This window comes from Pleurodeles waltl, chromosome 12 (genome assembly GCF_031143425.1).
Source record: "Pleurodeles waltl isolate 20211129_DDA chromosome 12, aPleWal1.hap1.20221129, whole genome shotgun sequence".
NCBI classification, from domain to species: Eukaryota; Metazoa; Chordata; class Amphibia; order Caudata; family Salamandridae; genus Pleurodeles; species Pleurodeles waltl.
The window spans coordinates 391,918,185-391,990,273 of record NC_090451.1 but is presented as its reverse complement, the minus strand read 5'-3'; positions in this window follow the sequence as shown (position 1 = coordinate 391,990,273).

Genomic DNA, 72,089 nt, shown 5'->3' with positions numbered 1-72,089 from the left:
CCTATCACCCATTTCTGCCACCACAGAGACTTCCCCTTCAGGTGCTCCATCTGGCACTTTGGTGCTGGCCCCAGCACTGGTGGTCTGTGCGGATGGAAAAACAATTACACATTTTAGATGCCACATACACCTCTCCCTTTTTTTAACAAAATAGAACCACAACACAGCACATGACTACAGTTGAGTTTGCAGTATCTCCCCTTTCATCTAAAATATCACTTTGGACATTTGGCTGGTTTGCCAGTAGTCAAGTCAACCATAATAGAGGGGCAGAGACAGGATGATGATTGTGAGTCAGATGAAGCTCAATGAAGGGGTAAATTAAATTAGTCAATGAAGGACATATAATTTCGTTTTGGTGGGCAATTTTGGCAGGTTCAATGGGACCATCCTCAAACTACTTTGCTGCCATGCTGCACTGTCAGCGAAACTGCTGGGATAAAACAACACAGCATTGGGGGGTGGTTCTCCATAACCTTGGCCACTCTCTCATCATTTGAGCATGAGCAAGAATTAGAAAGCCGTCTCAACAAACAAGAATCGAAGAGCTTGCTTGGGTCTGCAAACTCTGCAGTCTTCACAGTAGACTAATCTAGTGTCTTAGGGCCTGATTTAGATCTCAGCAGAGGGAATACTCAGTCACAAATGTGATGGATGTCTCTTCTACTGTATTGTGATCCCATTATATCCTATGGAGATCGTAATACAGCGGAAGGTAGCCGTCACATTTGTGGTGGAGTATTTCATCCACCGAGACCCAAAAGTGGCCCTAAGTCTTACAGTACCAGTTCACAGTGTAAAATACATTTAGGGGGGAGGGATAGCATAACTAAGCAGAAGAAAGTTTAATCTGCAGATTAGTACAGAAAGAAGAGGAAGTCAGCTCCAGAAACATGAAATATACCAAAAAAGATAATGTAGGATGAGGTAACAAGAATGAACATTAAATAGAATAAAGCACATGTGAAAAAAGTCACATTGTGAGTGGAAAAATGTATTTATTGGAGAGAGGTAAAATTTAGAGAAATAAATAACAACAAGAACTTACTGTGGCCAGCAAAACCATCTCCTGCAGCACTGGTGGTGGCGTTGGCACTTCCACCTGTCTCTGCACTGTTGGTGGCCCCCTCCTAGGCCCGACTCTCTAATACCCTTTTTTTGCTGTTGGGTTCCAATGTAAGAAAAAAAGAAGATAACAAAAAATTTGTGGTACAGTTAATCTCCTAGAAAACATTTTGACAGTCAAAGGTACTTTTCAAAATCAGATTGCCTCATACCTATATGATCAAGTTGACCTGTTCCTAATTTCCAACACCTTACCTACACCCGATTTCAAATTTCCTAAACTACATTTGGAAATACTAATGCATTGCAATGAATGACTGTTGCTTTTTAAATCGCATCTGTTGGAAAATGGGTTATCGGTAAGGGCAGGTAGGTACCTACACCTAGCAACAAGCCACTAACCTCCACCTAGGTACAGTTAGGTCTCAGTAAATTAATCCCAGCTCAACCCTTGGTAGCTTGGCAACGAGCGTCAAGGCTTAACTTAGGAGACAGTGTGTAAAGCATTCAAATATCACAAAACAGTAATTAAATAAAACACAGGAAACAGTTTAAAAATCCAAAACCAATTTATAAAAATAGTTTATATTTTTATCTTTAAAATGACACAAAAACGAATAAAATCGGATAAAGGGAACCGGAGATATGAATTTTTAAAGAATTATTACTTTTCTAGCGCTTAGAAACAAAAAGCGCCAATCGGGTCATCTGGTTGCACCTCGACCGGGGCAAAGTCAAAGTTTCAGGCCGACCGCGATGGAGCCCTGCTCGGCTACAAGTCGCGGGAGGCCTCGGTTAAAAAGTTACCTTCTGACTTAGTCTTTATTTTGAAGTTTTTCTTCACCGGGACGAACCTGCCAGTTGAATCCGACCTCCTGGAGCCCTTGTCCGGATACGCGATGTGGGTTTCCTCGGTGGAGACTTTTACCTTCGGACTTAGTCGTTTTTTCGAGATGAAAATCCTTCAACCGGGGTAAACCTGGATCTTGATCCGACGTCCGTGGAGCCCTTCTCGGATACGATGGCTGGGAGGTCCCGGTCAACTTTTTACCTTCGTACTTAGTCTCTTTTTCGGATGTTTTTCTTTACCGGGACGAACCACGAAGTCAGGCTGGGTCGCGGTTGAGGCAAGCCGGCTAGAATTTCCGCGGCGGGTCGGTCCCTCTCTGGAGCTTTTTTACAAAAATTTTCAAATCTTTTCCAAACTTCTGGGGCTTCACCCAGATGTTCTTTTAAGGTTCTTTTGGGGTCCACAGCTCACCCCAAGGGTCCAGAAGTTCTGTGATGGTCCTTGGGGGGTGCGGACTTCAACTCACAGAATGCACCTGGCGCAAACTCCTTTTTGGCCACTGGACAGTGGTCAGCTGGTCACTTTTTCAGGAGTTGGTGCAGGGGACTCTGGATAGCAATTTTTCACCTGTAGCAAACAGGGAGTCCCTCCTTGAACCAGTTGAAGCCAGGCAAAGTCCTTCTTGTGGTGAAGCCCAAGTGTGCAGCTGGTGCAGTCCTTCTGAGTGCAGGGTCCAGGTGCAGGCCAGGGGTCCAGCAGGGCAGCCCTTCTTCTCCTTAAGTTCTTTCTTCTTGAAATTTGGTGGGGATCTGAGGTGTGGGTGCAGGTCTGCCAGTTTTATCCTTGCTCCTGTGTGAAAAGCAGGGGGGCCCTGGTTCTCCAATCAGGGACAGGGTCGTCCCCCTGTGATGACCACTTCCTAGGAAGTGTGGCAAAAATCCATCCCAGGAGGCAACAGTCTCTAAAAATCCAACATGGATGAATCTGATTTTTGGAGGTTACATCCGGCTGAGCCCACCCACTGGTGTGGCTAAAAATCATAAACACACCCCTCTCCTGCCCTCTCCTAATCTAATCAAGGGGGCACCTAATTGTCTGGGGTTGCAGGATGTGGGGGTGTTGCTGGGTGCTCCAAATGTCCTTCTCTGCCTTTGAAGACCAGTTTGGCAGCCCTCCCCCTTCCTGCCTCATCATCTGCTGAGGGGAGATTCTCTCCCCCAAGCACATTCCTTTGTGTGAAGCCAGGCCACTTCACACCTCATCAAGGCAGCCTGACAGAAGCTGCTGCAGGCTGGCCAATCAGAGCACAGCAGCAAAAACAATGCAGAGCTGAAATTGGCAACTTTTTAGGTAAAGTCTAAACTTTTTACCTGAACAAGTTATATTAAATCCAACAACTGGAAGTTGTGGGATTTATTACAACAATTAATTTGATACCAAATTCTTGGTATGTAACATTTAAGGAGACTTCAAAATTTAAAATAAAGTCTGCCCATTCTAGCCTATGAAGGCCATTTACTTCAATGAGGGAAAAACGAATTTGGCTGTTTTTACCTCACCAGGGCTTATAAATCTATTTTTATAAAGTCCCTGCTTATAGTTACATGGCACCCAGCCTTAGGGGCACATAGGGCACACCTTAGGGGTGACTTATATGTAAAAATAAGGTAGTTTAAGGCTTTGGAAGTACCTTTAATTCCAAAGTCGAATTTGCATATAACTTTAATTTAAAAGCAGCCAGCAAGGCAGGCTTGCTTTTAAAATGACACTGGGCACCTCAGCAGTGCACCTAGGTGTGCACCACCTATGCTGTGGTCCCTAAACCTACATGCCCTACCATATACTAGGGACTTATAGGTAGGTTAACTTAGCCAATTATAATTAGCCTAATTTGCATATCCATTTTACACAGAGCACAGGCCCTGGGATTGGTTAGCAGTACCCAGGGCACCATCAAAGTCAGGAAAACACCAGCAAAAAGAGGAAAATGGGGGCAAAAAGTTATGGGGCCTCTGCAATCAGCCCGGTTTTCTCACAGCATCCTTGACCCTTTTGACAGGTCAATTCAGTAAGTTTCCCTTTTTAATGCATAGATGCATGCATACATCACTGGAAGATTGCTTAGGACTGTAAGAGCTACATAAAAAGAAATACACAGAGAATACTAAGCCACTGATATATATTACTTACTACTACAACCACAGTACAACTATCTTAGTGAAAGGAGGACAGAGGAGTCAACATAATGTCTTAAATTGGAAGCCCAAGAAAGCGCCTACAGCAACAAGCAGAAGTAGGTAGCACTGATCACCTGGCTCACTCAAATTGGTTCACATAATGTTCGTAATGTTATATTCTGTGAACTTAATTTACCTCTGTATGTCAGGAGTATGCTATTTGAAAAAGAAACAGTATTATAGGACACAACAAAATTAGTAACAATTAATTACTACTCACCAAACCCCACAGCCTGGATGCCCATCAGGTATGGCAGGTCTCTCTCCAGGGTCAAGGATACTGGTCCAGTGTTGCATCAGCTGCTCCTGGGTACCTCAGACCCCAGTGCTTTGGCGGACTCAACAGCGTACTCTCCCCCTAAGCAGCAGACACTCCCACAGGCCGTACCCATTCCTGGGCCTGCCACCAGCATGGAGAAGAGGTGGCACTGCACAAAAAACAAGTGCAGCCACCTCCTCCTTTCTAAAAATGACGCAAGGCTGCACCCCTTAACTTGTGCTGGCAGCACAGGGTATGTGGTTCGTTGCACCCTCATCCACCACATTTCGACATGGCGCTGGGTGGAAGAATATGAAAAAAGACTGGGGGAAAAGAAGGGAGAAACTAAGTTTGGAGAAGTTAGGGGAAAACTAACAAAGGGACAAAAAAGGTTTAGAAAATAAAAAGAGGCAAAAAACATAAAATACACAAAACAAATACACACATTAAGGAAATAAATGTAGAATGGGGAGGATTAGTTGGATAAAGTAAAGATGGCTAAGATAAATTAGGAATTGAAAAGTAGGCCCAGCATCATTCACAGAATAGGAAAACCGAGATGGATGCACACTCAGGTGACCGCATGGTGCTGTTTTCACCCACGTTGCAACGCAAGACTCCCACCAATCAACGCGAACGGGTCGCCGAGCACAAACCCTCCAGCTCGTGTGGAGTTAGATGGATTTTGCACCATTTTTTCTTTACTCTGCGGAATTCAACGTAGCAGACATCCGCAAACTCCACACAGGTCTATTCAATAGCTGACGTCATGTCAATAAATCTGAAGAAATCCAAGGTCATGGAAGTGACTAGCAAGATCCAGAAAAGATACACGTGGTACTCATAAGGCCAACAACTGAAGCCAGAAGGCCTACAGATTCGTAGGAGTACTATTAGACGTTAAGGGTTCCTTCCACCAGCACAGATTTGACTTGCTGAGGAAAGATAACACTTGCTGCTTGCCTTCTGCACTTTACAGAGAATGTTAGACGGCCCGAGCTACCTATCTGTGCTGAAGGTAATAGCAGCTAATCTTATACCTAGCATTTCTTACGGAAGTGAAGCCCTCCCTGGTAGAGACGCGACAACTTTAAATTCAGTCTTCATGAAAATATTCAGATTGCTCTTTTATCTCCTTCCTAATGCCTCGGTAGCCCAGATAAGACTTGAGTTTTGTATAGCAAATCAGCTAACAGCAGGAAAAGGGGCATATATTAAAGTATGCAAACAAATTAAGTATTTGACAGCAAATCAACTGTGCCAAGCTGTCTGGCAGGAAGTACAAATAACTAAAGATGCCCCCTCTCCCGGTATCTAGATCTGGCCATTGACAATATGGGTGTCAGGCCAGTATTGGAAAGGTCCCTGTCTCCGAGGCTCTATCTTCCAAATCTCATGCCTGGATGATTTCAAACAAGTATAAAATTCTTAAACCCCAGTCTTACCTGGAGGAAGTCGCGGATGGTGGTGGGACGGGGGGAACAAAATATAAGTTCAAAAATATATATTAAAAAACGTACCTTGACTGCTTAACCACTGCATCGCCACTCTCTGCTCCACTGGAGGCACAGTCTCCCAGCTTGCCGTATGGATAATCATGACACTGCTCAGAGCAGCATTCTGATTAGCTGGAGCTCCATGGCTAGGCACTCGTAGGCAAACTGGGAGCCTCTGCCTGCTCTCTCCAACCCGGAAACACAATGCTAGGTTGGAGCGAACCCTGAGTGCATGTGTGTTTGGCCGGCTTGAGATGGCCACACAAACATACATGCACAATCCCCCTTCCTGCCTGTCCTCCCCCATGGCCCCAACCCTTTAAAATCAAACTATAATAAACACTGTTTATTATCGTTTTACTTTTAAAGGTTTGCAGCTGCTGCTGCTGGCGAGGGGGGCAAAGCTCCTCTGCCATAGCAGAGGAGCTACCCGTGCCTGGTGGCCAGGTGGTCCAGGCATCTGAAAGTCCACTTCATGAGATATCATTTTACCCTTCTTCCAGGCCAGGCCCACAGTGGGCCCTGGAATCAGGACATCAAAAGGGCTTGCTGTAGAATGTGTACATTTAGTGAAGAAAACATTGTTCATGTAACACCTGTGTGCCCTGCTCTACTGAGTGAAAAGAGGATGCTGTTAAGAGCGCTTTCTAATCAATGCGGCATATGCTCCTGCAGGCAGGCTGTGACCGCATGTTTTAAAGCAACAGACACTTCTCTGAACTGATGTTTTACAAAATGTTCAAAGCTTGCGGCAAAAGAACTGGAAAATTGTGAGGGTATGCTGCCCTAAGCTTAAATTTGTTTTATGGACCTTCTCTTTCATTCAAGATCATCACAATGGCCATATTGGTATCTTTTTGACAACTATCACTTATTTATTTAGGTGGGTCTTACGAAACACCACTGTAGCTGTTTTTAAATGCAACAATAAAAGTGAGGGTCTTTAATAATTAGGCATGTTGCAACTGTATACCAGCTGTGGTAAAAGTCAGTTAAGAACAGCAGACTTAGATAGCACTTTAAGACTTTATATACAATTTACTTCTTGTACTTCAAGATTCGTTGTGCACTTCATCTACACTTTAGCTCTGTCATAATCTTATTAATACTAAGGATGGTAATCCTGTAATAGGTTCACTGTGTTACTGTCTTTCATGAAAATGTTTCTAGTTTTAATCTGTAAACAGCTTGTAAATCTTTATTTTAGGATCTGAAACACACTTTAAATACCTTTCTCATAGTTTTGGAACTTTTTATTTATAACTGTTGAATCTAACACTACAATCACTGTATTGTGATATTACTATTGAATGTTCCTTTAGATATGTTTTAAAATGTTGTTAATGCTTCAATGGTTTTAAGTAACCAAGCAATATCAAGAAACTTAAACTCCTCTCTGCAGATCTGTGGTCTGCTTACAAAAACATGTCTCCTACCCTTTTAAAAAATAAGCCTTTTCAAAGCTTCTTCAAATAAGCTTTTTTAAAAAAAAGCCCTCTGGGGTGGGCCAGGCCTCAGAGGTCAGTGTAATTCTTTTTTTGGGACACGGGCTGTGTGACCTCCACCTGAGCTATTTTAAGGCCTCAGGGGCCCCATCCCCAGGGCCACATTCATTATTATGGGGGGTGTTGCTGTTGCTGTCCAAATCGCTGTTGCTGCTGCGGTCTCTGCCTCATGGTGGGTAGGCAGGTGATCGGCGTCCAGATGTCCTCTCCTCTCCTGTCCTGGTCTCTTTGGACCACGTTTTTAGACCGCATTTCACTGGCTGCAGTATGTGGCCACATTTTGGGCGCATTTTGATGCATTTCACCACTCGGCATCTCCGCCTGTTCCTTGGGGTGTGAGGAGGGCTGCACCAAGGGCCATCTTGGAGAGGGGTGGAGGCTTCCCCCATGTTTGCTCAGCTTGCGCTGTGTGCACTGTGTGCAGCAGTGCGCGAGGGAGTAGTGAGAGGTTGCTGAAGCTGGGCAGCTGAACCTGTGCTGGATTTTGCTTGATTGTGGAGGGCTCTGCTGGGACCCCAGCGTGAGTTACAAGAGGAGTTGTGAGAGGATTACAAAGGATGTAGAGGAACAAGTGAGGGGAGACCAAGGTGAGACCTAAAAGCGCACCATAGTGTCTTACCTTCCGTCGTTGTTGAAGTTGAGAGGGAGTTGCAGAGTGGTGACTGGTAGGGCTACCGTGCAGTACCTGACACGCTGGTCAAGAGAAGAGGGGACCGCTCCCACCCCACCTACATCAGGAGCTCGTGGTTGAAAGGCTATATGTACCTTGAAAGTATCCAGAGGAAGATACCAGGAGAGTACCAGGAGGAGGTGAAAAGGAAGACTTCAGGGGAGTAGTTAGTTAATTGCCTACTTGGGGTAAGTTACTTCGATCTGATTTTAGTTGAGTTCATTTATCTGTAGTATACTTGAATGGCTGGTGCTCTTCAAGTAGAGAAAGCATACCCTGACTTGCTGCTACAGTGCTCGTTTCCGTCACCTGTGTGTTGCGTATTGCTGCGTACTGCAAGTCCCTGTGTGATTGTGCTTCAACCTTAAGAGAAACAGAGTAAGAGCCAGAAATTTCATACTGTTAATCAGTGTTAAACCGGGTTGGACTGGGTACTAGAGACTGAAACCTGCTGGAGGTTAAGATCCTAGGTGTGTGGAGGCAGCAGTAGTGGCATTAGAAAGTGGGAGCCAGAGGAAAAGTTCCCCAAAAAAAAGTACAGAGTCTACCTTTTTCCAGGGGAGTAAGAATTAAACAGGCCCTTAAACTAAGTCCGGAGATGTGGGGCGGGTGGCCCGAAGAAGGGTCTGAAATGAACCTCCAAAAAAAGGGTATCCCGAGGGAGTGTCATTTTTTGGGGGATGCCGTTGACAGTCTGGAAGGAGGAAATATACTTCTGTCACCATAGCATGAGGATGCCCCAAAAGACAGCAAGGAAGGGGCTTCTGTAACACCACTGGGTGCATCAATTAAAGAATTTGTGGGAATTGTTTTTAAAAAGACTCCCACTGTATCTCGGGGGGGGCAAAAGGGAAAGAAATCCCCTAGTGACTGATCACAGTGAAGTTGAACGGTTTATAACAAGTGACTCTTTTATTTTTGTTGTCCCTTCAGAATGAGAATTTATTCCGTGAGGGAGGGATAAACAAGAATATGGGGGGAATGCTCTTACCAAAGCCTAGCTCGTCTTGTCTTTCCCACCCAAGTAAGGGGTAGCTCTAAGTTGGAGACAAGACTTCTGTTTTATACTACGTCAGAGAATGAGGGGTTAGGAGGAGGAGATAAAGACGCAAGTAAAACAGATTTTTCCTCCCCCATGGATAGGCAGTCTGCTCTAGCCTTTGAGACCACTGCAGTTCCTGCAGCATCCTGATTAGAAGTAATGTTCTTAATGTGGAATACCTTACAGCCATTTTAGAAGTACTGACAGTGAATAACGATTTAGGTAAGGCACATAAAAATCAGTTACAAGGGATAATGGAAGAGTTGAAACAAATCAACAGTTTTCTGCCGATACTGGTGCAGCCAGTGCCAGAGAAAAGGGATCAGGAGACGGGTCCATAAGTAGGAAGTAGTGAAGGAGAGTTAAGAGATGCAGTTAAGATAACAGAGCTCCCATCAGAATACATCTCTAAACAACCAATGTTGGTGATAAAAAGGAGTAGAAGTTGGGAGGGAGGGGTTATATACCCAACCTTGATATTTTAAGAAGCAAACAGAGAAATATTGAAAGAAAAAGGCCCACGAAAAGACGGGGAGGATAGTTGGCCATTGGAATCCAAGAACAGCGCTATGCCAGAGGCAAAACGTGGTTATCCCTAAAAGAGGGTGTTCATCTCAAAGGGAACCCAGAGCAGTTGATATAGAAGATATCCAGTTAGTGAAAGAGAAGTGTAATTCCCAAAGGATTGTATTGAAGGAAAGTATGGAAAATTAGAAAGCTAGTAACATTAAAAGAAAGGTAATAAGTGAGAAAATAGATGGGAAGAAAGCTTAGAATGACAGGAGAAGGGTAGCCCCTTATTACTACCAAAGGGCCCTGGAATTATGAGAAAGATGGAAGGTATAAACGGAAGTGAGATTATGTGGGTATATTTAGAACCTTGGGAAAGGGAGATTGGGAGGAAGCGGTGGAGGAAGCTTAAGCCTTTGAATTGGTTGCCCCTATTGGAAGTTATGGGCAAGTGCCCTCGTCTGTGGGAGATTAGGTCAGAGGATAAAAAAGCAAATATGATTTGCAATAAATTCTGAAGGAAGTGAGGTGACAAAGGCCCTTTTCTATTCAGGATGTGTTAGACAAATGGTATTGAGGGCAGAAAAGAAATTAGAGAAGGAGGGAATAAGATTGGTCCAAATGAGGGAACTTGAGAATGGAGAAAGAAACAGTAGGGCCCTCAACTGCCATGCAGGGCTCCTCCCAGATCAAGTGCAGCACAGTCTAGTAGCTGGCAAAAACCCAAGAATGTGTGTGGACGGAAATAAGGGCAAATTAAGTGTAACTATAGTTGCCAATCCTAAAGGCCCTATGGTGAGGAATCGCTTTGAGCCCCTTCTACACCCCCCTTGATAATGATAGCGGAGGGGAGTTGAGTGAGTTAAACTAGGAATCGGCCTCTTCACATGGCCATCCGTTTTTTTCCTGGAACTTAGGATCCTATAAAAAAACATTTAAAACTACTTATTTAAAGAGAGGTTGGAAAAGTATGATATAGTATGTTTCCAGGAAACTTGGCTGTGCAAAGAACCCGAACCGGTAGATGGCTTTCTGAGGCTATTAAAGGATGCCACTCGGTTATGCCCAGGTCGTCCCTCAGGTGGTCTAATTAGTTTGATCTCAACTAGAATAGCCAACAGACTTACAGAGATAAAAACTAAAAGTTGCTAACTACTCGCTGGTCAGGTAGATCTTTATAATGATATTGGAGGGTCAAGACAGCTCGTTATAATCAATGTATACATCCAGCTGAGGATGGTAGTAGACTACAAAATCCAGTAGTGGCTACTTAATGAAGCCTTGAAAGCAATTTGCATAGGTAAAGTAGAGCAGTTGGTATTAATCTTGGGAGATTTTAGTCATAAATTAGATTCTGCATGTAGTGATACATTGTATGAAGAGTTGATGATCACTGCACGTATACCGCAAAGTATCTTCCCCAGGACAGAGGGTGCGGCTCAGGATGGGCTCTTAGTAAGGAGTTTAGGCTCTTTAGGTCTATTCTACATTAACGGATGCATGAATACAGACCGCCCAGCAAAGCAGACCTTTTGGCTAGGTAACCAGGCCTGTCCTATTGATTATGCTTTTGTAAATGCTTGGCATTTTGGGGAAGTGACAGGTTTTGAAGTTGTGCATTTAGAAGGCAGTGACCACTGGCCCCAACAGTTAACGCTCAGGACAGGGAATAATGCCCTAAGAGAAAGAGAAAGAGTGGCTGCACTACAGGTGGCGTACCCATGTTGGATAACTACCAGAATTACAGAAGACAGCCTAAAAGTGCTTAATGAGCTAATGGTAAATTATAGGGACCTTAAATTGAGGGAATATCCTAATGATATATTTATGGAATATGATAGGGTAATTGAACAAGTAGTAGCTTGTTTGAAAGTAAAATAAAAAACTTCACAGGAGATTGAAGTTAAGCAGCAAGTCAAAAGGGTTAACAAAAACACCTGGTACAATCAAGAGTTTAGGATTCAGAAGTTGATGGTGCGGAAACTGGAAACGGAAAAAAGGAAAAGACACACAAAGGAAATAGAACAGAAACTTCACCTAGGCAAACAAGTCTTTAAACATTTTTTGAGGAAGACAAAATGGGAGTATATGAATAAAAATTGGGAAGCTATGTTAGAGGTGATAGGAACACACAATATCAGGAGGTCCTGGCAGCTGGTGAGGGAGGGAAAAACCACCGGAAACATGCAGTGTTTAGTTGGTGAAGATGGTTGGAATGAACATCTGTGCAACCTATGTGGAGGAAATGAGGTTGGGGTAGAATGAGGAAATAAAGTTGAGGTAGGTATGGCTCTAAGATCATCATTCTCCCTGCAAAAGATTAAAGAAATAATTGTGGCTCTTAAGCTAACTAAAGCAGCCGGCTCAGACAACCTTCCAGCAACAATAAAAAAAAGAACAACAACGATTGGTGGGCAAAACTTTTTATGTTATTTTTCACAAAATTCTCGACTCTGGCTGCTTCCCTGAGAACTGGAAGGGTGCAATAATTAGGCCAATCTAAAACAAGGACAATCCAACACGACCAAAGAATTACCGCCTAATCAGCTCACTGGATGTAGGCGAAAAAAATATTTTCAAAGTTATTGTTGGGTCAAATTAAATCTTGAATACAGTTAAACTACTTAATTCCAGCAGAGCAGGATGGCTTTAAGAAGTCCACTCAACAATAGACCATTGTTTTAGTCTTTGGGCACTGGCCAGAAAGGCAATAGAGGTACAAGGGTGCCTATTTTGTTGCTTGTTGATTTCTGAGCCGCTTTTGATTTGGTGGATCGGAACTTGTTATGGCGGATGTTGAAGTGGCTCTCAGTCAATTCTGATCTACTTTGTCTCCTTCAGGAAGTGATCTTAGATACTGTTAAATCACTCTCTAAGAAGATCCCTATAAAGATGGGTTGCGACAAGGATGTGACTTGGCTCACTATTGTTTCCATATTTTGTCTGACCTGCCATGTGTATTAAAGGAGGCAAGGGGTCTTTGTCCAACAATAGATGACATCCATGTCTCTTGCTTATTATACACTAATGCCCTGGTGATAGTTGATATGACGGAGTTGGGGTTACAAAGAAAATTTGACTCGTTTTATACTTATTGTCAAAGGGAAAAAATTAGAGTAAATTTGGACAAAACGAAAATAATGGTGTTAGGGAAAAGGAATAAGGCATTATCTTGGTACCTGGGAGGAGATAAAGTAGAATTAGTTGAAAAATATAAATACTTAGGCATGTGGTTTGACTCTGAATTAAGATGGAAAGAGCACACTGAGTTCCTCAAAACTAGGGCATTCTGAGTCCCTAAAAACTAGGGCATTAACTTTGGTTTGGTCAGATGTATGGTGGACCGTCTCTTCGTCTAGTACTTTCCACCTATAATGCTATGATACATCCTATTTTCGATATGGGGTGGAAGTTTTAACTGTCGCCAGGAAGTTGAATTCAGATGTGGATGAAGGTAAATGTGTGAAACGTTTGCTCTCGCTGCCCCCATCAAGTATGATTCAGGCTATAAGAGCAGAATGTCAAATGACGGCGTGGAGTTATCAGGGAATGCAAGCTGCATTAACCTTTTGGTGAAGCTTGTCTGAAGAGGGGATCTCGAAAATTGCAAGGTTATGTAAAATAGAAATAAAGACAAGCAAATTGACCTGGGCTTCTCAAGTGAGAGGACAGCTAGAAAAGATTTGTGTCCTCTTAGGCTTACCTAATAATCAGTGGCATAGTGAACAAATTTCAAAGCTGGAGTTGTGCACCGTACTAAATAAAAGTGCTAAAGAGGCAGGCATAGGCTATCTTGAGAGGAACATTTCCACCCAGTTTATAGCGCATGGGTGGAAAAATGGGGAAAATGTCCCCTACATAGAGGCCTTACAAAACCCTAAGTTAAGAGATGCTGTGTTAAAAGTCCGTGCAGCTATTATGAATATGGATATGTTAAGCAATGCAAGATTTGACCAGAAATGTAATTATAATTATGAATTGTCTTGGATTAAGTGCAAACAGGAGGCTGTAAACTAGATTAATTTCATGATATATTAGATTATGTATTATGTTTTATGCTTTTATGGTTTTATGCTGAATAAAGAAAGAATTTATCACTATCTCATCCATTATCCCTACTTCTCACACATGCTTCTCATCTTTACTTCTCATCCATTATACCTACTTCTCATCCATTAACCCTGCTTCTCATTCCAATTTCTCATTCCTACTTCTCATCCATCATTCCTACTTCTCATCCATCATCCCTAATATTCATTCCTGCTTCCCATCCATCATCCCTACTTCTTATCCATCACCCCTACATGACATCCCTACTTCTCCTTAATCATTCCTACTTCTCATTCATCACCCCTACTTCTCATTTCTACTTCTCCTCCATTATTTTTACTTTTCATATATAATCCCTACTTCTCATCCATTTTATTTAGTCGTCATGCATAATCCACTATCCCTACTTCTCAGCTATCATTTGTCATCCCTATTTCCTATCCCTACTTTTTGTGAATCATCCATCATCCTTACATCTCATTCCTAATTCTCATACCTCATCTTTAATTCCTATTTCCTATTACTCATACCTCAGTCATACCAACACACTTTCAATGTTGCGAAACACACCTTCACACTGATTAGTTATCGACAGTCAGAGTTATGAGGGAGGTCTGCATTCTGTGCTTTAGCAACTGAAAAAGCATCCTTTGCATTGTACACTGTGCAGGTTGTTTGCAGTTAATCCAAGATTGCACTGCTATTCATTTTAGAAAGCTCTGATAGTTTGGGGAACAAAAGAGGCCTACAGCTTGGGCCATACATCCGAATCAAGATAGGGGTATTCAGTTCACCAGAAACCTCCTCTCCTTTCAGTTTACTATTGTAACAAAGGAAAAGCATAAAATCAACTCTAGGAGACAGAGTAATACAGCTCATCAGAAACCTTTTCTTGTTTTAGTTGTATTTGTAGCAAACAAAGGGCCTGATTTAGAGTTCGTTGGAGAGGGTTGCTCCATCACAAATGTGAGGGTTATCACATCTGGTGCATTACGATCCCATTATAGCCTTTGGAGATGATAATAAGGCGGGTGGGATATCCGTCACATTTGTAACAGAGTAACTCGTTAGCCAAACTCTAAATCAGGCCCAAAATGTTTTAGTCTGAGGTTGTCATTAGCGCTAAGAGCTGTCCTTTTCTTTCCTTGCAGTTTGCAGATTTCAGGGGATGAGCTTCAGTTGTATAGGAAGCCAGGAACAGTAGGGCCTGGACACAGTTGTTACATAAGAAACTCAAACCAGAAAAGGTTTCCAAAGAACTGCATAGCCCTTTCTCCAAGTGTTAATTTATGGCCCAGGTAGGAGGCCCCTGGTTTCCCCCCAAGACATCATAGCTTTCCGGGGGGGCCTGTATAAACACAAAAACACTTACTCAAATAAAATTAAATGCTGTACAAGCTTGAATTCACTGGAAGCAAGCGCCAGTTGTATTCCCTCTCCTTTGTCCTGAACCAGTATGTGCAATGAAAAGGCTGTTTATATCGGTGGCTAGACCAATAGAATTCAGCCCTCTCTCTTAACTCTAAGGGCCAGATGTATGAATCTGGCCCATTGCGATTCGGTAATCGCAATTACCGACTAGCAAAGGGCCATGTATCACATTTGCGAATCGGTAATTGTGATTTCTTAAAAATTGCAAATGCAATTACCGAATCGCAAATTGCGATACTGGCCCCATTCGCAGCTATGGGCCTGTTGGCCCATAGCTGCGAATTTTTTGCATTTCGCAAATTGCGATTTCTGAAACAGAAATCGCAATTTGTGAAAAGCAAAGGGCCAGGGTGCTGGGGGCCTAAGGCCTCCTCTCCTGCACCCCATTTTTTTTTTTTTACACATGTAAAGTACACACATGCCAAAAGGGCATGTGTGCTTTACATTTCAAATTTAAAAATGCAGTTTTACTACATTTTTAAATTTTGCACCAGGTTACCACCTGGTTGCAGGTCATGGTATTTTGCACTTGCAAAATACCTTTCTGCGAAAAATCGCAATTTGCGATTTTTTGCAGAATTTCTTTGCGACCTGGATTTTGCAAATCGCAAATTGCGATTTGCAAAATCCAGGTCGCAACGCAGACAATCGCAATTTTTGCGATTTTCGGTTTTTGGTCTGCGAATGCAGTTGATGCATTGCAGACCCCGATTTTGCACTCACAAACGGCCGGTTTCGCTGTTTGCGAGTGCAAAATCAGATGATACATCTGGCCCTAATTGACTCTTGCCAACCAATCAGTGGGAAGGGGTGTTTCACAACATGGAAAGTGTGTTGGTATGACTAAGTGATGAGGAATGAGAAGTAAGGACGATGGATGATGAGTAGGTATGAAAAGTGGGGATGATATATGTGAAGTAAGGTTGATGGATAAGAAGTACGCATTATAGATGAGAATTAGGGTGTTTCATAACATGGAAAGTGTGTTGGTATGAGTAAGTGATGAGGAATGAGAAGTAGGGATGATGGATGATGAGTAGGTATGAAAAGTGAGGAAGATGTCTGTGAAGTAGGGTTGATGGATAAGAAGTATGTATTATAGATGAGAATTAGGGATGATGAATGATGGATAAGAAGTAGGGATGAGCAGTAGGGATATTGGATTATAGATAAGAAGTAGGTATGATGGCTGAGATGTGAGGGTGATGGAGAAGAAGTAGGGATGATGGATGAGAAGTAGAGATGATGAAGGATAGATGGGAAGTGGGGATGAGAAGCACGGATAATAGATGAGAAATGGGGGTGATGGATGAGAAGTAGGGACGACAAATGAAAAATAGGTATCATGAATGAGAAGTAGGGAGGATAAGTAGGAATGATGGTTGAGAAGTAGGGATTATGGATGAGAAGTAGGAGTGATGGATGAGAAGGAAGGATGATGGATGAGAAGTAGAGGTGATGGATGAGAAGCAGGAATGAATAGGAGGGATGATGTATAAGACGATTGGAATATGTATGAGAAGTATGGATTGACCTAGGGATGAGAAGTAGCAATAATGAATAAGAAATAGAGATGAGAAGTAGAGTGATGGATGAGAAGTAGGGATGAAGGATGACAAGTAGGGATGAAGAGTTAGGAATGAGGATGTCTATAATTGATGCTGTATTGAGGAGCTCTAACTATAGCAACACCAGTGTCATGATTTAAACCATCTCAAAAGTCAGTTTCAGGTAATGTACAGAGTAGCAGCACTTGGCGTCCATGGAGATTTCACCCAGGGTCAGCTTTGGCAAAAATTAGGTCTGGGGGCACACATTAGCAAATCAGACAGTTAAAATGTGTCCCATGTTTGAAAATCATGACAGTTTTGAACTTGTAGACTTGCTCTATAGATGTTTTACAAGGTATGGGACAATGCATGCATTTGTTCTTTAATACAAAACAACAAACAAATAACAGGCAAATCAATAGTAAAAACCATTCCACCAGACCATAAAAGAGGTCCACAAACAGCCAAAATATTGATCCACATACTGACCTATTGGACCAGCCATTCCCTTTGAGCACTGCTGAATGGTTACCTAGGCCAGTATAACCCTAGGTAGGGAATAATTTTAAATCATAAGTCGTACACACGTTTGTGTGGCCCCTAGGTCCCACTTCCAGGACCGTTGCAAGAGTGGTAAAGATAAGGCTAATTGCCCTAGTTTTAGGCAGGGTCCCCACACATCAGCTGACAACATGTGGTTAGTAGCTCATAATAAAACGGAAATATCAAAGTCTAACCGTGAACTTGTGATTTCATTCTCAGCAGCAGAGCTCATTTGCAATATCCAGTCAGGCTCATTTTGTTGAGAGTGGCGGCAAGGAAAGAAGAAAGGATGACTCTTCCTACAAAATGAAATACTGCAGTGTGTGTACACTGTCCTAAATGACTATAGGTGTCTCCGATGAAAACTGTTTTCATGTTTTTGTTCGGGGTGTGCGTGATTGGCGTAACTTGCTTTAGTGGAATTAAGCACATTTTAGGGAAAATTATGTGAAGTTAATCACAAATATTCAAAATGCAAATCTGACAATTAGTTCTATATTGTAGCCCGATTTATGATGGAAGCAGGGAAGTATTTCGCACTAAAAATGGTGTGTACTGCAAATGGCAGCTGTTCACATTCTGGTTGGTCGCATTGTTGCCAGTCTCCTACATTATAATTTTGGTCCAATTGCAAGTAATTACGCAATGTCGCGTAATTTCAGGAACTCTGCTTAACAAGTAATGCGAAATTTCAACAAGTATATGTATTTTGCTAGTGTAATTGAAATTTCGTCCGGGCTGGTTATTACATCCTTCAAATGTGCAACTTTTTGTAATATCGTGTGGTTATCCGTTTCCGTTATGTTACGTTATCATTGACAAAGAAATGCGTGGTGCATTACTGACAGAATGGACTCAATTTGCGCTTGAAAAAGGTTTACACTCGGTTAACGAATCATAAACATGGATATATTCCAATGGCCTTAGCTAAACCATGTATCCCAGACTTCTAAATGAGCATTTTTGTTTTTCTGACTAATTTGTGCCATCTGTGTCAAAAAAATTGTGCGATATTGAAAAAAGCATCCGAACAAATGTTGGTCCCATAAAACAGTCCAAGTTCACTGTTAAAATTGTCACACATTAACATCGCGGGCCATCTGGGTGGGCAAAAGACTCTAACCAGATTGCTGAAATCATTTTATTGGCCTGTTATTAATGAGTATGTGGCATAATATTTAACAGAACGAAATGATGAGGTGACATGAAGTGAGTTTACCCACCACGGTAATTACCCAATAACCTTACGCCAGCATGTGAGCAATCTTTAGGCATTATTTAAAAACTAGAGATAAAGTGGGCTTTCTTGCTGTGCGTAACGCGCCTGATTTCAATGTGCTTTTAGTTGGTGGTAATCTGAGCCCGGTTTTGCAGATCTCATCAAACGCAGTGGACCGATTCGTCTTTACCTCTGTAATTCACGGGACAGAGTTTTGTGATGCCGCAATTTATTTTGCATATTTTTCTTGCAATCTCAGCCAAAGTGGTAAGCAGCGGTAACACTTCTGCCATGGCTTCCAGCCTATTGATGACAGAAATGACAAGCTGTCTTCTGTAGCGGCTGCCGACACAGCTCAACTCCACTGCAGACTCAAACGGAAGGCTTAAAGTTACGGGTCATTTTTTTCTTAATTATTTGTTCACACATGTTTTGAGAAGTATATACCTGTAACATCGCAAAATAGGCATGGATTTCTCACTGTATGCAAAGCATCATTCCAGTTGTGAGATTAGTCATGTAACCTGACGTCTTCAGGAGGGCTCCAACATAACCAATGTAGAGCTCATTTTACCAGAATGCACAGGAACAATTATGTGTCAAAGAATAGTTCTCACTACTTACTATTCATTACTAGGTTTCCTGAAGTGTATTTAGTTAAATATGGGCCCAGATTTACTAAAGCGTTGCCCCAGGTTTGCATAACTTTTGTCATGTAAACCCTACAAAAGTGTTGGGGCAGGGGTGGTGGTGGGGGGGTGGGGGTTACTATCCAATGTAAACCAAGATTTGTGTTGATGAGGCAAAGTTTTGCTACTTTGCATCACAAGGGCATTCCATGGGTGGGACATGGGCACTCCCATGCAACTACCCATGGGTTTGTGTGCAAATGCCTATATACTTACTGTTGGACCTGGTCTTTTTGCAGGGTCACCCCAATTTTTTTGCCTTCCTTCTCTTTTTTCTGATTTTTTTTGTTGGCTTATAAGACTCTGAGCACTTTACCATCTCTAACCAGTGCTAAAGTGCATGCACTCTCTCCTCTAAACATGGTAACACTGGTTTACACCTGTTTGGCATAGTTAATTTACTTGTAAGTGTCGTGTAAAGTGGTATACCATATACCCATGGCCTGTAAATTAAATGATACAAGTGGGCGTGCAGCACTGATTGTGCCACCCACAGAAGTAGCCTTTCAAACCTCTCAGGCCTTCCACTGCAGTGGTTGTGTGTGCAGTTTACTGCCACTTCGATTTGCCATTTAAAACTACTTGCCAAACCTTAAACTCCCCTTATATTACATATAAGTCACCCTAGGGTAGGTCTTAGGTAGCCCATTGGCAGGATGCTATGTAAGTAAAAGACAGGACATGTACTTCTAAAATTTACATGTCCTAGTAGTGACAAACAGCCTATTTAAGTTTTCACCACTGTGAAACCTGCTCCTCTCATAGGCTAGCATTGGGAATTCCTTAATGTACGCTTAAGCTGTAATTCCTGTTCAGAAAGGAGTAGCTGCTTCATATTTCATATAATTGCAATGGTAATGATAAATCCTCTTCACTAGTGAAGTCAGATTTAATACTACTATTTTAGAAAGGCCACTTTTGGAAAGTGGGTATTTCTCTGCTATCACTGCTCTGTGTGCCTGACAGCCTGTCTCCAATACACATCTGGTCTGGGTGACAGCTACATTTGTGCATTCCCTCCAGACACCCACAACACAGCACACTCAACTCCTTCTGCCTTCACCTGTATACTGATCGGTCTTCCTGGGCTGGAAAGATGGGAAGGGCTCACACATACACTTCAAACGGGAGTATCCAGAGCCCCACACAGAGGGTTGATTACCCCAACCAATAGTCTAGGGCCAGAGCTGGGATGAAAGGGGAACCTGTGTATTTCAGAGAGATCCTTTCAAGTCATCCCCCACATCAAAGGCACTTTTGGGTATGAGTACTGTGGCTCTGATTCCCTGAAATCAGATCACTGATGGACTTGGGAAGAAATCTGCTGGAATAAAGACTGCTGTAATGTAAGGATTGGCACTCTGCCTGTACTGACTGTTCCAAGGAACTGCATCTCTGCACTGCTGAGCTTCCCTGCTGGCTGCTAATCTCTGCCCTGATAAGGACAAGGACTGAACCCATCCTGCTGACCCAGAGAGAGTCCAGGGGCTTGCTTGCTCGCCCCCTGGTCTCCTGAAGTCTCAGTAACATCAAAAACTGCCTGCAAGTCTTCTGTTGTTACGGACTCTGCCATCTGTGATTTTTACCCTTTCCCGAGGTGCCCCTTCCAGTCCTGGGCCTCAGAAGTGGATTTATGCAGCTCTTTCGATCTCAATGTTGATGCAGAAAGGACTTTGCGCTAACCGGTGCTTATGTATCAACCTCTGGTGCCAAAGAGACAACTGCTCGATGACCCCATCTCAACAGACTGCACAGCTTGACACCAACATACATCTCGGCTCAACATCAAAGCAGCGCCTGCATCTTAAAGATATTCAATACCGAAGCCTTCCCAAGGGCGTGGATCAGTGCTGATGCTTCACCTCCATCCACAGGATCAACGGCCACGCTGTACCTCTTCGACTCCTTGCATTGAGTCTTCGACATGGACTATTGCCCCATCCAAGGTACTTTGTTAGTAGGACCGGTCTGCCTACAGCAGAAAAAGACCAAAAACCTGTAGAGATTGAGGGGAATAGCACAGTGAGTTGATAAGCACATATTTTTCTTTTATACATCTTTAGGATGACTCTGCTTTGGGGACCCACACAAGTGAGGTATCATTTTACTTGGGAGACTGAGGGGAACGCTGGGTGGTAGGAAACTTGTGCTGGAGTTGTGATCCTACAAAGAAAAGTTAGGAAAATATGCTAATTTTGAGGTTTACAGAGGAGTCTGGGTAAGAAAATGTTGGGGGATCCACGCGAGCCACACCTCCCTGGACTCCTTGGGGTGTCTAGTTTTAAAAAATGTCTGGGTTTGAGAGCTTTCCCTAGATGAAGGCAGCACCCGGGACCAAAAACATAGGTGCCCCCCCAAACACAGGTAGTTTCGTAATAGATCATATTGATGTGTTCACATACTTCTGTGATGTTTCAAACACTAAAATTGTGAAAGGAAACACACTTAGGTTATGTTAAAAAGACCCCTTACCTGCCAACCAAGTTGATGGCATGCTTCATCATCGGGGTCCCACCCGAAACACCTAGCGTGTCACGGGTATGCTGCGATTCCTGATTACAGCGGAGCAGGTTTTGTCATTTTCACCACAAATACTGGTTGGCACAAGGGTGAGTGATGGTTCAGTAGATCAAATTTTATTAACAAGAGATTTAAAAAAAAATGAAATGCACTGTTAATAACTGAAAGGCCAAAAAACTGAACTAGTGACTCACAGCTCGTGAGTTGTAAAGCCACGACAAGTCACCTACCGCTTTACAATCCATTCACACACCTTTCATACATGACATGCACAAGACCATTTACGCCACCAGCCACTGGCCCAGCAAATTTCAAGACTTGCATCGACAGACAGTGCCAATCAAGGGCCCATCACTTACATATGCCCACATGCCTGATACAGCAATCACACCAGCTGATGGGAGTGTGTGGACCGGTGTTTGGCTGGCAGTGTGTTGCAGTAGTCAACAGCAAGTCAATATTTACCCTGTCAGCCAAGCGCCACTCCACACACAGTGCCACCACTTTTTTTAAACAACAAAGAAACCACAAATAATTAGAAATAAGTGCAAAACTACAAACACAAAAGCTCTAACTAAATACATGACAGAAATTCCATCCATGAAACTGAACATATGAAAATATAAAACATGCAGTTTATGCTCACAGTAGTTCCCAGTAATTCTTCTGGCTGTGGTAACTCCTGAAACAGACACTAACACACAGCCCATGCTTTAAAGGACAATCTGGGCAGTGCATTTGAGTCTCCCTCCGGATACCTCTTCGAGCACAAACTCTACATTTCTTAGCTGGAAAGTATTTTTTGGGCATGGGAGGAATGTGCTCAGCGAAGTGGTGATCTTTTAATCTAGCCACATCCTCCACCACTGCTTCTCTAGGAACCCTTGCCTGGTCTACCACAATAAGGCTTTCTATTACTGACTCCTGAAATTTCACAAATGTCATCTTTGGCTCTGGAGAACTATCCATGAACACAATGAAAGCATTAAAAGTTGCCAAGTGGAACAGGTGAATCGCTATCTTCTTATACCAAACGTAAGACTGACGAACAGCAGTATAAGGTTCCAACCTCTGATCAGCTCTATCTACACCTCCCATGTGCTTATTATAATCTAAAATGCATACAGGTTTGCACACTTCGGCAACCTGGCACCAAACAGTCACAGGGAAAGTACTCTCATCATGGATGGTACTTAGCATGTAGACATCCCTCCTGTCTGCAAATTTCAGAGCTGGCATCTCATCATTCCGCAAGGCACTGCACTGTCCCCTCTCAAGGTTTTTACAGAAAAGCTCCCTTGGATAGCCTTTCCGGTTACAACGGATTGTGCCACAACCAACAGTGCCCACTCTAAACAATTCCTTGAACAACTGCACTCCAGTGTAGAAGTTATGTATGTACAAATGGTGACCTTTGTTAAACAGTCATCTACCAAGTTCCCACACAATTTTCTCACTAACTCCAAAAGTGGGCAGACAACCAGGGGGGTCAATACTGGAACCCTACCAGTGTAGCCCCGGAAATTATACACATATCCTGCACTACTTTCAGACAGCATATACAATTTAATTCCATATTCTGCCCTCTTGCTGGCAATGTACTGCCTAAAAACCAAACGACTCTTGAACAGGACCAAAGACTCATCCACAGCTATTTCTTTGCCTGGAACATAGACCTCTGAAAACCAATCTACAAAATGATCAAGGACAAGCCTAATCTTAAAAAGACGGGCAGAACCAGGGTGATCTCGTGGCAAGGCTAAAGCATTGTCAACAAAATGCAGCATCCGAAGAAGAAGCAAATACCGATTACGACTCATGGTTGCAGGAAATATAGCCGTTGCCATTAAGGGACTAGTAGACCACTAAGAAGCCAGTAACGGCTTCCTTATCAACCCCATCAAAAAAGTCAAACCCCAAAACTTTTTCATCTCTTCCAAATTTGTGGGAATCCACTGGGTAGCTCTAGAGTGTGGCTTAAGACTGGCAGCGTTATCCCTCAAATACTGCTCCGCAGACAAATCAGTGTGCTCAACAATCTCTTCAAAAACAAATCGTCCATAAACAACTGAAAGAAATTGACACGCAAAAAGGTTTCCGTATTGACTCTATGTTGGAAAATGGGTTATTGGTAGGGCAGGTAGGTACCTACACCTAGCAACAAGCCACTAACCTCCACATAGGTACAGTTAGGTCTCAGTAAATTAATCCCAGCTCAACCCTTGGTAGCTTGGCAACGAGCGTCAAGGCTTAACTTAGGAGACAAAGTGTAAAGCATTCAAATATCACAAAACAGTAATGAAATAAAACACAGGAAACAGTTTAAAAATCCAAAACCAATTTATGAAAATAGTTTATATTTTTATCTTTAAAATGACACGAAAACGATTAAAATCGGTTCAGGGGAACCGGAGATATGAATTTTTAAAGAATTATTACTTTTCTAGCGCTTAGAAACAAAAAGCGCCAATCGGGTCATCTGGTTGCACCTCGACCGGGGCAAAGTCAAACTTTCAGGCCGACCGCGATGGAGCCCTGCTCGGCTACAGGTCGCGGGAGGCCTCGGTTAAAAAGTTACCTTCTGACTTAGTCTTTATTTTGAAGTTTTTCTTCACCGGGACGAACCTGCCAGTTGAATCCGACCTCCTGGAGCCCTTGTCCGGATACGCGATGTGGGTTTCCTCGGTGGAGACTTTTACCTTCGGACTTAGTCGTTTTTTCGAGATGAAAATCCTTCGACCGGGGTAAACCTGGATCTTGATCCGACGTCCATGGAGCCCTTCTCGGATACGATGGCTGGGAGGTCCCGGTCAACTTTTTACGTTCGGACTAAGTCCCTTTTTTGGTTGTTTTTCTTTACCGGGACGAACCACGAAGTCAGGCCGGGTCGCGGTTGAGGCAAGCCGGCTAGAATTTCCGCGGCGGGTCGGTCCCTCTCTGGAGCTTTTTTCCAAAAATTCTCAAATCTTTTCCAAACTTCTGGGGCTTCACCCAGATGTTCTTTTAAGGTTCTTTTGGGGTCCACAGCTCACCCCAAGGGTCCAGAAGTTCTGTGATGGTCCTTGGGGGGTGCGGACTTCAACTCCCAGAATGCACCTGGCGCAAACTCCTTTTTGGCCACTGGACAGTGGTCAGCTGGTCGCTTTCTTCAGGAGTTGGTGCAGGGGACTCTGGTTTAGCAATTTTTCACCTGTAGCAAACAGGGAGTCCCTCCTTGAACCAGTTGAAGCCAGGCAAAGTCCTTCTTGTGGTGAAGCCCAAGTGTGCAGCTGGTGCAGTCCTTCTGAGTGCAGGGTCCAGGTGCAGGCCAGGGGTCCAGCAGGGCAGTCCTTCTTCTTCTTTAGTTCCTTTCTTGTTGAATTCTGGAGGGGATCTGAGGTGCGGGTGCAGGTCTGCCAGTTTTATCCTTGCTCCTGGGTGAAAAGCAGGGGGGCCCTGGTTCTCCAATCAGGGACAGGGTCGTCCCCCTGTGATGACCACTTCCTGGGAAGTGTGGCAAAAATCCATCCCAGAAGGCAACAGTCTCTAAAAATCCAACATGGATGAATCTGATTTTTGGAGGTTACATCTGGCTGAGCCCACCCACTGGTGTGGCTAAAAATCATAAACACACCCCTCTCCTGCCCTCTCCTAATCTAATCAAGGGGGCACCTAATTGTCTGGGGTTGCAGGATGTGGGGGTGTTGCTGGGTGCTCCAAATGTCCTTCTCTGCCTTTGAAGACCAGTTTGGCCGCCCTCCCCCTTCCTGCCTCACCATCTGCTGAGGGGAGATTCTCTCCCCCAAACACATTCCTTTGTGTGAAGCCAGGCCACTTCACACCTAATCAAGGCAGCCTGGCAGAAGCTGCTGCAGGCTGGCCAATCAGAGCACAGCAGCAAAAACAATGCAGAGCTGAAATTGGCAACTTTTTAGGTAAAGTCTAAACTTTTTACCTGGACAAGTTATATTAAATCCAACAACTGGAAGTTGTGGGATTTATTACAACAATCAATTTGATACCAAATTCTTGGTATGTAACATTTAAGGAGACTTTAAAATTTTAAAATAAAGTCTGCCCATTCTAGCCTATGAAGGCCATTTACTTCAATGAGGGAAAAACGAATTTGGCTGTTTTTACCTCACCAGGGCTTATAAATCTATTTTTATAAAGTCCCTGCTTATAGTTACATGGCACCCAGCCCTAGGGGCACATAGGGCACACCTTAGGGGTGACTTATATGTAAAAATAAGGTAGTTTAAGACTTTGGAAGTACCTTTAATTCCAAAGTCGAATTTGCATATAACTTTAATTTAAAAGCAGCCAGCAAAGCAGGCCTGCCTTTAAAATGACACTGGGCACCTCAGCAGTGCACCTAGGTGTGCACCACCTATGCTGTGGTCCCTAAACCTACATGCCCTACCATATACTAGGGACTTATAGGTAGGTTAACTTAGCCAATTATAATTAGCCTAATTTGCATATCCATTTTACACAGAGCACAGGCCCTGGGACTGGTTAGCAGTACCCAGGGCACCATCAAAGTCAGGAAAACACCAGCAAAAAGAGGAAAATGGGGGCAAAAAGTTATGGGGCCTCTGCAATCAGCCCTGTTTTCTCACACAACCCCCCCCCAGCCCACACGCCCAGGAGACTCAGCCCAACCCTGGGAGAGTCTTCCTGGCTTGTTGGGCGAGGAAGACAGTGAAGAAAACTGGCTGTCCCTTTGCAGGGCCTACTCTGCCTTATATCCTCCTGTCAGGGTCACTCCCTATGGGTAGTGAAGCCATCCCAACAGTAAAAGGACCCAACTCAAACTGAAACTTTCCTCTAGGGGGGTCTTCCTCCTTTCTCTCTGCCAACCTGGGTAGTGAGGTGCCCACCTCCCCTACTCCAAACTTTGCTAGGGCAACACCTAGCTTACCCAAAGAGGTTACCCAACACTTGAGCAACCCCACCATGACCAATAGGGTCAGGGGGCCTACTTTGCTATTGGCCCTGGGGTCTGCCTCCCAGGCCAAGTACAGTGCTGCCAGGAAGGCTAGCACCCAGCAGAGGCTACTGACAGCTGTCAGTACCCAGAACCACACCCTAAGCTCTCCACTGACAGGTGGCTGAGCTGCTTTAGGGGCATCTTTGGGGTCCTGGCACCCCTCTTGCTGTCTAGAGTGGGGGGCTACCACCTCCTGTGGCAGACACCCTCCTTCCACTCTTTCTTCTGTCAGTGCAGGGGTAACACCTTGCATCTGGACAGCTGCCTGATTACTCAGGACTTCCTTGGGGTCAGGTGAGGCCTAACCAGTGCCAACTCTGGGCTCCCCCCTTACTGGGGCAGAAGGCCCTTGGCTCCCTGGAACTCTCTTTAAGAGTGGCCTACCCTTCCTTTTCTTCTTTCTTTTTCTTGGGGACCCCTGTCTCCTAACTGTAGGGACTGACTCCCCAGGGCTTTGGGTTGGGGGGGCGCCCTGGGCGACCACCCCATCTGTGACCAGACTCACCTCTGGGAGGTCATTGCCCAGGATACAATCTAGGGGGAGGTCTGCACTGACTACCACCCTAAACCAGTCAAGGATACCCTCCCTCTCTAGGGGCACTATGGCTACAGGTTTGGTGGTGACCTCCCCTGTGGCTATCCTGACTTTCCTTGTCTCTCCTGGGACATACATGTCTGGGGTCACTAACCGGTCACTCACTATAGTGTGACTGGCACAGGTGTCTCTCAGACCAGTGGTAGGGATCCCATTCACCTGAATGGGGTGGAAGTGCCTACTCCCACCCTCAGGGATCACCAGCTTACCATCTGGTCCTGTCTTCCAGCTCAATGCTAGGAGGACTTCATCATCTGAGGAATCCTCCTCTATGGCTACACTGGACAGCCCAGTGCTAACCACCTTCTTTGGACAGGCTGCATCTCCTCTGAAGTGACCTGTCTGCTGACAGTCAAAGCAAGCCCTACTGTCCAAGAGCTTTTTTAACCCTGGGTCTAACTGTCTCTGCTGGTCAGAGTGGGAGTGGGATTTACTCTCCTCCTTCTTAGGGTTCTGGGGTACAGAGGGAGTCTCTGTGGTGGGCTTACCACCTCCCTCCTTAGGTTTTTGGGGACCTGTCCCCCCTTCTTGGAGTCTCCCCCCTGGGACTTGACAACCACCCTGGTTCTCAACCACTCATCAGCTGCCTCCCCTAGCTCTCTAGGGTTGGTCTGCTTAGAGTCCACTAGATGCTGGCGTAACCTTTCTTGGATACAATTGGTCAAGATGTTCTCTCTCATGATCAGATTGTATAACCCCTCATAAGTATCTACTTTGTTACCAATAATCCAGCCCTCTAGTGCCTTTAGTGAAATGTCCACAAAGTCAACCCAAGACTGGGTACTGACCTTCTGGGTGTCCCTGAACTTCATTCTATATTGCTCTGGGGTCAGACCAAACTTCTTGGCTAAGCACCTCTTCATACTAGGGTATGAATCTGCCTCCTCCCCCCTTAAGGTCAGAAGCCTATCCCTCCCTGAGTTGGGGACCAACTCCCACAAAAGGGAACCCCAGTATTGAGGCCTAACCCTTCTCATTTGGAGTGCCCTCTCAAAGGCCCCCAGCCACTTATCTATGTCATCCCCCACTACATAAGCAGGAACCACCCCTTTGGGTAATCTGGGGCAAACTCCCCCACCCATGGACACCTCAGCTTCTTTATCGCTGCTTCCATCTCTTTTCTCTTTGTATGCCCACTTTTTCTTTTCTAGGGCCAGCTTCTCTGCTTCCAAAGCTATGTATGCTAGCTGGGCCTCCAGCTCTCTTTCTCTGATGGATGGGTTCTCTCCTCCTGAAAGGACCCCCTTCCCACCACTAGCTTTGGATCTGCCCCTAGTGACTGTATTTACTGAGGACCGTTCTTCCTCATCCTCACTTAGGCTCAGATGCCTTCCCTCCCCTGAGTGGTTAGAGCTTGCATCCTCCCTTCTTTCTCCCTCCTCTGGAGCTTCTTCTGACTCTACCTCTTGGGCCTCAGCCCATGCTGTCAGGGATGTGATCAGGATTTGCTTCCTGAGATCAGTGGTTGCAGGCAACCCTCTTTCAATACACAACCCCCTAAGCTGGACTACTGTCAGTGTGGGTAGGCTAGCCAGATCAAGCTCCATGGTTCCCTAGTTTTGTGTCAACAAAAACTTTTTGCAAAAATTGGAAACAAGAATTTAGAAAAATTACAAAAATTCAATAATTGAAATTAATCCAAATGAAAAATTAAATTTTTTTTTGCACTAGGACAATTTAAAGGATTTTTAATTTGTTTTACCCAAAACTGTAACGTGATATTGAACACAAGTACAGGATCCCATCGCTGCTTCCAATTATGTTGGAAAATGGGTTATTGGTAGGGCAGGTAGGCACCTACACCTAGCAACAAGCCACTAACCTCCACATAGGTACAGTTAGGTCTCAGTAAATTAATCCCAGCTCAACCCTTGGTAGCTTGGCAACGAGCGTCAAGGCTTAACTTAGGAGACAAAGTGTAAAGCATTCAAATATCACAAAACAGTAATGAAATAAAACACAGGATACAGTTTAAAAATCCAAAACCAATTTATGAAAATAGTTTATATTTTTATCTTTAAAATGACACGAAAACGATTAAAATCGGTTCAGGGGAACCGGAGATATGAATTTTTAAAGAATTATTACTTTTCTAGCGCTTAGAAACAAAAAGCGCCAATCGGGTCATCTGGTTGCACCTCGACCGGGGCAAAGTCAAACTTTCAGGCCGACCGCGATGGAGCCCTGCTCGGCTACAGGTCGCGGGAGGCCTCGGTTAAAAAGTTACCTTCTGACTTAGTCTTTATTTGGACGTTTTTCTTCACCGGGACGAACCTGCCAGTTGAATCCGACCTCCTGGAGCCCTTGTCCGGATACGCGATGTGGGTTTCCTCAGTGGAGACTTTTACCTTCGGACTTAGTCGTTTTTTCGAGATGAAAATCCTTCGACCGGGGTAAACCTGGATCTTGATCCGACGTCCATGGAGCCCTTCTCGGATACGATGGCTGGGAGGTCCCGGTCAACTTTTTACGTTCGGACTTAGTCTCTTTTTTCGATGTTTTTCTGTACCGGGATGAACCACGAAGTCAGGCCGGGTCGCGGTTGAGGCAAGCCGGCTAGAATTTCCGCGGCGGGTCGGTCCCTCTCTGGAGCTTTTTTCCAAAAATTCTCAAATCTTTTCCAAACTTCTGGGGCTTCACCCAGATGTTCTTTTAAGGTTCTTTTGGGGTCCACAGCTCACCCCAAGGGTCCAGAAGTTCTGTGATGGTCCTTGGGGGGTGCGGACTTCAACTCCCAGAATGCACCTGGCGCAAACTCCTTTTTGGCCACTGGACAGTGGTCAGCTGGTCGCTTTCTTCAGGAGTTGGTGCAGGGGACTCTGGTTTAGCAATTTTTCACCTGTAGCAAACAGGGAGTCCCTCCTTGAACCAGTTGAAGCCAGGCAAAGTCCTTCTTGTGGTGAAGCCCAAGTGTGCAGCTGGTGCAGTCCTTCTGAGTGCAGGGTCCAGGTGCAGGCCAGGGGTCCAGCAGGGCAGTCCTTCTTCTTCTTTAGTTCCTTTCTTGTTGAATTCTGAAGGGGATCTGAGGTGTGGGTGCAGGTCTGCCAGTTTTATCCTTGCTCCTGGGTGAAAAGCAGGGGGGCCCTGGTTCTCCAATCAGGGACAGGGTCGTCCCCCTGTGATGACCACTTCCTGGGAAGTGTGGCAAAAATCCATCCCAGAAGGCAACAGTCTCTAAAAATCCAACATGGATGAATCTGATTTTTGGAGGTTACATCTGGCTGAGCCCACCCACTGGTGTGGCTAAAAATCATAAACACACCCCTCTCCTGCCCTCTCCTAATCTAATCAAGGGGGCACCTAATTGTCTGGGGTTGCATGATGTGGGGGTGTTGCTGGGTGCTCCAAATGTCCTTCTCTGCCTTTGAAGACCAGTTTGGCCGCCCTCCCCCTTCCTGCCTCACCATCTGCTGAGGGGAGATTCTCTCCCCCAAGCACATTCCTTTGTGTGAAGCCAGGCCACTTCACACCTAATCAAGGCAGCCTGGCAGAAGCTGCTGCAGGCTGGCCAATCAGAGCACAGCAGCAAAAACAATGCAGAGCTGAAATTGGCAACTTTTTAGGTAAAGTCTAAACTTTTTACCTGGACAAGTTATATTAAATCCAACAACTGGAAGTTGTGGGATTTATTACAACAATCAATTTGATATCAAATTCTTGGTATGTAACATTTAAGGAGACTTTAAAATTTTAAAATAAAGTCTGCCCATTCTAGCCTATGAAGGCCATTTACTTCAATGAGGGAAAAACGAATTTGGCTGTTTTTACCTCACCAGGGCTTATAAATCTATTTTTATAAAGTCCCTGCTTATAGTTACATGGCACCCAGCCCTAGGGGCACATAGGGCACACCTTAGGGGTGACTTATATGTAAAAATAAGGTAGTTTAAGACTTTGGAAGTACCTTTAATTCCAAAGTCGAATTTGCATATAACTTTAATTTAAAAGCAGCCAGCAAAGCAGGCCTGCCTTTAAAATGACACTGGGCACCTCAGCAGTGCACCTAGGTGTGCACCACCTATGCTGTGGTCCCTAAACCTACATGCCCTACCATATACTAGGGACTTATAGGTAGGTTAACTTAGCCAATTATAATTAGCCTAATTTGCATATCCATTTTACACAGAGCACAGGCCCTGGGACTGGTTAGCAGTACCCAGGGCACCATCAAAGTCAGGAAAACACCAGCAAAAAGAGGAAAATGGGGGCAAAAAGTTATGGGGCCTCTGCAATCAGCCCTGTTTTCTCACACTCTACACCCCAGGAGACCAGTAAAGGCAGGGAACTCTGGCTGTTCCATTTTTGGGGCAACCCAGAGTTCAGGTCTTCCAATGGGAAACCTTTCAGCCCGAAGCTGCTGCACTATTGCTGCATCAGTGTCCTCCTCTAAACCAGACCCTTCATCTGCACTGAGAGTGGCTTCCTCATCAGAAGATTCCTCTCAGACAGAAAATTCACTGCCAGAATCTCTCACTTACTCCTCCGCCTCAGGTGCACAGTCAATCTCATAATCATGGTCAGAAGATGACTCAAAAAGCATGCCAACAACCTGCTGAGCGGTCACTCTGCAGCTAGCCATGATCCTTTCTAAGAAGTGTAACTTGACAAATGCTCCCAATAACAACCAGAACTGTTTTAAATAAGTAACAAACAAAGCGTGGCTTCATCACAAAGAGTTACGTACTGAAAAACTATACCAGTCACTTGCCTGAGAAAGCTAGACTCACCAGTGACTACTCTGTACAGACACAGCAATCAGCACTGAAATCCCACTAAAAAGAAAAAAGAAAAGCAAATTAGACATAAGACAACACAAATATCACTATGCACACATCTAAGGACAATTTCACACACAATCCTGCATTTAGTACACCACCTACAAACATGTCATTCATGCATGCCAACAATACTCCTTTGGAGTAAATTGTTTTTACTTACCTAAAACAATCAACTACTCAAACTTCAGGTCAACCACTGCCAAAACCTCAAGGAGCCACAGCAAAGGAAGCAAAAGCTTAGAACTAGAACAAAAAGGAGGAATAAATTGGTATAATCACAAATGCAAATACTTCGCCTGTTGACAAACACCCCACCATCAAGCATTTTGAAATTTTCCCTGGTGCCTGAGTGGATTCTGCCCCCCTTAGGGGCAGATGGGCCTACAAAAAATAGGCCGATATGCCCATAAGAGGGGCAGAAAATACCTTTAGTAGTGTGCCCCATGCCCAAGGGGTCAGCCCCCAAACAAAAAAAAACACACACACACTGTCCCTGGTGCCTAAGTGGCTACTGCCCCCTTGGGGGAAGATGGGCCTAACAAAAACAGGCTGATCTGCCCTCAAGGGGGGCAGAAATTGCCAACAGTTCTATGCCCCCCAACAGAAAAAAACAAAGAAAAACATCCCTGGTGTTCCAGTGGTTTCTGCCCCCCTTGGGGACAGATCAGCCTAAAAATAATACCAATTTGCCCCCAAGGGGGGGCAGAAATGGCCATAAATAATATGCCCCCCTAAGGGGTTGACCGTTGCCCAAGGGGCCGCCCCCATACAATAAACACACACACACTCACACTATCCCTGGTGCCTAAGTGACTTCTGCCCTGTTGGGGACAGATGGGCCTAAAGAAAATAGGCTGATCTGCCCCCAAGGGGGGCAGAAATGGCCAACAGTTCTATGCTGCCCCCCTTGGGGGGTGACCCTTGCCAAGGTGGCGCCCCTCACAGAAATAAACAAAGAAAATAAATCCCTGGCGTTCAAGTGGTTTCTACCCCCATGGGGGCAGATCAGCCTAAAAATAATAGGCCGATCTGCCCCCAAGGGGAGGAAATGGCCATAAATAATATGCCCCCTTAAGGGGAGCGAAGTAGTCCAAGGGGCCGCCACCCCATCCAATAAACATACACACACACTATCCCTGGTGCCTAAGTGGCTTCTGCCCCCCCTTGGGGGCAGATGGGCTTTAAAAAAATAGGGCAATCTGCCCCCAAGGGGGCGGAAATGGCCAACAGTTCTATGCTCCCCTTGGGGGGGGTGACCCTTGCCCAAGGGGTGGCCCCCCACAGAAATAAACAAATAAAAAAAAACTCTGGCGTTCCAGTGGTTTCTGCCCCTCTTGGGGGCAGATCAGCCTAAAATTAATAGGCCGATCTGCATCCAAAGGGGGCAGAAATGGCCATAAAGTATATGCCTCCCAAAGGGGAGTGACCCTTGCGTAAGGTGCCGCTTCCCGACACATATAAACAACAAATAAAACATATACATAAAATCCCTGGTGTCTAGTGGGCATTCCTGCTGCCCGATCGCGATGCAATCAGGCAGCAGGAGTGCTCAAAGAGACATTCGAGGGAAAGGAACACCCTTTCCTTTCCCCCGATGCCTCTTTGTGTGCAATTTCACCCCCCCCCCGGCCAGAGGAGAAACTTTCCTGTTTCTCTGAAGACGCGCTGGAAGCAAATGGCTTCCAGCTCGACCGGCACCCTCTAATGATGTCAGCACGCGATCGCGCGCTGACGTCATTAGAAGGGAGTGGGGAGGGTTGGGGTGGAAGGGTGTCCCCTTCCATCCCTGCCCTGGCGCTTCCTCCAAGCTCCGGTGCCGGGACGTAATGGTTACATCCTCGGCACAGGAGCACTGGCCGCGGGACGTAACCGTTACATCTGCGGCACAGAAACAGTTAATGCCTTCTCAGATCAGGCGTTAAAAGGAGGCACACCATTATTCAAACTTTTTTACGCTAATCCTGAAAAGCTCCAAACAAGCATCAAAAATATTGATGCTAGTTCACTAAATACCGCCATGGTGTGTCGTATCTTAGACATGGCGTGCACATGGTGGCATTAGGGGGGGCGCCAAGGGGCACAAGAAAAGTGGTGCTGAATGGGTGCAGCACCACTTTTCCCAAATCTGGCCCTTTGTTTCCCTTTTCCCCCACTCTACATTTTTTTGTAATTTCCAAGCATGCCAATTTTGCTTTTAGACCACTACAAATCAATCAAAGTATATTGATGATCTGCATGTTCAGTGAACCTTGTTATGAACCTGTCATGACATTTAGCCATTTACTTGTATTACATGTTCATTATCTTCTTTTTATTGCTCAAGTAGATGATAAAAGGTTCACAGTGTTACTTTATACAGAACAATTATAGGTACCTCATTCACCACCACGTTTGCACCATCTTCTCTGCTCACTCTTGTCACCAACTCTGGAGGGCACAATCATGGCCAACATTTGTTCCTCAATGGCCTCTTATTCGTCTCTGAACTGCTTCCCTAATTCACAAATTGCTTTCAGTAGTATGTAAGTAGTACTAAAGTAAATACTACTTGTGAACTACAAAATGCAGCTGACAAACTTACGACTAGAGCCCTCAGCATTGGTAGAGGAATCTGCACCACTGTGACAGAATTCTCTGCGTACGTAAGTATACTAGTTTCTAGTAAATGTTGGAGGGGCCTGGGGAGTGGAGGTAAGATGTTGAACAACTTTTCAAAAATATATGTGTTTAAGGGAAAGTTAAGAAGGGGTTTTCAGGGGGAAATGCAAGTACATAACACACAAACACATAAGAGTAAGACACCTGTAATTCACAAAACACGCTTCTAAAGTTACTGTCATCCTAAAGGTGTCAAAACCAGATCAAAAGTACTCCAGTTGAGCCTTAAAGTGAGTCAAGCACCACACATGGCCAATTACTTGTGCTGCAACACACTTCCCTAGAAAACAATGGAGTTAAAGATTGAAATATAAATATTGATTTTAAAAATAACAATAAGCATAATTTAAAAAAATTAAATTAACCTTGCAAACTTTTTTACAAAAGTGTAAAAGATTGTAATTTGAATAAATATATAACCTTTAACCAAGTTTACTAAATAGTAAACACAAATAAAAATGTTGGCAGGTTTTAATATTGTTAAAAGTGTTGTTTAAAAATGCATATTTACAAATTAAATCAATATATCTGAATCACTATATTACTTAGTAAACATCACATTTCATGAGTTAATGTGGTGTGAAATTATATTTTATTTATTAATTCAAGGCTGATAAGAAATATTTTAAATTAATTGACCATCATAAAATACTTTTTTTTAAGAATAAGCCTTTATTACATTTCCCTATACTATACAGGTGGTAAAAGCTACTATTAGAAACTTAATAATCATACATTCTATTATAGCAGGCTCCATCTGGGCTGGATTCATATAAGTCTACATCTTGGAGAGTTACACCTAGGTGAAGAAGAAAAATATACCCACAAGGAAAAACAGATGTGTATATTTACCTCTGTGAGTGGGCTCCAAAGCTCTTCTTTACACAATCTTAAGTAGAACCATTAAAAGGGAAGGCAAGAGGGACATTACACCGCCGGCCTCGATTTTTGTAGCCAGTGCTCAAGCTCATAACACCTGACAATGAATTGGTCATAAAAAACATAAGGTCTAGCTGTGACATAGTCATTGCATGAACATAAGTAGGAAGATGGGAGGAATACTTGAATTTTGCCACTGGTAGTTGCCTCTGATGGGGGGGGTCTTTGAAGATGTACATGGTGTCCTGTATATTATATTTCATCACACCACTGACATCTCTAATTCAATGGATGTTGTAGGTCAGTATTTAGTTGTCCTATCAGGGATGTGTGTGAGAGGTGTGATGAGGGTCTCAGTGTTGTAACTGCAAGTGTTCCTCTAGGTCAGGGTTGAGGGACATTGACAAGACTATTTGTGTCACCTAGTATTACAAATGTGAGTCTAGACTATTACTGGAAGAGTAAAGAATGCTCAAGGTTAATACTGAGGTGTATTTGGAAAGCGTGTATTGCTCTGAGTGCTGGAAAACAGGGTGTGCAGCAGGTCAGCATTTAGGTGCAGTAGCAAAACTGCTGTGCCAGAGCCTCAGGCCAGGAATGACTGAGGAATCTTGCAGGCTGCATGAGAGGTGCTTTTGAAAAGCAGTGTGTTGTACCCTGTACTGGGCATGCAGGGCTCTCCACATCAAGGAGGTCTGCATTTGCTGGAGTGGATTTGAGACTCCAGTGGCTGAAGTAAGACACAAGTAAGGGGCATTGGCAGTGTCATATTAGATTCCAAACATCAATGAAGGGATTCCTCCAGGACAGAAAGACTCTACTGGCCCATCAGATTAAGGCTTCCTTGTCAGACTGAGTTTCCACCTAGGTAAAGGTTATGTATGGTCAGTGCCCCCCCCCCCCCAGTGGGTCAGAGTCCTTTGCAGTTGTCTAACACACGGCTGATTGAAGCAGACTCCTTCCAGAATGCAGTTCTCCTTGAGCAGACAAACCAAAACAGCCACATGCAGCAAGTTAGGAAACCGTTTATGGAAGAAAGACTTGGACCACTGATTCAATCCAAAGTGAGGAGTAAACTCCTGCAGTTGTCCTCTGCTGGCACTATAAATTTGTTTTGCAGGAAAGTTTCTCATTGTTGTGTGAAGCCAAGAAAACTCTGGGTTACCAGTTGGCAAAGCAAAGCTTTAAATAAGGACAATTAGTATACAAGTGCTGGATGATCCTAAAACAGTGCTACCAGGATCCCATACTCTACTGATATATAGCCTGTGCATAGTAGGACCAACATACTCCTAGAGTGTTTTTGTTTTACCATCCAAGATGGCAGGGCAGCTCTAGAACTAAGGATCTCTTCTCCACCTCCTAACATTACCCACTCCTGATCAGTTCAATAGTAAATTTACTTCAAAGGTATCCCAGCACTCTCTCAATTATTTTCAAAGCTCTGCTCAGACCATCCAACCTATCTCTTGATGGTACTTTTTACTACCCAGAAAACCCATCTAAAAGGAAGACATATCCATCTTAATAACAGATGGATTCTTTAAAGTAAATTGTAATTCAGCCAATTTTGCACTGTCTTAATTCTTGGATCACACACCATTTAGAGGGTATATATTATACATCAGAACTATAACAAAGCAAAAGTTCAGTGTGACTGCATAGTGGTTTACTAAACCAAGCTTATCGGTGATGGGCAGAAGATGCACTACCTTCTTACTCTCTATGGATAGAGATATATTATGTATGAATCTGGTGAGTCAAATGAGGAAGAAACAGCATCCTGAGCTCCTCTTGAAAGATGAGTGGTTACAGATGAGTAATCAAGTATGTCCTATGAATATATCCAGGTGAAGCAGGACTTACAAGGTTCTAAATCTAAAAAGGGTTTTCTGCAGACCTCTTGTATTTGTTTGTTCATTCATGGTCTCCTCATTTGAACAATATATCTCATGGACAAAGGCAGACAGACTTGCTTCATCAGGATATACTCGTAGGACATTCTTGACTACTCATGTGTACACAACCAAGAGTGTAGAAAAGTGCCCTTTTTGGATGGCCACCATGCACTTTTTGCTCTAGATTCTGTTGATTATGACTCTGAAAGTGCACTAAAGGCCCCAGTGTCAGTGCTGTCTCCCTAAATTGGTAGATGTGAATTGGTATCCCCGGTTGGCAAGAACTAAAACCCCCTAAAACGTCCCTACTGTATGGCACCAGTGGTATCCAGGGCATAGGTGTTAAAAGAGTCACCAGGACCTGAAGCACTGCTTGTGCCACCCTGAGTGACCCAAGCAAAGTACTGACCACAGGCCTGCATTGCAGACTGCAGGAGCAGTGTGAACTGCTTGAACTTGACTGTGCTCACACCGTGTGTGGCGCAGCCCAAGCACTATCTTTAATATATGTCAGTCACCCCTAAGGAGGGCTCCTGAGCCCAGGAGACCGTGTGCATTATATTAAAGGTGAGGACATATAAGTGCAAGCCTATATGTTCCTATAGTGGCCTTTTGCATCAAAGACCACTATAGTGAATGACAGTCCATACAATAACATAAGCTGGAACCAGTGCAAACCTGAGGTTGCCTGCTCCATTATGGTACAGTTGAAATGGGTCAAGTTTGGTACCAGGCAACAGGTCTTCTCAACCCAGACACAAATCTCGTGTCGAGGGCAAGGTGGCATGAACCCAAAGAGAAACCTTAGAAGTTGCCCAATGAGTTCCCCAGTTTATGTGTGCTCTGGCTGCCAGCTCACAGCTGCTGCCACTGAGACAGGATTCTGACCCCCTGGGCAGTAGTGTGAGCACTACCGGGTGTCAGGACTACAGCCTGGATGGGAAGGAGGTCACACCTCCCTCCCAGGAAGGCTAGTGAAATGGCACATCAATGTGGTGAGCTACAAAGGGCAAACCACCTCTGATATGCACACAGGCCGCCCCCCAGTGGAGGACAAAGCTGCCCCCTGCTGCCAGGTTCATTTGCAGCCCAGCAAGTAGGAAAATTAGTTAGCCAGGAGGCATACACCCCTGAAGGCTAGCTACAATTCTAGACTGGGCAGCATGGTCTTTACAGCTGAAGAAAACTTCTGCCATCTTAAAAGGGGAAAAATAGAGGGTTCTGGGAAGAAAAGGTGCCACAACCCACCAAATGTGGTCACCTCTGGGGTGGATTAGCCGCTGGGGCTCGTAGCCTATTGGCTACTGGTATCCACACCCCTAATGCCCCTAAGTGTAGGATTTAAGGGGTCCCCCTGGCACAGGAACCTCAGACCTGCAGGACAAGAGGAGACCCGCATCGAATACAAGAGGAACCTGCACTATAACAGTATGATACCTTGAACCTGTGGTAACCTTCCTGGAACTGCTCGCCTGCAAATACTGCTTTTGACACCAAGAGGGAGCCTTTTGTGAACCAAAGGGAAGACTAGATAGACTCCCTTGGACTAGTGACACTAGTTACCTGCCCTCAGAGGGATTGCCAAAGACAAGTGGTCCAGTGCATTGTAGGAAGTGTAGTCCAACTCTCCTCCAAGATTCAGTCAGTTACCATTTTTCACTGGACCTCCGGAAGGGGAGATAGCTTCTCCTCCAACTTACCAATGTCAAGACTTACTGGTGGGCAGTCTGGTCATCACCAGTTTTACCCGATGCTGCAACACGAGGGCACACCACAACACCTTCATCAAAAATCACATGTGTCTCTGCTGTTGAGTTTTTCCATCTGCTTCCTCATGCACACCATCTTAATGGTAAAACCAGTAAACACAGCTCCTGTTCAGCACCAAGGAGAGCCAAGCACACTCTGTGCCCAGGACACGTAATCTAGTTGGAGTTGTTCTGCCTGGTAAATCCTGGTCTAGGGGCCCACACAAGCTGAAACCGCAGTGAGCTTGCATGAACTTGACCTCCAATTGGCCGAGTGCCACAAGTACCATTTTTCAGCACCTGCTTCTCCTGTGTAGAGCACTAAGGACAGTCAGGACACCTCTGCACCCGGGCCCCATGAGTCAGGTAAAATGGGTCTGACTGTCAAGGTTTAGTTCTGGGACCTGCACAACTTTAAATATCAGTGGGTTCCTCTGAGCTCACCCCGCAAGTGACCGAACGTCCCTCGTGATTTCCCCCGTTGTTCGCAATGGTAAAGTTTGACATCTTGTAAATGTACTGATTTTATTTTCACTCTAAAATCCATAACTCTTGTTATACATATCAGATTTACTTTGCTTTGATGTCTAAATATGTATAAAGTCTGCTTTATTTTTATAAATTGGTGTTGGATTTCTTTTGAGTCATGTCAATTACTTATTGTCCATGTTAGTACTCTGAAATACTTAACACACGTTCCTCTAGTATTGCCAGACTGCTCTTTGTCACACTACCAGGACTGAGCAAATGATTTATTATTATCGTGGCAGAATTACATAGTGAAGCCCACCAAACTTCACTTTATAATACTCCACTGTTGTACAGAGAGGAGATCAGAACGCTGGTCCCTTCTTCATCTGACTCATCAAATCTACAAGCAATACATCTCTAAAACCTCTCACCCACTCAATTGCAGGTAGTGGTAGCCTCAAAATCAATTTTTTTAGCATTTTATATCTGGGTATCAAAATAAGAGAATACCTTATGTTCTTTCACGGACAACACTAGTGGCTGAATCAGCAGGCTAAAACTTGCAAGAGAGATGCTTACCTTGATGTCTTATGATTGCTGGAAATAAGGAGAAGCACATTCTGCAGAAACTATATGGAAGCAAGCATTTAACAAATATGTGCAGACCCTGGATATGGGTTGATCACATTTCGAGCATAAAACATATCTCCCAGCCAAAGCTTGGAGAACTTCCCAGGGATCCAATATATCCTGCAGAGTGTGAAAAGTTTTTTTTTCCATAGTAAGGGTGATCAGATGATTTTGACACTTACCATTTATCCTGATAAGCCAGCATTGACAAGCATTCAGTTTAAACTTCCTGTACGGGAGACGTGGTTTCTTCTATAACTTTATAGAACAGATTATACCATATTATCACCTCCTTCCTCACCTTTCTAGGAGATTTAATTTCACTTTCAGGTGTGGCTTTGGTTAATAATTCTGCCCAGAAGATAAGGAAGATGCCCATTAAGTGATCCAACAGAATTTAAAAACCAGACAGAATGTTCACATATAACAGAAGGAGCTCCCATCGCATAACTTGGCCCTCCGTTATCAAGTCTCTCCACCAGTTTTTTTTCACATAATTGAAAAGTGAGCTATAACTGGTTCTTCTTGAAGCATTACCATATCTTGGAAATTCAACTGGTTTTAATTTCAGGGTAATGGTAGCATCCTATTAATTCGGGCTTTTCCTGCTTACTAAGATATAATTAAAAAGCCAATGTCATACCAGTAGGTTAATATCAGTAGATGCCACCACAAGACACCTTTATACACAAACAATACATTTTCTTACACAAACTAAGGGACAGATTTGCAAAGCCCTAGCACCTCCTTGCGCCACATTAGCATCATATTTTTTTACGCTAATGTGCCTCAACGAGGCAGAAATTGCTGCGCTATATTTACAAAGTGGTGCAATGCATGCATAGCACCACTTTGCGACCCCTTGCACCACATTATGCCTGCACCAGGCATAATGTATGTAAAGGGGAGCATTCTGGTGTTAGGAGGTTCATAAAAAATGACGCAATGAAATCTACAAGATTTCATTGCGTCATTTGGCATTATTTTTAATGCCTGCTCAAAGTAGGCATTGAAAGGACTAACACATTGAAATCAATGGGCCTCCTTGCACACAATAGTGTAAAAAATGTTGACGCTATTGGCCCAACGTGCGCCATGGTGCGCAGTATTGTAAATACAGCACCCATGGTGTCGTTAGGTGGTGGTGGGGGGTGCAAGAAATCTGAGGCATCAGTACTGATGTGTGAAATTCTTGTAAATCTGGGCCTAAGTCACATCACCCCTGTTGGATTTCCCCATCATGAACTCTCTGTCAAACCCAGCACATAGGTACGTGGTCACCACCGGCTCTGAGGCCCAGGCCCAAAGGTTAATGACTGACAGGTCACAGTCAGGGTAACACTTAGCAGACAGTCAACCACATACACTTAGATCAGATCCCACAGATAGGCAGCAGCATTACAATGGTCCCCGGAGATAGGCCCCAAAAAAGCACAAATAGCCAGAGGGCCAATACATTCCCAAAACACCATAAAGTTATATTTCACATGTAGTTAGGTACACTTAGCCGATCACACAGCACATACAACACATGCAGTGACCACGTGTCCCGTAAGCTGGACATCTGAACACATACTCACTGGTTCACATAGTGACCATTCAAGTCGAGGCCCACCTACATTCTCTATCTGGAAATTGCATATGTGACTCCTTGTCAATAGTTCCCATATTTCACCTGGTAAAGAATGTTTTATGTGTTTGTTGCTCCCAGAAAAATGTATAAAACATGGGTCATCTTAATGTTCTATAAGACCCAGCCATCAGACCCAAGTGCTGTAACTGCTCTCCCAGATGTAATGTTTAATTAAACTATCCGTTTCCTGTTTTGCCAGATGACTCTTGTCTCTTGTTTTTCAGGGTAAATCCTCATTGGAGCAGGAAGTAAGATGAGTATAATAAGGGCTTGGTGCAATCCAGGAGGAGCCCATCAGGAACCACCGCTTTGTCTTGCTTAAGTCTTCTAATTGTTTCAGCTACTTTCTCACAGGAAATAGGACATTCTAATTCTTCCTTTTGTTCCAAAGAGAACATGGGCTGGTCAAACCTGTCTAACTGTAAATAAATACCTACTTTAAATAAAAATAAATTCTCCATGAATGCTAACTCAAAATACTGAAGATGCGCCTTTACAGTATTGTTGGGACTACCTTGACCAGCATCCCAAGGGGCAGAGGAAGATCCCTGGAATGTTCCACCTGGCCTTTTCTTTGGGGTGCTCTAAAAGCACACTTTGACCTGGCCTGACTTTGGAGTGCTATAATATTGCGATCGGACTCCCACAGCGCAGGACGCGCCTTTACAGTATTGTTGGGACCACCTTGACCAGCACCCCGGTGGGCAGAGGAGGAGCCAAGGAACATTACACCTGGCCTGACTTTGGAGCACTATAAAGGCACGCTCTGACTCCAGTGGCCCGGAATGCGCCTTTACAGTATTGCTGGGACTACCTTGGCTAGCATCCCATGAAGCAGATGAGGCGCCCTGGAACATCGCACCTGGCCTCACTTTCAAGAGCTATAAAAGCGGACTCTGACTCCCGCGGCACAGGGGGGGCCTGGCAAAGCCCAGACCATGATCAAGCCCATCCTGTGCCCATCAGCGCTAGGGCAGGGCCACCCCATTTGTGTTTCCTTATTGGCAGCTGTATTGGTAAGCTTACTTTTAATGCTGTTAATAAAAGCTCCTTGGAACTAACTTTGAGCAGGAAACTGTGTGCTGCGATCACAGCTTATATAGTGATACAGAATTCTGTGTGCTGATCCCTAAATATTGTATCTGTTCCTAACGTTCTGTAATATGATGTGGAAGGAATGCCCAGAGTAGCCCATAGTGCAGTGGAAAAAGTAAAAGGGCAGCACAACATGCAGTGGGAAACTGTGTGATTGAGGAGATTGATAATCTCATAGAGGAAGTAGAGCCTTTTTTTAAAAAAAGGAAAGAAGCCGGCCTGTGAAATTAGTGTTCTTAAAATTGTGACCATATTTAAAAAGGGGTATAAATTTCCTAAATTGGAAGATCCAGTCATGTCAAGGTGCCAGCATGATGCAGAGAACACTGTGAATGGCTCTCTCAATGATCCTAGTCTGCCCTTGGGCACTGATATTGTGAAGAGATATGAACTAACCAACAAAGAGGGGAATAAACCCCGTTGTTAATAATGTACAATGTTTTAATCATTTCAGCCCGCTTGTCAACAAGACCGATGAAGCAGACACTTGTGGAAACAAGGAAGGGAGGATACAGGGGGTCAATGACTCTTGTATGATAAGACCGAGTGATACATTTGCAAAATTAAGAGCCCTTATCCAACAACTATAGGGAGAAATCATTAGCTTGGGCTCACAAGTATCCCAATTACAAGAGAAAGTGGAGAAAATGGGTATGTCTACATTAGCAGGCATTAATAACAATAAAAACAACACTCAGATGGGGCCTAATTCAACAGAGAAAATATTAAGACATAGATCAGATGGTCCCTTGGAGCCAAGGCAGACCTCAACATGAAAAGGAACAAAGGGTGTATCAAACTTTTTTGCATTCGCAAACGGTACGAATCGCAAAATTCAGCCGTTTGCAAATACAAAAATGCCTTTCACGATGTATGAAAGGCATTAGCAGTGCAAATATAAGGAATCACTAAAATAGCGATTCCTTGCAACTTGCGACATGAATTTGCATGTCGCAAATCTGCGCATCGCAAATAGCGACATGATTTAGTGAATGGCTATCTGCGTAACGCAAATTGCGACCAGATAGTGATCTGCAAAATCATGTCGCTATTTGCGTGCACAGATTGCGACACGCAAATTCCGTTTCGCAATGCGATGCATCAAAAAATCGCAAATAGCGAATATTTGCAGAATGGCCTTTTGAACATGCAATTTACCACGAACTGAAATCAGGTGGTAACCAGGTGCAACCTATATAAAGAGGCCCATAATGACTTAGCCTCTTTTCCACAATGGGCTGCACTCTACGTGATGACGAGGAGGATGAGGATACTAGCAGGTTTGAGGAGAGGGAGGAGGAGACAGGAGCGCATTTTTAGAGTGGGCATAACCCTTTTTGAGCAGACAGAGGAGGAGATTTATGAGAAGTACAGGTTAAGCTCAGCCATGATACTTGATCTACAACCCATATTGCAGCGCACCACACACAGGACAAATAGTATATCCGCCCATGTGCAGGTATTATGCTCCCTGCACCTATTAGCCTCAGGGAGCTATCAAGGGGTTATAGGACAGCAGGAGGGTTCTCACAGAGTGCCCTCTCACGATTTTTCAATGCATTTCTCAATGCCATGCTATGCAAAATTTAACAGCACATAAGATTCCCCAACACCCCACAGCAATTACAACAGACAAAAATTAATTTCTACCAGATTGCCCAATTCCCACATGTCATAGGTGACATCGATGGGACACATGTAGCTATCTGTCCACCATCGGCCACAGAGTATGTTTATCGGAACCGTAAAAATTCACATTCCATGAACATACAAGTAATTAGCAATGTCTCCAACATGATAACCGATCTCGTGGCCAGATATCCAGGGAGCACACATACTCCTGCATCTTTCGCCACAGCGGAATTTACACAAGACTACTAGCTGGGGAGTTTGGCGAAAGATATCTACTGGGTAAAGTAATAGTTGACAATGTTGCTTTGATGTAACTGTGACGTAAGATATAACAAGTACTCATTTTACTCTCATTTTATTCCAGGAGACAGTGCCTTCGCAGTGAGGTCCTTAATACTGACGCGCTACCTGAGTCCTGCAATGCCAGCGAAGAGGAGGTACAACGCTGCTCACAGAACAACCCGCAGTGTTGTGGAGAGGACATTCAGACTGCTGAAGAGCCGCTTCAGGTGCATCCACAAGAGTGGTGGTGCACTACAATACAGCCCTGAAACAACCTGCAAAATCGTGGCTACATGTGCTATGTTGCACAACATTGCAATGAAAAGGGGCTTACCTGTGGAACCCACCAAGCCGGACTCAGATGAGGATGGTGATCCCTTACCACCCCTTCGCCCAGTAGATTGGAGCAGTGAAGCAGATGGCAGGCAAAGACGTGCTGACATCATGCACAACAATTTCTGATGTAAGTAATGACAATACCAAGTCTATTTTATGTATTGCTGTAGGTAGCATCTTTATTACCTTGACTTCAAGTAACATATGTGTGAATAGGACATAGCTATGCACTATAGACAAACAGGTGCAAGTAACATTTTCACACTATTAGCAACATAGTATAACTGTATTGCTACATGTTATGCAGGTCCCGAGTACCCCTCATCATTACTTCCTACGTGCACGCACTCCACTTGAGTGCTCAGTGGCCTCGCTGGCACCTCTTGTAGCGGGTTCAAATACCGTACTGTGTCTGGTACTGCAACACCTAGGATCCATCACGGGGCTGTGAGACTGCTGAGGCTAGAGAGCTCCTCACTATCTCCACCACCCAGTTCGCTATTTGTATCACTCCGGTTGTCTGCAGTACATCCAGAACATTGCTGATTTGCACCAATCTCTGTGCAAAATCCTGACTGCAATCTGCCATCTCCACCAGTATGCCCACAGCCTGTTGTGATATCAAGGCAGTTGAGCTAGCGAGCCGATTGACCGATCTGCAGAACCCATCCAACCTTCCCATTAATTAACTACGGTGGCTGACACGGTCCTGATGAATCTCAGTGCAAAGTTCCCTAATGGTGTTTGTCATCTCCTTTGTGTTTTCTGCTGCTGTTTGCCGTCTCTCATGCAGCTTGCACATGTTTTCATTCAGAGACTCCAACTGCTTGTGCAGTGACCCCATGTTTTCATTGAGTGCATCTAACTGCTTGTGCAGTTCTCCCGTATTGTCATTGTGAGACACCAACTGCCTTTGCATTGACCTCATGTGTTTGCAGTGCAGGTGCTGCACTTTCAGCATGGAAGCTTCAAGGCTGCCAAAGATTGATGGGCCCTCTCCTTCATCAGTGCACTGTCTGCCTGCATTGTGACACCTCCTGAGGGGAGTGGACTGACTCTGGGGCAGAGACTGCTGTCTTCCTGTGAATCTAGCCTCTGGGGGTGGAGTGGGTACTTCATCCGACATTTCATCTGAGTCCAGGTTATATTCTGGGAGGGGTAACACTCTTCCCCTGTGTCTAGTTGGTGCAATAATGAAGGACTTACTGGTGTTTCAGTCGGACTGTGGCTGTTTCGCTATCCCCCACAATTCCACCTTCTGCTGTGGCAGGGCCCGGGACATCTACAACGACAATGTGCAGCATGTCATTTTGGAATATTTCACAAAATGTTGCTTAATAGTAATAAATGTACACTAACATAGTGTCACTATGAGTCGTTTGTGTTGTTCCTCTGTGTGGCTGAACACTAACTTGCTATTTATTTGGTATTTGCACTTTAGGGGTGTGGACTACCACTCCCATAAGGCATTGTTGCGTTGTATGTTAGATGTGGCATGGACTACTTATCACAATGCATCAAGCTTTCAGCTATTTTCTAGGGGGCATTTGTACATGCACATATGGGGATACACCTCATTACTGCCCTTACCTTTGCTGGTGCTGGGTGTCCCTGAGGTGTCAGTGTCAGTGACACCACTGACAGCTTCAGGAAGCAGTGTGGACTCCACCATGTCTTCCATTGGTGTGGACGGTGTCTGGGTGGGTGGTCCTCCTCCGGTGCTCCTTGCCTCCTTTAGCCTGCTGGCTACCCTCACTTTGGCATGGGAACGCAAGTCGTACTATCGCTTGCATATCTCCTCAACAGAGCGCTGTGCAACACCCAGTGCGCATATTTTGGTCTGGATGCCTGACCACAGTTTCCTCTTCTCACTCTTAGGTACCTGGAGTGAGTTCTTCCCGAAAAGCTTGTTGTGTTTCCTGACCACCTCCTCAGTGAGCACCACCAATTCCTGCTCACCGAATTTGAGCTTGCGCTTCCTGTCTCCTTTCTCCTTCACATTCCCATCATTGGCCATGTTGCTGTGTGGTCCTGGCTGGCTCACAAGGCTGCCTCCCAGGTGCTGGGCTATGTGTCTCTGCCTGCTCCTATGGATGTGGCTCCTGGAAACAGCATGGGCTGACTCACTTCCTGGTTGTGATGTCATCAGACTGTTCCGGTTTGCCGTTTTTGCAAATTGCGATTTTCAAATACCGATTCGTTATTTTATTTGCGATTCGGCATTTGCAACGTGCAAATTGCATTTACGAATTTTAAGAAATCGCTATTACCGACTGGCAATTTTGATACATCCCATTTTGCATTTCATAAATAGTAATTTCTTATAATTCGCTTTTTAAGAAATGCAAACCGAGAGCTTGATACTTCTGGCCCTTAATACTATGTGTGATAGAGTAAGGGCATGTTATGCAAAATGGGATGTACACAGGGGAGCCATTGGTAAAGGATGGGCGCATAACATCTGAAATAGATATCATAGCTCAATATTGATTGATAAACAAGGGCCACAAAATTTCATTGTCGGTAGGTGCAGGAGAAAGAAGCAACTCTCTTGCTCCCAGGGTGTTATTGATTGTATGGGCTCCGAGTCAAGTAATAGGACTGGAGAGATATAATCCAAAAGCTTCTAGAATATGATTGTAACAAAAAGACTGTATATGAGTAATGTTCCTCAATTGCCTATGGGTTTGCAAGAAAACAGTGAGTCTCTCAAGAATAAGGCAATTCATTGGGTGAGGAGCTATAGATATTACTATTCTGTGATTAGGCTGATCTCTTCAAGGTGACACGTTACACAGTACCAAATTCACAATTTGACTATATAGCTATTAATGTAAGCAAAGAGGAGTATGCAGTAGGTCTTGTAAATCTATACCTACTCACGTGCCCTCTTAAGGGATCTCAAATCCAGTTTAAACATTGCCTCCCTCTGCGGAATTGAATAGTATAAATAGCAGCCCGCTGCCTAGGGTGGTTCATTCCACTAGTACTAATCACCCTCACACAGTAACTGGGTTTGCAGGCAATCTAATTGAGGGTAACTGACTTGGGTTGGAAAGCATTACTGTTAAAATGGACTGGGGTCCATTAATCAACCCATTATTTACCTGTAGTGGCAGGGTCTTTAGTGTGTCTGCCCCCCAGTTGAATATTAGTTTGCTTATCTCTCCTAATAAGAAGCCAGGAAATAATGAAACCTCTCTTAGGTTAATGGTAGCCAAAAAAACAAGTGGGAGGATAAAATAAGTCTCTGCCCAGGTACAAGGTGTGGATTTCACGAATGGTAGATGAAGGTTTAGAATGATTTCAAGGAACCTAGCAGGAATCAATTCTAAAATTTTAGATCCATACTACGGCACATTTATAGAGAAGTTTCATACATGTCTGTTCCATGAGACCTGGTCTACAACAACCTATCCATAAATCAGGCTATATGTATTATCCTAATTATGAATCAAAGGCCTTGAAAGCTTTACCTGACTTTCTAGAAAAAGATAGTTCTGAGAACTCCCTGATTCTAGTGTGTGATATGAATATGACTTTAAACCCACAGACTCTATTCAGGAGTTAATTTTAGATTAAGATAAAGAGAGGGGCATCCCCAGGTTGTCATCTCCAGTATTGAAAAGAAGTTCTAGGGTTGTATTGCAGCTACCCTCAATTTGCTTATGGAATGAATTAAGAGCATACAACAGATCAGATAAAAGGGCAAATTATACATTTAAAAGGGCTAATTCTAGAAGCAGGATCAATTATATTCTTATAGATATGGATTTATGGCCTAATCTGCATGATATGGAAGTCGAAGTGAGGAGTGATAGCGATCATAATGCTCTAATTCTGGAATTTATACACTCCTTATGTAGTGATTTGGATATAAGCGAGAAGGATATTCCATTCATCACATCAAATAATGGCAGGAGGATAACATGGCCCCAAACCAAAATGGACAAGACTGCCATAGCATGCTTATATATTGTAGTTGAAAAAGCAATCATTTCACTTGAGAATCCAGGGTGTCCAGTGGTTAGGGCAATACTTACTGATTTAATATATTTAAGAATTATTTTCATCAATCTGCTACTAATATTACTGCAAGGTGGCAGGGTAGTTTGATGAGGATTGTAAACAAGCTAAGCCAATCTGGTACAGGTTGTAAGAGGAGGCAACCGATCTGCAGTAATAGAAGCCAGAAGAATATACAAGAAAACTCAGGTGGTTGCTAAAAGGCAGCGGAGGAGGAGCAATGCAGTCATTTGGACAGGGCAGCTTCATCCAAAGACTATCGGTCATTTTGGCATTTGCTTGCAAAGAGTGCTTCTCATGTAGTAATCCTGAAAGGATTTTTATATTATGCCAGATACTTGGTTAACACACTTCACTAAACTGGACAGTTTCCTGAACGGATAGCCCTGTATGGAATGAGTGGGGAGGCGGGGTAACATTAATCCAATGTAAGGAGAGTAGATGCTTGGCTACATTTAAAATGGAGGAGACCCTTCAATCCCTTTTCAACACAAAAAAGGGGAAAGCACCAGGAATGGATAGAATCCCATGTGATTTATAGAGTTTTGATCCCTTAATCTGGGGTTTTATCCTTAATAGGTAGGCAAATGCCATAGCTAGGAGGGCTGAAATCCCAGAGTCATGGAGAGAGGCAGAAATTATCCCCATATTTAAGAAAGGAGATAAAGGGGATTCAACTAATTATAGACCCATTAGTTGAATTGATTCACCCCAAAACAGATTTAGCAAGCAGGTCCTGATGAAGATACAGAACTGGATAATGGAGAAACAGATTTTATCCCATCTGCAAGCAGGTTTTAGGGCTCGTTCAAGCACAATTGATCAGGTGTTCTGTTTCTCAATAATCATCTAGAAATTGGTCCAAATCTATAAAGGCAATATATATGTAGTGCCCGTAGATCTGAAATCTATCTATATCCTGATACTGAGAGCTAAGTTGTGAACAGCCTTAAATAGGATGTGCATGTCTAGGGATTTATTGGATTTAGTAATTCGCCTGCATAATGGGTACTATGCTAAAGTAAAATGCGATAAAGATGGGAAATTGACTAATGGGATGGATGTTTCTCATGGGGTATGCCAAGGATGTGTGTTAGCCCCTACATTGTTTACATTATACATGTATGAGGTTGTAAACATGCTGAAAGGTTGTACTGGTGATTCCCTTAAATTAGCAGGACAGCATATACCAGCTCTCTTACTTGCAGATAAAATGCTTCTTATATTGAAAACTCTGATGGGATTACAAAATATTCTAAATAGGTTTATAGAAGCGCTCAAGATGTGTGGGTTGGAAATAAATGGGTTGAAGACTAAAGTTATGGCCTTTAGGCCACATAAATCCTTTAAAGGTACAGTTAAGCTTGGCTCTGGGATCCTTGAAGTCAAGAAGCTTGATTATTTGGGTGTAAATCTGGCCAGTAATCAATCATGGTCGACACAGACTTTAAAAATCCAGATGCCCCTCCAACCTGTGTAGTCGGCTATTTTGAGGAAGTGAATCGCTCATCTTTGCGGCCTATAACACCTGTGTTAGAACCGTATTGAGCAAAAGGTCTTGGTGCAGCTCTGTATGGAGCTGAATTATGGGGGGTTGATCCAGAAAGAGGGCTGGAAAAATTGAAAACAACTTTATGAGAGCATTATTATCTATGGCTCAGAGTGCTCCACTTATTCCCATGTGCCTATACTTACGACTAAAAAATGTAACACCTATTGTTGCAGTAAAGTCTTTAACTTACTGGGTTAGAATCTGGATATGGAAAACCCAGATTCCTATTAAAAAGGCAGTAGCTGAGGTTAGGGTTTTTGACAAGGGAGTTACAAGTCCATGGTTGAAGAATGTCAAGAGCTGGGTGTATAACTAGGGCTTGGAAGAACTATGGAGGAACCCACATGATATAGCTGGAGGTTCATTAGCTACCCTGAAAGTAAGATAGTGGGAATATGCTATGGCTAATTGTTCTTTGTTCCTTCACATGGCTCACTAATCAATCACTTTCTAGCCAATAAATGTGACTTATTATATGAAGCTTCTATTGATCGCATTGATCCTGTTCATGCTATGACGTTGCATTTAAAATGTAGATATGAGACCCTTCCGGTGAACGGACTAAAAGCAAAATTGAAGTCAAATGTAATAGACATGTCCTGTATGTAAAGTTCCCTGTGAAACATTGGAGCACTTCCTGTTTCTTTTCCCCGGTCTATAAGAAAACTAGAAGGACGTGGACTGATCCAATTGTAAGTTAGTACCTGTTACTCGCCCTGCTGTGGCCATTCGTATTTTTAGATCAGATAAAACGGAATGGCTTATGTATGCAATCTCTCAGTAGTTAATTTACGTTTGGCGAATACGCTCCAAAATGCTTATTGTTACCTGATTATTGGTTAATTAATTATGACAACATGTGTGTAGCTAGTTGTGTTAAATGTTTTGATAATTATGGTAAATTATGAATTTCGTACATAAGATGTCTTTTATATTTTTATGTGCATATTGGTTGTTTTAACTGTGTTTTATGATCATGTATCTGATCGAATTAATACTACTACGTAAGAAAAGCAGCACCCATCTCAGTCATAAAGGAAACACGTGCTAATCTGATCAGACCTTTAAACTCTCAAACAAAATTATTTAACCTATTTGTACTAGTCATCCATGCTAACATGGCTCACTTTACATGGATGAAATAATATGATCACTTTCCATTTTCTTACACCAGACTTCATTGATCTTGTATTATATTATCCTGAATATTCCATTATGATGCCAGATCATGGGCTTTCATACAAACATGCCAACCTCCTAATAGTAATGCAGTGGCATCTACACCATCTTTGTACTGAATATTCCTGTGTGTTCTAATTACATTTGCTTTCAAAGTCTGTCTTTGCTTTTTGTTACAGCTTAGTAGTGTTCTTGTATTATTCCCATAATTAAACATACAGGGCATGATTCACAAAGAAAATAACAAATGGTCTGCACTCATAGATTTACACGTAATGCAAGTGTAGTTTTACTACATTTTGAAAGTTACAAATATTACCAGGAATATGTTTGGAAAGCTGCACCAGGATCAGGTTTCCATGTATATTAGGAATCTCTTGTGACATTCCCAAGGAATTCCAGCTCCTGAAGTGTTGTCTACTTCATAGAGGGGATATCACAGGGGGAGTAGGATCTCTTGTGCACATGCACATTTGTATGTTTTTTCCATGGGGTAAATATACCTACATCCCAATATAGATGGGGAGGGCCCATCCCCAGTGGCATAACAAGGATCCTGCAGCTCCTGTGGTGCGGGGCAGCTCTTGCCCCAGAAGGACCCCTCAGCACATTACACTGTACATGGGCGGCAGCCCCCTGTCTTGGTCCAGGGAGGAGGGTGCCCCCTACTAGTACTGTGCATGGAGGGCCCCTTAAGTTTTCTTATGACACTGCCCATTCGCTTTCTCACCCTAGAAAGGGTGGGAAAAAGAATGTTCTTGGCTGGAGTAAAATTCTCTCTCCTTCAGAGATGGAAAGAGGAAGGATATCTGTTTGTTAATACTGATAAACATCCCTGTTTGTAAGCCTTCACAAAATACCAAGGAAAACCAGGCCTTGGAACAGGCTTGTTCCCAGACCTCAAGTGAGATTTAAAGGGGGCACTCTGCACTTGTGGCTGAGATTTTCTCACTTGTAAATGAGCTTATGCCTACCAGTATTCACTTTGTAAATTCCTGACAGGCTTCAAAAAGATACATGTGGTCATAAACTTCCATTTACGATCATGTTTTTCAAACGAATATGGCCCACAGTGCGTAATAAACATTCTTTTTCTATAAAAACATCTAATTTTCACATTATCATTTAAGCTATATGTAAGTAACTTTTGAATCAGAGTTACTTTTATGAACTTATACAGTTTGTGGTGTGCCAGCTATGATGATGTAATACTATTAAACTCTTTCTATGGTAACCTTATCACAACTGCACAGCTCTCTAACATTAATGTGGCTCATAGAATAATCTAGTGGGACCACTGACAATATCGAAAACACAAATACTGTGTGAACAGAATATCGTGTATAAAATACTGAGGACCAAAATATCGAGAAGGTAAGTGAAAATATGAAAGTATAGATTTGCGATTCTTAACTCCACATCTACATACCTTGATGATATATATATATATATATATATATATATATATATATAGAGAGAGAGAGAGAGAGAGATAGTGTCAAGGTACAGATATGGTGAGTTATATGTAATAAAATGTAACTTACTTATAGAAACTTAACATCACAATATTTGTGTCCTCAAAATTTATGACACAATATTGTCCCACGATATTTGTGTGATATTCTGTCTCAATACAATATAGTGTACAAGCCTTTAGCCAATTACCAATGTTGCTACCTGTGGTAAACCTTCATTCAACCTCCTTCTCTTAACTCCTTCTTGGCCCCCTTGCTCTTGGGCCATTTCTGTGGTCAGCTAAAATTCTCACTCAGCCTTTTAAATGTCCAGCTCCAAACTCTTCAGGGCCACTTCTCATAGAAACAAACTTCTCGCAGCAAATATTCTGGCACAGGATGGTGCTAAAAAAGGATCGCTGGGCATGTTTTCCAAATCCACATTCTCCAGATTTACCTCTCTGTCTCCAAGTTAACTGGCCTCCTCTGAGACTGTCAGTTTTTCTGTGACTTCTCAAACTCTAGAATCTGTGCCCTCGGTACTTCCAAGAAAATAATTTTCTTGTAAATTTCCCTGCTAGTTGTAGTTGAGTAGGCAGAAAGAATAATTATATGAGTCTCCATTTTGTCAAAGATTAGGATGTTTGCACCCAAATCTGGATTCAGACTTGTGTGGTACTTACTGCATGTGATAATAACTGTAAAGATAGCTACCATACACATGCAATTTTCCTTGGAGCCATTTGCCCTGGAAAAAACCTGGTGCTACTGTACAGGTGAAAATTGTTAGGAAAAATGGGAAAATTGGTAAACAGCACTCCAGTCCTCTACAGCTAGGTTTATGTTGGACAATTACAAATACATGCAGACATATAAACAAGTAAAATCTGCAGTGCTTGACACAATGTAATGAACAAACCAGTTAGGCAGTTTATTATGTGAGCAAACAAATGTAAATGGGTTAACTAAGAGTTTCTTGCCTCACCTCTGGGCGATAGACCTGCCAGGCACTGCTGAGATAAAATGTTTGAGCTGCAAGGCATAGCAGCATGACTATGAAAAGTTTACATAATACACAACCAAGAAGTTCAAAACATATTTAGTTGCAAAGCAAATACATAGCTAAGTAGAATCTTTGACAATTATAAGACTAGTGTTGTTTTATCAAGAGTTGCAGCAACAATAAAAAGCAGAAATAGAAAGGGTGAAAAATGAGGCAACCAAAGCAAATCCTTTATTCAAAATGTCTACTATTAGGCACAAGTCATAGTCAGAAGTCTATTTCTATGGGGGCATAGCATTCAGTGATGATGGAACATTAAAGCTGTGCACTGTGGGGGAATATGTTCCCAATTACTTGTAGGGGAAAAGGTACAATATGCAAGATCGCCCCTTGGCAAGGGGAGCATTCAGCATTTTTCACTACCCCTTACAACCAGACTTTTCCAGACAGTGACGGTCAAGGAAAACAGACATGTCTTTCTACCTATCTAAATTAGGTAGGCAGACTGACAAGTTAGCCTCTAATGTTAGTGATGAGGATCATCACTGTAAAGACAGACCAGTCCCCAGGATGATTAACAATAAGGTCCACCCACATTTCAATTCAGTGAGCAGATTCTTGGCAGTAATGATACTCGGTCGCCATTTCAATAGAATATCCTTACTGCCAAGAATTAAAATGCCCCCATAGTTCTTGGAACAATGACAAGAGTACTTTGCATTCTCTTATCTAAGATGGTCGAACAAAGCATTCAAGATGAGGAGCATTGCTATCCTGTCACTGCCACCCACTTCACACTAGTTGAGGCAAATATACTTCCTAAGGGAGTCTTGCACTGTCTACCAGTAATATCCCATGAAATCATGCCAGAAAGTGAAGACTATGAGCCTACTAGAGACATCCTGCAGAAAAGAAACAGTGTAATCTTATATATGCTCATAACCAATCTAGCAGTGCATGCTTGGGTTAAGACTGTTCTTCTTTTCTGGCCATTGCACATATGTACTTTAGGGAGGCTGTCAATTGGTTTTACGTAAAAACAGGCTTTATAAGGGAGGGCTGACAGAGTTGTGAAAGTACACAACAAGAATCCACTATGGCATGATTAGGCATGCAATATGTCATGTTTTAACTAAGCACTAGGTAGTTCAGGCACCAATAAAGATGTGAGGGTTCCATGCCAAATATCATTCAGAAAATAGGCGCAAATTACATTCACCAAGCCTGAAATAGAAAGAGATTATGAAACAATTTCCATATAGAAATATAAGGTCTGCAGCAAAAGCCACAAAATGTTCAGTCCTGATTACAAGCTCCATAGGTTTTTCTTTATTGACTCCTCTGCAATAGAGAAGTGTCTATTTACACAGTTGCCATCAAAATAGTACATCATCTCTGCTATTTACTCAGCGGCTGACAATACATTACATAGTCCTTGCTGTTTAGCTAGCCATAGGCTAAATGGTAGAGATGATATAGAAGTTGACTAGCGGCCAGATGAATAGTGTGACGAATGTCTTTAGTTAGCTGGCCATTAAGAAAAGTAAACAACAAGCAATGGTAGAATAGTGACCGTCTTGCAAAGGGGATGCAACGTGTGTGAGGCATTTGAATGTAAGTGCATATGTAAATATACAATAGTTTGTACAATGGTAAGTGTGTGAATTAATTACAAATGAAAAACAGTTACATTTTGAATAAAAATTATTCTGTTATTTTGATATTCTGATAAGAAATAAGGGAATCAAACTTCTATGTCAGGACCTTCGTGATATGGCAAACAGCAATTTTGCACTTCAGCCTAGGAGTAGTTGGCTGTCTGCAAAGAATAATAACTATGGTTTTAAAGCATATTACATACAAGTTTTATTCACTCATGAGAATACACTGTTTTTTTTTAACTCATGATCTTCCTTTTGATGATTTTTGAGTGCTGGCCTCTTTTTGGTCTTCTTATGGAAGGCTTTGTGCTAGCTCTAGACTTCTTTTCAAGGGGGGTTGTGCTCGCGTAGTATTTCAAACATAGCAAATCAGCAGTAATTGACAAGCACATTCAAACAGTATCTTGGTCCCAGAGGGAGGGACATGCACAGTAGGCAGTTGGTGCTTGGAGGCACAGTGATTTGGGGCACTTGCAGGAGGTAAATTGGGTAATAGGGCTTCTGTGAAATGGGGAGGTGAAAGCAGGAGGCAGGAAAGTAGTGCTTCTGGATAACTCACAGGTGGATAAACACACACTTTCATAGTGTTCAACCAGCAGAGTGAGTTTCAGGCATGGGTGATAATTGGGCTGTCATGAGTGGCCCCTTCAGCCACACTGAAAGTTTTTAGTCACCTGTACAGTGTATCTTGGGAATGGTAGTTTTGATTTTTAACATGCTAAGTGGTGTTTTAAGTGGGAAGATCCTGTCTGTACTGCGCCCTTGACAGTGGTGCCTCAGGAAAAGGAATTTGAAGCAAAAAATAAATAAAAGTCTGTGAGACAGGATTGGAGGCTGTACCTGACTAAAGCTATTGTGGAGTGGGTCTGGAGGAGGAAGAAGCAGGATCAGTAGCAGCAGGATGATGACAAGTAGGAGAATAAGGGTCAGAAGGCGGACTGCCAGAAGGGCTAGGATGAGGAGAGCCATGAGGACCAGGGTAAGAATAACCAGGCCCATGGAGACCTAATCTGCAAGATTCTGAGTTACCAAGTCCAGAGGGAACAAGGAACAAATAGACAATAAGGAACAGGACAAGGAAAAAAAGAACTAGATGCACCTGGACCAGGGTGAGAAGAATCAGGAAGCCCAGGAGGATTTGGACAAGGGGGATCTCAGCCCAGTGGACAAGGACCAGAAGAAACAGAAACACCAGGGGTAGAAGTAACAGAATGCCAAGAATCATAACTAAGAGGAGGGCTAGAAGGGTCTGGGAGCACCAACTAGGACCAAAGGAATGAGGACAACCAAGGCCGGGAGTAGCAGACCCAGGTAGACAGACCAAACAGGACCAGTACCAGGAGATCAATGGAAAGAAGGACCAGAGGCAAGAGGGCCAAGACCACAGAGGTCAGATCAAGAAGTATCAAGGGGCCAGACTTGAATGGGCAGTACCAGGAAGACTGTGACTAGAAAGGACCTTGACTAGCAGGAGCTGGAGATCAGGGATTAGATAGACCAGTGGGGATATAAAGGACCAGGAAGGATAAGAAAGCCCATGAGGGTCAGACTCAGGAGGTCCTATATCAGGATGACAAGGACTAAATGAACCCGGATGATCCACACCGTGAGAATTAGGAGGACCAGTGCCAGAGAGATTAGAAAGATCAGACCCAGGAGGACCATTACTAGGAGGACCATGATAGAGAGGACTAGGGAGAACTGGCAAATCAGGAGAGGAGGAGGACTAGTAGGACTAGGATGGGGCCGGAAAAACAAAGGAAAACTGGGGGACTTGGAGAGCTGAGGAAAACAAGGCCAGTGGAACCAGCACCAAAATACACAATACATGAACACCAGACAAGGGAATCCAGAAGTAAGACCAGAACTAAGACCAGGACTGTATGGACCAGTAGAACCAGGAGTAGAATGGTTAGGAACAGGCAAACCAGGGGAATAGATAAACCAGGGAAGCTGGACCAGGAGGACTGATGGATAAAAATTAGGATGAAGGGGGTGAAAAGGTCTAGGACCGGGATTCTGACTAGAGACTAGGAAGACAAACAGGGCCAGTACCAAGTGCACCCAGAAAATCAGAGAAAGGAGGACTAGGTGAACAAAAAGGATCTTGACCAGGAGGACCAGAAACAGGACTAAGAAGGCTATGAAGATTAGGACCTAGAGGCCATAGTTCAGACTACCAAGTGGGGTAGAGCAAGGGGAATGGACAGTGGAGGCCAGGAGGACCAGGATAAAAATGACCAGGCTCAGGAGGAACAGAACAAGGATAAACTGTATCAAGTGTTTTAGGATCCATGTCTGCAGTACCAGTAGGACTAAAATGGCAAGAAAAAGATCCAGGCAGACCAGGGCAACCCAAACCAGAAAGACAAAGACTAAAAGGGCCAGGGCACAAGAGGCCAGATGGACATGGATGTGCAGTACCAGGGCTAGGAGGTTCAGGGTGAGAAGAACCAGAACAAGTGACCAGAGAGAAGAGGAGCAGAAACAAACACAGACAGGTGGGCCAAGTCTGGGGAAACCAAGAAGGATCATGATGGCCAAAAAGGCAAGGTTTATGATAACCAACACAATAGGACAAGAAGGACCAAGACCAAGGTTAGGATGGTTGGTGAACCAGGTCCATGAGAAATAAGTCCAAGGGAAAATACATTTTAAGGACCAGGACAAAGAGGATCAGGGCCAATGAACACATGATCCAGAGAGGGACAGGGACTATTAAAAACAAGAATAGAATGACCATGCCCATAATGGCCAGGGAAGTGAGTCTAGGGGCAAAGTCAACTAGGGCTATAAGGAGAAGTTCTAAGAGGACCAGGAAACAAAAAACTAAGGGGACTTGGAAGATCAGGGCAAAGAGGATCAGGACCTTAAGTACCAGAACAGCCAGACCAGGATGATCACAACCTGGAGGGCTAGGAACAGGATAGCCAGGAAAATGAACATCAGGATGGCCAGGCTCCCAATAACCAGGTAAATGAGGATCATGATGCTTTTGTGTAAAAGCACAAGGAGCAGGAAGATCAAGGCCAGAAGGATCAGGACCTAATCCAGGAAGACCTGATCAAGACCAACAGGACAAAGGGCCAGAAGAAGCAAAGAAGATGAGGTGGCAGTACCAAGAATACCAGGAGGATCAAAGCCAGGATGACAAAGGCCAGAGCAAGGAGTATTAGAAGGATCAGCATTGAGAGAACCAGGAACAGGTCTAGTAGTGCCTTGGAAACCATGACCATGGGGCCAGGGCCCAGAGTACTCAATGGAACAGAAAGACTAGGACCTGGGGATAGTAGGAACAGGATGAGGAAGATCGGCAGGACCAAAACAGCTAAAGCCAGGTAGAGTAAGGGGAGTAGAACTTGATGTTCAAGAGGACCAGGACAAAAATGACAAGGCTCTGAGGAAACACACAAACACAGTCAACTAGGACAAAAAGGTCCAGCTCATTGGGTGCAGTGAGGTCCATGAGGTCAAAGCTCAGGGTTAGGAGGTCAAGAATAATCTAAACCAGGAAGACAAGGACTAAGAGGGCAAGGCCTAGGAAGGCCCGACACAGGTGGCCAGGCAGACTGGAGGGTTCAAGAAGACCAGGGACTGATGTACCAGGAATTAGATGAGCAGGGTGAGAAGGTTAGGAGGAACCTGGTCAAATTGGAAGGGGTTAAGAGGATTAGGAAAGAAAAGGTGAAAAGGAAGAGCTAGGAGAATGGAAGCTGAAAGGACCAGGATGGCCAGAAGGACCAGCATATGAGTATTAGGCATCAAAGACCCAAACAAGGAGGACCTGAAACAAAAGGATCAAGTCTAGTGGGCCCAAAAATCAGGAAAAGAACACGGACTGTGAGAACCAAAAATAGAATGACCATTACTGGGCAAACCAGACTTAAAGAGGAGATGGGTTGGCAACCAAAGCTAGCAGGACAACAGCTTAGAGGACCAGGGCAAGGAGAAACAGTGGGGCTGCAACCAAGGGGAAAAGGGACTCAAGCCACAGAGGCCCAAGTGGATCAGGACCTGGCATACCAGGACAAGCAGGACTAGGATGAGGAGTAAAAGGATGACCATGACAAGGAAAGCCAAGAGGACAAGAACCATGGCCACCAAACCTGGAGGCTAAGATTGGAATGACCTGAATAAGGAGAATCAGGACAAAGTATTCAAGTTAGTCCAGATTGACAATGAGTAGAAGGACTAGTAGCAAGAGTATCTCTGACATGTTGCAGGAAGAACGGAAGAGTTAGGTTAGGAGCAAGTACATTGGGCAATTAGGACCAGGGATCAGGTGGGGATGGATTAGGTGGCTAGGAGGACCAAAGAGGTCAGAAACAAGTAGGCCAGGACTTGATGGTCCAAGTGCAGCAGGAGAGATAGGGCTTGGGGTATTAGGATTAATATGGTGAGGACCAGGGGAACCAGGACAATCAGAGCCACCAGGACTAATGGGACTAGACAGAACCAAAATGACCAGACCCAGCCCAAGATGACATAATAAGGAGGTGAAGGACCACTGGATACAGTACCTCGTGGACCACAGAGTCCAGAGCAAGACAAATCAAGATGACCCAAACCAAGAAAACTAGGAGTGCCACTTCAAGGAGAAACATAAATATGGGCCAGCTAGATGAGGACTCAGCAGACCAGCAGGTAGGGATCAGTAGTACAGGATCAGGATGTCCAGGAAGGGCTAATACAAGGATGGACCAGGAGTCATAGGAGTATTAAAGGAGCCGAGAAAAGGATAACTTGGGATAGGACGGAGGAGAATCAGCATCTAAAGGTACAGAATGACCTGGAAGTGAAAAAAGCAGACTGGGAGCAGAAGGACACCTAGGTCACCTGTATTAGATTATCCCTTCTGTAAATGGTTCTTGTTCATACTTCTTATGCTGCCAACCCTGTGAAACCCCACCTCTTTAGCCCACATATAGAATTTGCTGAAAAATCAAAGCATGCAAAGTGAATAAAAAGCAAGGACTGTTGCACTGTGACATGCTGTCTGACACTGGCACAGTAGTCTTAGCATGGATCTGTGGGCATAGCGACTGAAACTTGGCAGAGGAGTTTAAAGGTGGATAGGTGAGAATGAATGCAGTTTGTGAAGTATGGAAGAAAGAGTTTGAGAAACTTAGATGGCTAAAGTCAGGAAAAATGGCTAATGTCTAACAAAGGTCAAGGGGCTATGGCAATCAGCAAAGGAGAGCTTAGCATCATATGAAGGTTCTGATGAATAGAAGAAGGGGTTGTGGAGGTTCCAGACAACTTGTCTCAGATGGTTCAAAGGGGGATTTTGTGTGACCCCACAGATCTTTGCACTGACATTCCATCTGCATGTATGTGCTGTGGGTAATTAGAAAGTGAATAGTAGTCAAATTCCTTGTAGGATGAAAGTCTAAGGGCATGGACCAGTAGGATGCCTTTTGCATGATGTGGTGGGGGGGGCAGCAATTATTAGATAGGTGACCCTGTGAGTCGTTATTCTCATATAGGTGTCCCATCCTCTTTTCTTAACCTCACCAGCAGTCACCATGAATAAAGGTGTACTACTACACAGGTGACAGACTATGGCCCTCATTCTGACCCTGGCGGTCTTTGACCGCCAGGGCGGAGGACCGCGGGAGCACCGCCGACAAGCCGGCGGTGCTTCAATGGGGATTCCGACCGCGGCGGTAAAGCCGCGGTCGGACCGGCACCACTGGCGGGGTCCCGCCAGTGTACCGCGGCCCCATTGAATCCTCCGCGGCGGCGCAGCTTGCTGCACCGCCGCGGGGATTCTGACCCCCCCTACCGCCATCCAGATCCCGGCGGTCGGACCGCCGAGATCCGGATGGCGGTAGGGGGGGTCGCGGGGCCCCTGGGGGCCCCTGCAGTGCCCATGCCACTGGCATGGGCATTGCAGGGGCCCCCGTAAGAGGGCCCCTACATGTATTTCACTGTCTGCTGTGCAGACAGTGAAATACGCGACGGGTGCAACTGCACCCGTCGCACAGCTTCCACTCCGCCGGCTCGATTCCGAGCCGGCTTCATCGTGGAAGCCTCTTTCCCGCTGGGCTGGCTGGCGGTTTGAACGAGACCGCCCGCCAGCCCAGCGGGAAAGTCAGAATTACCGCCGCGGTCTTTCGACCGCGGAACGGTAACCTGACGGCGGGACTTTGGCGGGCGGCCTCCGCCGCCCGCCAAGGTCAGAATGAGGGCCTATGTGTTTTTATATTTTCCCTAGCATAGCTGGATCCCATATACTTCCAGACAATCTGAATTTCCACACTCCCTCCTGTTCTTTTAACGGTGAGGTTGAGTCTGCCCAGGTGGCACTGTCCTACTAGGGTGGGGCTAGGTGGTCATATGATGAAGCAAGACACTATATAGTGTGTGAGACCACCTAGTCTGTAAAGTAAACTTCCCTTACCACATAATTGTCCACAGCACTCAATACGGAACTCATAGTGTGAGATTGAGGAGCCCTAGACAAATCTGTTGCCAGCGGTTCCGTCTTATAAGTGAACCCCATACTCCTTGTGTTTATGATGTGATGGAGAGTAGATACAGCTTTCCTAAACAGTAGGCATGTATTGACTGCATCCCTATGGATGGTGGGTGGAGAGCCAGAAATGAACTAAGGAAGAATGAAAAAAAAGCTACTCAAGAAATTTTGTGGGGATCTTTACAGCAAAGGGCTAATGATTAATTCTTCTTGAGTGATGACATAGGGTAGATGGTAAGAGTAAGGGGTGGGACATAGGTTTCTTTTGTTGAAGGTGTCAACGTTTCTAAGCAGGACTGCCCTTTTGCTTGTGTTTGATGACTGCTCAAGGAAGGCTAAACACAGTCAGGCACTGAGATCTCATGCCTCATTTTGACCTTGTGTTGGATACTTCTGCTCAGAGCCAACACTATTGCTACTGCAGTGAAAACCATCACATAGCACCTGCGCTGTGTCTGAGCTACAGCAAAAAAAAGATATTTAAAAGAGAATCATCCAAAATCAGTTCTGAAATCTCAATAGTGGTTCCCCATCCTGTCTGGAAAATTAGTATTAAAGAGGAACTGTAAAATGAGCAATCCGTAAGTCACAAGAATAAAGGTAAGAAAATGTCTCTATTTATTCAGTGCTTTATTTCTTATAATATTTGTAATAAAGTCAATTAATGAAATCTGAGAGTTTTCTTTTCTTCTCTGCCCTGGATGCCTATATGTCTTTGTCTCATTTACTGGAAAAACTCATTCATATGACATTCAGTTCAATTAATTATAATCCCATTCCTTTTCTTGTGGCTCCTCAATTAAATATATCTTCTGTTCGACCGACAGAGTACTGGCCGTTGATGGAAGACTTTGGGGGTGATTCTGACCAGGCCGGCGGTGCCCCGCAGGGTATTCTGACCGCGGCGGTTCGGCCGCGGTCAGATGCGGAAAACCGGCGGTCTCCCGCCGGTTTTCCGCTGCCCATGTGAATCCTCCATGGCGGCGGAGCGCGCTCCGCCGCCATGGGGATTCTGACACCCCCTACCGCCATCCTGTTCCTGGCGGGAGAGATGGCGGTAGGGGGTGCCGCGGGGCCCCTGGGGGCCCCTGCAGTGCCCATGCCAATGGCATGGGCACTGCAGGGGCCCCCGTAAGAGGGCCCCACTTTGTATTTCAGTGTCTGCTATGCAGACACTGAAATACGCGACGGGTGCCACTGCACCCGTCGCACCTTCCCACTCCGCCGGCTCAATTCTGAGCCGGCGTCCTCGTGGGAAGGATGATTTGCCCTGGGCTGGCGGGCGGCCTTTTGGCGGTCGCCCGCCAGCCCAGGGCAAATCCCAAAATACCCTCAGCGGTCTTTCGACCGCGGAGCGGTATTTTGGTGGGGGAAGTGACTTAGAATGACCCCCTTTGTTTAGAGTAAAATTGGGCTGTTATGCACAGGAAAACAATAAGGACCCTGTCAACATGGGAGAAAACCCCCAGCATGTGGGACCATTTGTTTTTTCGTTTTTCAAAAACAAAGTCCTGCTTTGGAAGTTTGTTCATAAAAACAAAATGTTGTTGAAAGGTTTTCTGGCCAGACATTACGTCTGATAATACCGTCCTTCAAACATTTCATGCATAGATAGGAACCAACAAGACGGCAGTTCCTGTCAATGTAGAAAGTTGCCCATAGGACTAGCAGACAACTTTAGATTTGGAGGGTGGAGGTCCATCAGGATGGCAGAGGTATTATCCCCTGCTATCCCATTGGAGTGAACTTCATCCTCAAAACTCTAAAGGATCCCCATTGCTTTTTTCCCTCTGTAATGAGAATTCAGTGAAGACTTTCAATTATACTGTGTTAGTCACATCACAAGTAGCTCTATGCAATTGTCTCTATTTTGATAAAATCACCCTAAATATTAGAAGGCTCCATGTCACTGGGATGCAACATTTAAATTCCGTGTTTTTCCTTTTACAAATCATTGTTTTCAAGTGTTTTGGTCTGATTTGTTTAATTGAACTGAACCAGAATTAATAATTTCAGAGTGCACTGATTTGCTGCAGGAAAATGGTGCTCTGAGAACTTGGAGTCTATATGTACTGCTATATCTGGCCCTGGGGCTTTCCCATAGCTTTTTGGGTAAGAGCGAGTACATAGCTTTAGAAGAGTAAACAGATTTAACTAGTCTTGAAAAGCTTCAAATCATCTTTATCATTAGTCACCTTTATCATTAGTCACTTCTGCAGGTAAACTTAAAGGAGATGTCTTTCGCAAGCCACCATCTCTGTGATTACAGTCTATTGGCACCTGCTAATAAATACTTTTAGGCTGGGCATTCTCCAACCCCACAAGAATCAGTATTATGTGAATGGGCTGAATAGTACACATGTCGGTTTGCACCATACGACTTCATTAGAAAATGTATGTGGGGAATCTGCTATCACTTTTTGTGAAAGAAATAACAATACATCGGACCCTCATTTTCATAAGGAGATGGAGGCCTATTGTGTTCACTCCTTGTTTGCAGTTCTACCTGGTGTAAGTACCTGTTGAAATCTTCAGATGGCATAGTAAAACAAAATGTAAACTGTTTAGACAGCAGCCCGATGAACAGTGAAGGTCCTCTGCTATTTCCATGGCTACTGGGCATGTTGTGTAACCTGTCTACTATTTACCAAGCCACAGGTAAATAATTATGTTTCTTTTCAAGTTATTTACAAGCCCAATGCAATACAGTACATCATTTCTGCTATTTAGCCAGCTTCCAGGTAAATATTGGAATGTCTTTGGTACTTTCCAGGTTACAGGTCAAAGAACATAAAGGTTCTGCTATTTAACCAGCAGCTACATAAATAAGTATGTTTATTTGCTATTTGTATAGCTGCTGGCTTAATTGCACTTGTGTTGTTATGCCAGCAGCTGGGTAAGAAGTGAAGTTTTGTTGTTTATTTGACTGCTGGCCAAATAGTACAAAAACTATGCTATTTGGCTAGTGGCCAGGTAAATAGTGAACTTTCCTTGTTCTTTGATGGCTGCCGGCTAAACAGTGCTCAATCTATACTATTTAGCCAACAGCTGGGTAAATAGTAAACTTTTCTCCATTTGCACGCTAGCTAAACAGTGCATCTCTACCATTTAGCCACTGGCAGGGCAAATAGTGAAGTTTTTCTGATATTTGGATGACTATCAACCAAACAGTGCAGAATCTCAATTACCTAGCCATGGCAGGGTTAACAGTGAAGTTTCTGTGCAAATTTCAAGACCGCCATCCAAATAGTAAATAATTTCTACTATTTAACCAGCATCCAAGTAAACAGCAGAGAAAATTCTCTGTTTACCTGGTGGTCGGGTAAATAGCTGTTACCCTGAAATAGAGCAGACTGCTCTGTACTTATTCTACAAAATTAAAAGGAGTAGTTCATTATTAATCAGCTAGGTATAGTGTCAGTCTGATGCTCTGACAAAAGTTAAAAGTAACATGCCTACCATACCAGAACTATAACAAGTGAGCTAAAGTTTTCTTTTTTCACATAACACATGAGGAATATGTCTAATTGACATGACAACTGGACTGCCATGTGGCCATGGCAAGGTGAGGCAGGTGTCAATTTTTTTATTGAAAGTGCTACCCTTGTGTCAGCAGAATCTTTTTCATCAAAAAGTCCCAGAAAAGACAAGAAGAACTTTAAAGTTTGTTTTGGCTTTTGCTGAACAAGTCAATGTTGGACTAGTGGGGCAGACGGTACTTCCACTGCCACACCCTCTGCGAGGTTTGCCAACTGAAACCTAAATGACACCCAAAACAGAATAGGGCCCTCATTATGACCCTGGTGGTAAATTCTGCTTACCGCCACTCTGACAGCCGCCAACTTACCGCTGCGGCGGTGGATATCTGTTCACCATATTATGACACACGCAGACCAATCCGACAGAATTCAGCCACAGACACAAATTCGCCAGCCCACAGGTCAGTGATAAAGTGTCGGTATCAAAACCCACACCGTTACGCCAACAGAATAACGCCCACCACATTATGACCCACGATTCACCACGGCGGACATTAAACCATTGGCGGTACATAATACCGCGCTCACAATGGACACCCACATACAAAATAACACCACATGGACAATTCAAACAACACACACCTGACACCTATACACACACTACACCCACATACCCACACCACTATAAAATACACACCCACATTACCCACAACCCTTTACAAACAACAATTGCTGGTAGGAGGTTGGCACCAAGAGCACTGACACAACTACATGCACACCACATACACCCATACATTCCTCATGCACCCCCCTTCACACACCCCAACACACTACCCAATACACCATCCCTATGGGGGAAGGTATGTTCCATAGCAGCAAGACACCAGCTCACTATCCAAAGGACTGGTGGTGGACCCCCACCTCCTCCCCCATAACTCACAGCATGGGAGGAGCAAGTCTTGGCAATACTGCATCCTGAGGGCCTGGCCGGAGGAGGACTGGACTCTAGTAAGTCAACTTTCAACAATTATCACCCCCCTACCTGCATGCCATCACATACCCTCACACACATCACTCCACTACATCCCACACACTCCACCATCACATCTCTCTAATCCCAATGCCAAGCCCTGCATGCTGTACCAGTGCATGGACACTCATCACTAAAGCATGCACAGCATAGAGAACTAACAATCCCACCACACACCAACATACACAAGTAAAAGCTAGCAGGGCAACACCAACCATAGAGGGGAAGCCAGGGATGTACAATATGTCATACACATTAACCATAACACATCATTTCCATCCCCACAGGTATCCCAGCCATTGTCACCAGAGAGGAGGTAGCCAGCACTATCCAGTCTCCCAACTGAAGAGGCCCACAGTGATGACAGTAACTCTGGTCTTCAGGATCTGGACGATCTACCTGGCCCATCAGGGGCCACTGGACAGCCGGTTACCCAAGCCCAGTCACAGGCCACCACAGAGCCTCTCACATCAGGAAACAGCACCACAGCACCCACCCAGCGTACCCAATCCTCTGTCCCCAGAACATGCCAATCAGCAGTGTGTCCACCTGTACAGGGACCCCAGGCAACTCCTCGAACAAAAGACAATCAGGGACCTGGGGTCAGTGGACAGAGGCACAGACCAACAGAGACGCTGTGAGGACTGCTGTGTGCAGGGGGAGGACAGGACCAGGGAACCGACTCTCCAGGAGGTGCTCTCTGAGATCCTTGGAGCCTACCAACATTCTCAGGACATGATGGGCCAGATCCTCAACAATGTGCAGGAGAACAGGCGGCTGCAGGAGGGATAGTATCAGGGGATCAGGGAGGACTTGCAGGCCAGCAACGACACGCTGATCTGCGTAGCAGGGGTGCTGGCAGGCATTGACAACATTATGAGGGAGGCAGTGTCACACCAGCGGGCCCCTGACACTAGCCAGTCATCTGAACAGCCTTCCACTTCTGCTGCCACTAGTGGCCAAGAGGCCCCACTACAGGACTCACAGGCCCCCAGTACCCCTCCCCCTGCAGAAGGTGAACTACCCCGCAAACATTCCCTGTGATCCAGACAGAAGCCAGAGACACTTGCCAAGACCCCCGCCAGGAAATTAGACTCTCCTGATTGTCCCCCTTGTGTCCCACTCAGTCACCAAGTTAACCTTGAACTGCCATTGCTCCCCTTCCTATGTCCTCTTGGACAATGCACCTGTGCTACGAACAGACTGAAACAATACCCTAGACTTTCCTCCATCATCACCCCATCCATTGCACTTCCCCCTCTATATTAGCACTACAATAAACACCCTTAGATCAAAATCGATTTCGAGTATGTCTTGCATTTCAAATATGCATTGATTGAAACAGGTACAACCATTGCAAATAAACTGTACATAGAATAAGCATAAAATCAATGACCTGTAGCTGGCTGTTGTGATCACACCAGGAGTATTTGTCAAATTACCAACATCTGCAAAATGAATAGCTAGAGGTAACAGTAAGTGGGCATAGAAGTGGGAAATACCAGCATGCCAATGCCACACAGAATACAACCAAAGTCATGGAAATGTAAAGTTGCACTGTCTCACCTGTGTGTCATTGGAAGTACTGACAGATTACAGATGTTCTGTTGTCCATATCCTCATCATCTGCCTCCGCATCCTCACTTTCCACAGGGTCTACTGCTGCCACAGGGGCATCTCCAGTCCTTTCAATTATCCTTCTGGTTTGCCCATGTGCCTCATTATAACGTTCTTCTGCCCTTGTCCTGGCATTCCTCACAAGAGTCAGCAGCCATGATAGGTTTGGGTAACCAGTGTCAGCTGCAAATATTGAGGGACAACTTTTAGCCACACACTATCCCATATGGCCAACACCATAGGCATACAACAACATATACTGGGTGGGAACCCGGGCTCAGCTATTAGCCACACCCTGTGCCTCTGTAATTGGGCCATCACATTTGGGATGCTGCTATTCCTCAGGACAAAGGCGTCATGCACCGACCCTGGATACCTAGCATTGACGTGGGAGATATACTGGTTCGCCAAGCACACCATCTGCACATTCATAGAGTGGAAACTCTTATGATTCCTGAACACCTGTTCATTCTGGCGGGGCGGACACATGCAATATGTGTCCCGTCAATCGCCCCAATTATATTGGGGATATATCCCGTTTCATAAAACCGGGCCTTCACAGTGGCCAAATCCTTAACCTGGGGGAATGCAATGTAGCTGCACATGTGTTTTGTCAGGGCAGACAACACTCTTGTAAGCACTATTGAGAACATTGGCTGAGACATTCCTGCTGCCAAGCCCACTGTCACCTGGAAAGAACCAGTTGCCAGGAAATGGAGAACTGATAGTACTTGCACAAGAGGAGGGATCCCAGTGGGATGACGGATATCAGATATCAGGTCAGGCTCCAACTGGGCACACAGCTCTGTGATTGTGGCCCTGTCCAGTCTGTAGGTGAGGATATGTGCCTGTCCTTCAGTGTAGCCAAGTCCACCAGGGGTCTGTACACGGGGGTATGTCTCCATCTCCTATTCATCCACAGCGGTAGATATCTAAGGGACAAAAGAGTAGGAGGCTGTCACAAACTGAACAATGGAGCCACAACAGTAGTCCGCAATCTGTAAACATGTTATGGGACAGTGTAATTAGTCAAGTATGTGCCTATTTATCCTGTGACACAGCATTATTCCCTAGGCCTGTCCCTTCCTTAAATGGCATCTGCCTGTCCTGTGTGGAGGGACAGGTGAAAGTGAGGTAATACCACTGACGTTGTGTGCCGTGGCCGGAGCCGGTCAGGAACCGCCGTGCAATTCCTCATTGGTTAATATTGGGTCCTATAGGGTACAATGGCCAATGGTGATCTACGCTGGTGGTGGCAGTATGCAGCCAGCAAGAAGGAGAAGGAGCCTGCACCAGCAGCTGTCACAGAGCCCCCACTGCCAGCCGTGGTTGTGCAGACATCAGATAGTGCAGGGGCTGAGCAGGAGCCTCCCACAACCACCACCACATGGAGCCGTCACCGCCGGTGGACGCCATATGATCCAGCTTCCATGGGCTGCTGTGTGACCTGCCACCACCACAAACAGTGTTCAATACACCCACTCGAGAGACTGTGGCCCATCACTCCCCAGGACCATGCACAGGGCATATTGCCCCCTCCAGAACCAGTGGAAAGACACCCACTTGGGAGACTGTGCCTTGCTCTCCCCAGGACAAGGCAATGGGTATGTTGGCCCCTCCAGAACCAGTGGGAAAGACACCCACTTGAGAGACTGTGGCCTTGCATTCCAGAGGACAAAGCAATGGGCATGCTGGCCCCTCCTGAACCAGTGGGCAATTCACCCACTTGAGAGACTGTGGCCTTGCACTCCCCAGGACAAAGCAATGAGCAAGTTGTCCCCTCCAGAACCAGTGGGCAAGTGACCCACTTGAGAGACCGTGGTCTTGCACTCCCAAGAATAATGCAATGGGCATTCTGGCCCCTCCAGAACCAGTGGGCAAGTCACCCACTTGAGAGACTGTGGTTTTGCACTTCCCAGAACAAAGCAATGGGCATGTTGGCCCCTCCAGAACCAGTGGGCAAGTCACCCACTTGAGATACTGTGGTCTTGCACTCCCCAGGGCAAAGCAATGGGCATGTTGGCCCCTCCAGAACCAGTGGTCTTGTTTCCGCATCTGGGTGAGGTGACCCCCCTCCCCCTGAGGTGGGTGCCTATTTGCCAACTGATGCCCCTGCAGTGCTCTCTCCGAATTGGTGCAGGGATTGAGTGGGGCCTTGGACTTTGCCCTGTGGCCATGTGGCCCCTGTGAACTGTGGACTGGGCAGTGTCCCTTTTTTTGTACATTTGTACATATTTGTTGCATTGCCACATTGACTTATTATTTTTGATGTTGATGTTGATGTTATTATAATTACTCCAGTCAATTCCTGTTGTCCTTGCATTATTCAGCCAATTTTCAGAGATAAATTGTTTTCTTGTGCAGCTGGTTGTGTGAATGGTGGGTGTGTGTGTGGGGTGTGTGTTGTGCATGTGTGTGTCACTGTTGTTTTCCTCCCCCCTCCCTTGTGTGCTAGGCGGCTGTACTCACCGTTGTTGTCTTCGCAGGCGTTGGTGTTCATAGTGGAGCATGACGTAAAAGATCATCGGAAAGACTTGCAGTTCTGGTTCCATGGCGGCGTGGTTCTTCCTGGTGTCTCCAATGGTGAGTCCTTTGACTTCTGAGCTCTGTTTCCGCCAGGCTTTTGATGGCATTGGTACCGCCCCAGAAAAGGTGGCGTTTTGCCATGACTTTATATGGTGGGCGGAACTTTGACTTCAGTTTGGCTGTTGGCGTCTACCGCCATGGTGGCTGTTGTTTTCTCCCTGGCGGTCGGTGTGGTACATTGGCTGTCTATAGGAGATATCACCGCCATGGTCATAATTTGGCGGTACTTACTACAAGCCTGTTGGCGGTATTAATGCCACTTTATCACCAACCACCAGGGTTGTAATGAGGGCCTATATGTCTTATTGTGCACATCTTGCTTTGTTTGAAAAACAGAGTATCACGAGAGCTTACAAATTCTTTGGAAGAAGGAAGATTTTGGAATTTGGCCCACACACCAAGACAGTTTAGATTAATTGGTTTGCTCCTTTCAATCAGATATTCTGCTATAAGGTCAGTGAGTGAATATATGCATGGTTGTGTGTGGTTTCATAGTCTATATAGAACCAAGAATGAAAAGATCTCTCAATCAGAGTAAGAAATAGTATATAATAGGAATTAGATATGCTGTTAGAAATTGGGTCTCTAGTTGGCAGATGTGTGCACCTTGTCCTAGTAGGGACCACAATCCTATTCAGGGTAAGTCAGTTACACAACATAAATTAACCTGTGCTCAACCTCTGGTAGCTTGGTACAGAGCAGGCTGGCTTAATTTAGGAGGCAATACGTAAATTATTTGTGCAACATTTAAAAAGGTAACACAGTGAAAACACTACAAAAAGACTCCAAACCATGTTAGAAAAATAGATTATATTTTTATGAGTGACACAAGACCGAGACA